The sequence below is a fragment of the Mauremys reevesii genome, linkage group 2 (genome assembly GCF_016161935.1).
Source record: "Mauremys reevesii isolate NIE-2019 linkage group 2, ASM1616193v1, whole genome shotgun sequence".
NCBI lineage: Eukaryota > Metazoa > Chordata > Testudines > Geoemydidae > Mauremys > Mauremys reevesii.
Window position 1 is genome coordinate 236,152,298 of NC_052624.1, and position 72,089 is coordinate 236,224,386.

The 72,089-nt window shown below is 41.7% G+C and overlaps 1 long non-coding RNA gene across 3 annotated transcripts; it reads right to left on the reverse strand.

The window, feature by feature from the left end:
* Positions 1 to 9,130: 9,130 nt before the first annotated feature.
* On the reverse strand, positions 9,131 to 50,646 carry LOC120398526. Of its 3 annotated transcripts, none has more exons than XR_005594496.1 (4): positions 50,583 to 50,646; positions 29,586 to 29,730; positions 13,172 to 13,243; positions 9,131 to 12,321 (listed from the first exon to the last, which is right to left on the reverse strand). It is a non-coding gene; the product is annotated as an uncharacterized LOC120398526 (long non-coding RNA). The 3 variants fall into 3 exon arrangements; XR_005594498.1 differs by having other exon boundaries at positions 13,172 to 13,286; XR_005594497.1 differs by lacking the exons at positions 9,131 to 12,321; positions 13,172 to 13,243; positions 29,586 to 29,730 and adding exons at positions 49,466 to 49,575; positions 50,257 to 50,479 and having other exon boundaries at positions 50,583 to 50,607.
* Positions 50,647 to 72,089: the final 21,443 nt, after the last annotated feature.

Below are 72,089 nucleotides of genomic sequence, written 5' to 3' on the forward strand. Positions count from 1 at the left end.
CAATTAGCCTTAGGTGGTTTTTTTTTAAATTTAGGACTCGAAATCAAATAATTATAATCAAATAAACTATAGATATGGTCCTAAATGGTTCAATCTAGGTATCACTGAATGTGGAATAGATAGATGCACCAAGCAATCTGGATCACTTTTCAAAACTAAAGATTTGCAGAATAATTTCTGTTTGCAGGGACTACTTTTTTCTACTGACAAATGAACTATACTTTGTAGTCGCTGGGCAGTTATTCAAAAGCATATTTATCAGCTAGAACCACAAGCAGATGGGTGTTTCCATCCTAGTCCATCTTCAGTAGATTAAAGTTTTTATATCATACCTATTATGAATCTCAGTGACTGGTCATAGGTCATCAGTTTTCTTGCTGTGACTAGCCATTACAAAAAAAACCTTTAATTCTCTTAGCCATGGAGTTCTGCTGTACTGTCTGGAGCCGCTGTTTCATATCCATAGAAAGGCATTATCCTAGCTCCATTGCCTTGTCAGGAGTTGATATCTGTCTGCCTCAGTAGATGGATTCTCTGATAGATCAAAGCAATTAGTTTAGCAGTTCTCCACATTTCTATCCACCACATTATACTTATTCTATGCTACCCAGTTCCACTGGGGTTGTTGTTGTCATATGTACTGCACTGTGATGAGACTTGATTGATAACATTTAGATTTTGAGCCCTCTCAGAGTGAATCTGTGAAGTTATCTGACTGTTCAGCTTATCAAGTATGACGTGCTAGATGGCGTGCAGCTGTTTGAAACTGCACGTTAATAAGATGAGGTCATTTCATCTGGTTTCCAGGATCAGTGCAGTCGTAGTCATTACATTTGACAACTTGTAGCCTTCACCTCATCCCTGTGGTTTTAGAAGCCTCCATTTATTTCTTGTCAGCGAGTTGAGCTGTAATGACTGTGCTCAGTTAGTTTATTTGTAGGGAGATTCTGTCTGGCTTGCTTTTCATGCTAATAGCTAAGTTCTTCCACCTGCATTTAGAATGAGCTGACAGAGGCATTACCGTACTTCATGCCTTTGGTGTCGCTTGGCTGGGTTACTATAATGGTCAGTTCCTTTCATTCAAAATATTGTACAGTACCTCACATAGATGGCAAATACACAAACTTGGACATTCATTAAATCACAAGTCAGCTTTACTCCCATTTTGCTGTCTTGAAGAAACCATTCATTTTGAATTTTCTCAATTTCAAATGGTAACAGTGTCATGAAAACAATTTTATGTTCATGATTTGTCCACCCTGATGGTGCTGCAGATTTCTCATTAGTTATTTTGAGTTGCTCACAAGCTACGTACCCTCTATTCTCAAGGCTTCTCAGAGAGTGATTCAATATTTGACTGACACAAGCGTAGTGGTTAAATTATTCTGTCATTCCTCCCATGACTGCCTGAGTGCATTTGGTGGCCTGACAGCAGGGCCGGCTCCAGACCCCAGCGCACCAAGCGCGTGCTTGGGGCAGCGTGCCGAGGGAGGGCGGCAGGCGGCTCCGGTGGACCTCCCGCAGGCGTGCCTGCGGAGGGTCCGCTGGTCCCGCGGCTTCGGTGGAGCATCCGCAGGCGTGCCTGCGGGAGGTCCACCGGAGCCGCGGAACCAACGGACCCTCCGCAGGCACATCTGCAGGAGGTCCACCGGAGCCGCAGGACCGGCGACCGCCAGAGTGCCCCCCGCGGCGTGCCACCCTGCTTGGGGCGGCGCAATTACTAGAGTCGCCCTTGCCTGACAGAATTGGAATATTGGAGAAATGAGGAGCAAAAGAACGTTGTGTGTCTACATTCAAGTCACCATTAAAGGTTTTTCAAACCACACAAGAGCCAACTGGACAATAATTTGATCACCCGGACAAACTGGAAGAATGGCATACAATTAAATAATGACCAAACAAACAAAAATCAATTGACATACAAAGGCCAAAGTAATGTGAAAAGGTATGCGTGTCTGTGTGCGTGAGAGAGAGAGATGTGGGGAGACCTTAAAGATTTAAAAAAGAAATGAGGTGAGCTATCCCTGAAATTAACTTTAGAAGAGCATTCATGGCAATAGTGGATGATGTTAACATGAAATCCAATTTTCCTAATATAGAGTACATTACTAGGCAACATTTCAACTAAATCACTATCTTGTTAATGCTCACTTAATACTGAATAATTCCTGTGGCAGTACCTCTGACATGCCTATGAATACTGAACAAATGTATTGTATCTTATATTATTGCAATGAATCCCCAAGGAATTCATAAAGTCTAGACATTTAAAATAAAATGTGAACATTTTGCACATTAAAATAGACTTCTAGGTACTACTTGTAGGAGCCCAACTGAACATTGATATGATTTCAGAAATCTGGCTAAACTTTTCAGGGGAGAATATTCATAGCAAGACCTGGAGGTGGGGGGTGGAGGAGTTCAGTCCTGGTGTAAGCAGGTACTTAACTCGTGTGCTGAATCACGCCTAGACTTCCAACAGGGCTGAATCTGAACCAACGTCTTTACCAGTCAGTATGATGTGCCCACTTTGGTTAGAGAGGAAAGCTGGGGGAGAATTCTAGCCATGTGACAATACTGCCACTTTGGCAGATATTCTTATGGGGAGTAGACTTTGTTGACAAAAACAAACAAACCCCAATTTAGCATTTTTAAATCATTCCAAATTTGCTAAAGAAGAAGTGAATAAAATAAAAAAATCTGATGTTTTAAACACCAGGGAACAAAAATCAAATAGCTCAAAAGGGTATGTTTCTGGATGAAAACAAAAATGTATAGTACCTGAGTACTGACAAAATTATTTAAATACATTGCCTTAGAGAGACAGGAATATCATATAAAAATGTATCAATGAAGACTGATTCTACCTTTATGACTATGGTGCGTGTACTGCTATAAAAGGATGAAAAAAATTAAATAGATAAAAATGTGTGTCTCACATTGCTGGAAAAAATGTTCCAATTTTTTTTTATCTGAGAAATAGTGTGATCTTGCTATTAAAGTCTATATAATAATCTACACGGAGAGCAGGGCAGAGTTAAGGTGACATATGCATCTGTGACATTTCCTGACTTCAACAGTTAGCTAACTGTGCGGTGTTAATATTCTCTCAATGTAATGTTTGTATGGAACTTCGTTCATTAGCGATAATGTTGTAACAACAAATGTCAAAGTCATAGCCAATAGCTGATACGTTGCTCCTACTGACAGATATACATTATGACATAGCTTGGCTACATCTACAGAGGACTCACCCTGGGCCACTTAAAATCCTAGTCAGAGTGAATGGTGACATACAGTAGATAGAGCCCAAAACTTGATTCAAAATGGTGATTTCTATGCTACTTTGAAATATGTGTTATGCAACCTAACAAATTATCTGATGTTTTAAAAAGCCATTTCATATTAAAATCCCCTGTCGATGCTACACTGAATTTCTTCTGAAAACTAATGGCCAGATGCATTATAAAGGCACAGCTCATGTTGAGGATTGAGCAATCATAATACCTTCCAGAGCTCCCCAGTGCACACTCAACAAGTTCCAGGAACAGGACCACAGAGCACCAACAGTGCTTCACTGAGAGAAGGCAAGTCATATGGTGCTGGCTTCTCCTCTTTATTTTCAGCTGCTTCAGGGACCAGACTATTGGGTTGGATGTCCACAACAACAGGGAAGATGTCAACCAGACACCTGGTGAATGTGTGCATGGAGAAGGGAACCAGGCAACTGTACAGTTCAGTTGAGAAGGATACTCGGGGTGAAATCCCATCTCTACTAAAGTCAAAGAGAGTTTGCCACTGACTTCAGTGAAGGCAGGATTTCATCTTAAGTGCCTGGGTAGCACCTGCAGGGGAGAGGAGGATCTGATGGTAGAGTAGCACATGTAGAGAACAAGGAGGAAGGGGACAAAGAGACAGAAAAAGTAGATATTGGAGATGCTGGGGATGGAGAGGAAGAGTAGCATGTATAATAGGAGAGTGGCAAAGAAGGGAACCAGCAGGGAACACACACAGGGAAATAGGGGGAAGGAGGAACAGAATATATAGGAGGGAAAGATGAACTGAAGAATGAAAGGAGAACGTGGTACATTTTTTCCTCAAAGGACAAAACACTTGTCACAGTAAACACACTTAAACTACATCAATATTTTCTGTTACTTTCCCCTATGAGTAATTGCTGTAGTTCCCACAGGGCTATTACATGATACTGAATTCAGATAGCAACTGGGGAATTTGGAGAGGCTGGAGTTCAAGACAATCTCTGTTAAAGTGTGGTCTATAACATGAAAAGTTTGAAACTCCCTGTATGAGATCACTGAACTCTTGCCATGAACATTGATTCATGGCTTTATTTAGAGAAGACTTAGATTTTAGCTCAACCTAGATTTGTTAACTCAAAGGTTGTGGCAGACTCATAAACCTCTATGTGGTCCAGCCACTAAAGAGGGATAGAGAGCCACACCATGTAGTGTAGCTTACACATGATATACACCTGTACATTAAGATGTGTACAAATACATAGTACCATATATGTGGGCAAATCCTGCTCATTTGACTCATGCAAATCATCTACTTGTGATCCACTTGTGTGGAGAAGCAGTAGCTTCTACTCTAGCCTATAACATGAAAAAGCAGCCATGGAGACTGCAACGCCTCTGGTCTGCCTGTGGTTAAATGGGGGAGGTGAATCCAGTGTTCTCCATCCCGCAGAGATCTCAGCTCAAAATCCAGTTATTCAGTAGGGTGGCAGGAGGGTGGATAAGTTAACCTGACAGGAATAATACATGTTGAAAGGTTAATTATCAGCCTGTCCATGCTCAGTGCTGTAGATATAGAGCTTGAATGGGCAGATCAATTTTCATCTGAAGAAAAAGTCTAAAAATTGTGGCATAAAGAAACACTCTCAAGCCTCCTTGATGCACAGATGTCCTTTGCTCTTTGTTTATCATACGACCCCGCAGCTTTCCATGACCAATGCAGATGAGAGAGGTTCTTGGCTCATGAATAATTGAGGAGCGTTCAGAGTCATAAAAAGAAACACTTCTTAATGCAAGAGTAAAAAGCTTTGAGCTTGCAATGTGAAGGCATCTGAATGTCACATGTAAAGAGGATAGAAAATTGTGCAATCAAGCAATTTCAGTAGATGCCTAGCTAATGAAAACCAGAATAAGTCATTTAACAAATGATACAAACATTTCCTGGGGGACATGACATCATGAAGTTTTATGGTTCAGCTGATAAGACAGAAAGCACTTATTGTAAGGATCACTTATCATTGTTTTTGTATCACACCAGCAGGATGGTAGTTAGAATGAGATGGCCTTTCCTTTTTTCTTAAGTCTTCCATTGACTTATAATTTTGCCCAGGAATGCTCCTTTTGATATGAATTACCAATACCATTAACATGCCACACTCAGATCCACATAATAAATCCCTCTGCAACAGACATCACATCGCTATGAACAAGTGTGAGGCCTGAGAGCACCCAAATTCCCATAAATCTCTCATTACATTTTATAATAAACTCACAAATGCTGTATGCCGTGCAGTACTAGCTTTTATAAAACAGTTCTGCTATCAGTGCACACCAATTCCCCCCACTTCAAAGTTGAATTCTGAAATAGGCCATGCACAGAAGATAGATACAAATACTGCCAACCTCCTGAGGGCATGGGACAAAACTCCCCTCAAATGCATAGGGGCTGGAACAAGGGGTGCTGGGAGTTCTGCAGCGCCCTCTGGCTTGAAGTGATTTCCATTATATACAGGATTTACAGTTTGTTCAATGGCTCTCAGGCCCCCCGCTCCTCCCCAGGTGACCAGATGTCCCATTTTTAAAGAGATAGTCCCATATTTAAGTTTTCCTGCAGGTGTACTCCATTGGCACTGCGAGTCCTGCTGCTGGCCGGACCCCTGCTTGCCAGTTGCCATCCCACCAGTTGTGAGTGGGTGGACGCAGTGGCCGACAATGGGGGTGGGTGTGCAAGGCTGGTGGCGGAGTGAAGCTGCAACTTGTGGGGCTGGGCAACCCTCTCCCCCCCCGCAGGTCTGTCAGTGCAGCCCCCACTGTGTGCTGGCTCTTGGCCCCATCCCTGTCCCATTTCCAGCTGGCACTAGCTGCATGCTGCGAGCTGCAGCAGCTAGTGAGTGCGGACAAGTGCCCCCTTCAGCCCTGCTGCTCCTCCATATACCCACTCCCAGCGCTGTGAGAACCAACCCCTGGTCAGAGCGCTCAGCTCACCAGCAGCCTGGCCGGCAGGCTCCTTCCTTCCCCCACTGCCTCTGGCTGGGCTGGTGCCCCAGGAAAGCCCAAGACCCTCCAGCCTAGGGTGCTGGCCAGGAGGAGCCCAGCCTTGCATGTGCCAAAGCCTCTCTGCCCCTCAGCTAAGCTCTGGAGTGGTGCAGGGGGTTGGGGGAAAAACGATTTCCAGCCTGTTCACATCCTGAACCTGCAGACTCCACAGCAGTCTCCCAGGCAAGGCTTAGCACCCTCTTTGCCCACCCTCCCCCACACCATTCTGGGTCCTGCCCTCAGGGAGAAAGGGACTGCTCTGTTCCCTAGGCAACCCGCTCTGCTCAGGTTCACTGAAGCCCCTGCAGTCAGGTTCCCTGGGCCCTGGTGCACAATGCATCCTTAGGGCTTAACCACTTCCTGCCTACGCTGTAGCTGGGGGACAGGAGGCAGCTGGGTTATGTTGGTGACCAGCAGCAGCCTGCAGGTGTTAGCTGCCTTTCGACACTGTGCAGGCAGGAAGGGACAAGCAGCTTCCAGCCATGGGGTGGGAGGAGGAGAAGAGATGAGCTCTGCAAAGACATGGGCCAGGTCATCCCTTCCTCCTCTCCTCCTCCCCTGTGGCTGGAAGCAGCTCCTGGCACTTCCCTCCCACACAGTTCTGAAAGGCTGCTGCTAGCCATGTTGTTGTGATAAACCCTGGCAGAAATCTGGGGGGCATGGGGGATGTGACCCCGAATGCCCCCCCACACTTTGCCTCGGGAAGACGCATAACCAGGTACCACGAGAAGCAGGTCCGTCCCGGGGGCCCAGCCAGGCATGGAGGGTGGAGAGCAGGGAGGATTGGTCAGTTGGTCACCCTTCCTGTGTGAGAGAAGAGTATGTGTGTGTGTGTGTGTCACCTCTCCCTGTGTGTGGGGGGGGGGGTAGGGGTGTGTGACCCTTAAAGATAAGAAGGTAAATAAAAAGAATCCAACTGTGCAGTATTTCTTTTTAACGGGGGCTCAGTCAATTTGACTTTCATTTGAATGTTTGTACTGCATAGTTCTGATCAATTGCTGTTGAACTCGCCTGAATACGAGTAATTTTACCAGGTGTCTCGTATGCAGCACAGAGAAATATGGTCATCCTTTCCCCCCAGCCCTACTACAAAAATTGTTCCAGGTCCCCTGCTCATATCCCCTTAAGTTAGAGGGGGACCCAAACCAAAATCTCAGAATCTAAAACATTCAGACTTTGGGAAACTTTGGATCTGAACCTGGATCTAGTTCCAAATTTTGTAGCACAGCTCCCATCTATTTAATGTAATCTCCTGGTCAGGATTGCTAATAGGCAACAGAAGTTCTAACAATGATTTGCTACAAAATTGTTTTCCAGAAGCTATCAGGGCTGGTTGTTGCCTTTATTCATCAACTGTCCCTCTGTTCTGTATTCCAACAGCATATAAAGTACACCAGACCCTCGCTAGAACGTGGGATTTGGGATCCATGAGTGGTACCACATTAATGCGGGGACTGCGTTAAAATGAATTGCAATTAAAGTAATTAAATTTGGGATCCATGGCCGTGATCGCGTTATATCCGTTTCCGCGCTATATAGACGCACGTTCTAGCGAGGATCTGGTGTACCACTAGGGTTGCCAATTTTGGTTGGATGTATTCCTGGAGGTTTCATCACATGGCATAATCTTTAAAGATTTATTTTTAATTCCTGGAGATTCCAGAACAACCCTGGAGGGTTGGTAACCCTAGAGTACCACAATACCTATGTGACAACCTAGCAGTCTATCTCAGAAACTGCATCAAAAGCTTTGTGGAAATCAAACTGTTCCTTCTGAAATTTTCCAGAAATTCTGGAGGATCTCAAAAAACAACCAAAAGGGTCACAAACCCACAGCAGAAAACCACAAAAGACCTGACAACAAGATCCTGGATGGACTCTCTAATAAGAAACTGATTCAGGATTACTTTACCCCTAGTTGAAAGGAAAGAAAAACGGATGTTATTTTGGGAACTGAGCTGGCTCTGCTGCAACTGTAAAGAAAGTGAAAGTTTGAGCAGAGTTCATTTTCCTCAGAGGGTAACTTACCATAGAATTGCTATTCAAGTACAGCATATGATAAAAGAACATACTAACTTGTACTTCTAAGAACTTCTCTTGTGATGTTTAGTATCAAACTACAGAAAGAATCACTTGTTCAAAGCATGGAGCACCAATGACGTGGGTTGCCGGGTCCAGATACAGCTAACTGTGAATTCTGAGTAGCCTACCTCTGCTTGCCCCTTCATGACCTTTCACACCCACTTATGCAGAGATGGTGCAGGGACCCGCTCTGTAGCACATTGAAAATATGCAGCCTCCCTTTGCATTCTCTCTGCACAGACACTATACTAGATACATGTGTTACAGAGAGTTTTACACAGGCCCTCAGTTCCACCACAGGTGATGACCTTACTGGAGAGAAATCTTCAAGTTAGTCAGTTCAGTATATAACCAACCAATGGCAGCCTTTAAGAAGCAAACAAAAAGACCACCTGACAGATAAGACCAGGTATTTGGAAAGATGCTGTATTTTTTTAAAAAAAGACAAAAAGAAGAATTTCAGAAGTTCTGGAGATGACATTGCTAAGAGAGGGTGATGAAGCTTAAACCATGGAAATACATTCTCATCTGATCATGTATTATATTGTATTCTAGGCTGCATTACTTGATTTTTCTCTACCAACCGAGACAGTCAGGTACCATTTACTTGTTCAGTTATTTAAGGAACTGCTGTTTATTATTAATTATTATTATTATTATTATTATTATTATTATTAACAATTGTGTATTTTGAGCCATATCATGCTATTGATTTTTCAAGCAAATCTCCCCTACTGAAGTTGCGTGGATGGGTTTGGGAAATACCACCACTTTCACCTACCACACAAGTCCAAAAGGAACCAAGCCCAAGTCAAGAAGCAGCCACATCTGAGGAGCCCATAGATGTGAGATGATTTGTTGGAGAAAAGAAATAACAAGCATTAAAATATCTGTTAAGTAATATTATTGTAAACCTGACAGCTTTCTATTTCAGTTTTAAATAATAAAACATGTTCAGAGATATAACATCCAATACAGAATATACGTCATTCCTTAAAATACAAAATTGGAGGACATATCTAAAAATACAATTTAATTAAAATTCCAGACTTGAATGGACTGGGTGGGCCTTTAACAGCACATGGTGGGGCAGAAGTAAGGTGGAACTGGTTTTATTTTCCTGAAGTTGGTCTCAGTTTTCAGAAGTTTGAGAAACCCTGTTTTAGGATGATGGACAAAATGACTTCTTAAGGAAGAGGAGGCAAGCAGCAGTGATCCCCAAAAGAAAAGCATCCTTTATGAATGTGAGCCACAGTAATAAGGAGAAAGATGAACTGGGCATCCCTTGATCTTATTTATCACACAGTCAGGAGTAGCAAAACAGGGGGGAAAATGCCTAACTCTCCCTCCTGGGAAATGAGTCAGAGGCCTGTGTGAGCCCCAATAATTTTAAAAGCATATAAAACAAAAATGAAAAAGCCACCCACATGTATCATAAACCCAGACCAAATAACAAATCGGCTCTGATCTGAGCGCTTAAAACTCACTTTTTGACATTTTCGAGTTAATGTAACTAAACAATGTGTCAGAAAGCCAATTATTCCATAAAATGCAGCTAACAAAAACATGTATTTGTTCATTTGGTCAATATGGACCAGTATAAATGAATTAAGATGGATTTTATCTCCCTCCTGCTCTTGCGGTAAAGCACTCTGCCTGATTTGTTTTATTTCTCCCACCTGATTTTTAGTCTTCCACAAGCTGTAGCACTGTAGTTTATTGTGCGCAATCAGCCATAGAGACTCTCAGCTCTCCCATTGTTTGACCAGGATCCTTTTCACAATTTGTTCTGGGTTCTCTTCTCCATGATCTCAGCAAGCATTAGTGTCAAACACCCTACCAATAAGCTCAGAACAGGTGATCTAAATGAGATTTAGTTTAAATTAGCTGATAGCCATATAATTCCCCAGTCAAAGAAGCTATACTACTTTTGCTTGCTGACCTCCATTTTTCTTTGAGCCTAGAGCATTCTACATGATGTAGTGAAGCACACTCTAACTTCAATGTTCATGTATTAGTTTATCTTCTCAGGGGTTGTATATTTTAAAAAACGGTGTGTCCATGAAGTATGCACCATACTTTATAAGGTTCTGAATATAGGCACCACTTCTATTGCAGGATCTTGATTCCGTCTTAGCCAAAAAACATGCCCCCTAAAAAAATTATGTAAATTTGGGAGTGGTATCTTGTCAGTCATCTTTGCATTACCAACTTTGATGTTTATCTAAAACAATTTATCCAATTAATTTCTATATCCTCCATTCTAGTGGGGTACATGAGGTGCCACAGTGCAGAATCTGCATGCATATATTTATCAAGAATGTAACTCTTCTGCGAGATGCCAATGGCGGCAACAATGGCCAGGTTCAATCTGTCTAGAGGTCTTTTTTCTAAAATAAATAAATTGATGGCTCAAGCCCCCATCCAGAGCAGTACTCCTATTTCTGGCTTTGAGAAATTAAAATACAATTTCCCCAGGCTTCTAAGTGGCTCACCCTTACTCACAAGTCCTTGGGGATATGGAACCACAAATACTGTGAGGAAAAGGGAATAATCAACGAAAGCAATATGCTAACTATATTTACATACAATAAAACAAACAAAACCCATTCTGTATATCAGGAGTATGGCCAGCCCAGAGATCCAATGTATTAATTGTATGGCTTGTTAAGATCCAGAACTTAGTCATCATAATAATCAATCACCATTTATACAGTGAGAACATAGGCAACTTCAATTACAGCAACAAAACACAGTATGCAGAACTATGGTTAAGCAACATTATAATTCATATGAAGATCGCCAGGGCTGGCTTTTATCTTTTCCCCTATAGACAGAGCAGAGAGTTCCATCCTTCTAGCTCTGAAGTTTACACGCTGCCCTCAGCCAGAAATCCACAGTCCCAGTAAATGTCGGAACTAAACGTGTGCAAGTAAATTCCCCACTTTTCCATTTGGTCTAAGCATGCCCAACAGTGCTGCCACAGAGCTGTGGACTAACTGGATTGGTATCTCACTCACAACCCCTGCTGACTCATCAGTTAAATGTCTCACTGGCCTCATAACTCTGTCACACCAATTAACAATGAAACACATTATGGGTGCAGGTTCAGCTACCTTTTGGATTAGTGCAGGTGAAGGCTTCACTGGGGGCCCTACAGACACTGATCTTGGTTCCCTGAGAGTTGTTCTGAAGAAAAGGGTGCTTTTAGATAGAGCCTCTCATGGCTCTACACCACCACCCCACCTGCTATAGCAATTCCAGGGGGACCCTGAGAAGCAGGAGCAGCAGCATAGGACTCTTTCACCACAGGAATGGCTAGCAGCACACCCTTCCTTCCACTCCCCTTAAGAGCAGCAGAGGTGCCTTTCCCTTGCCAAAGTAGAGGTGGCAGCAGGGAGGTTACCAGTACTTACACCTGCAGCTGGGATTTATTTGTCTGGGTGGGTCAGCAGAGCCTGGCACACTCTTCTTGATCTGTGACATATGGAGTGCTCCTGCTGGGTGGTGTCGCCATGTTCCTCCAGAGAAGTGGGTCTTGGCGTTAACACCCCATTGAGATGCTGGAACTGGTCACCTCTGTCAAAACTATTATTTCAGTCTTTGCAGACTCAGGCAGGTAATACTCCATCAGTTATGCTTGATTCACATTTTCAAACATTTCTTTGCCACAATGGGGGCTGGAGATTTAGACCCAGACTGAAATCAATGGAAGTTAGGAGCCTAAATATCTTTGAGGCTCTGAGCTTTCTTTTTAATGAAAGCTAAGATTTTGCTGCAAATACATGACTCCAAGATCTGGTGCCTTCATCATGGGTCTATAGTGCCTATGCCTTAATCTGGCCCTGCCCCAGATTCATCAAAGATGTGGTCCCATGTAAAGCACATAGCAATAATCCAATCTTCAGGTTAAAAAAGGCAGAGATGACAGTAGCAAGGTCCATATCTGAAAGAAATGAATGCAACTTCCTGATCATATGTAAATGAAAATAGCCATCCTGGCTGTTACCATCTAACTGTGACTGAGGCATTTTTGAATATTATCCCCTCAGCCTATTAACTCTCATCCATGCCTTGAGCCCACCCAAATAGTAGGTAAGTGGAGTGAGGCAGGTAGAGTGAGATGGAGCTATAGAGTTGTGTGTCAGCAGCAGACAGAAGACACCCAAAGCCATGTCTCTTCACTAATCCTTTGGCCCATATACATATTAAATAAGAATGGTGACAAGATGGAATCCCCATTGAGTGGTGGCTGGGTGAATGTGGGTAAGTGACAGCTGTCTGATAGGTGTCATCTGCCACTGAAAACATCATCAGCTCAGTCCAGGTCTCCAAGTCCAGAGTCCTGTTCAGGTGCCATTGTGCTACTCCTATCTACATCTTCTCCAAAAACAGCCTCTGAAATCCCCGCCCAATGTGTTCTGGCAGCAGCTTGTGCAGAGCCACAAAAAACAAACACTGTCATCATAAAAAGCAGCAGCTGTCAGTCGTGTAATTAGGGCGAGAAGGATCCATACATTTGGAACATAACAGCCAGTAAACAAATTTGGCAGGCCTAGGCCATTTCCTCCCACAAGCCCAAGAGTGAACAGAAAAGTTGCCCCACAAACCCCCACAAACGTGAATGTAGAGCAAGACAGAGAGTTGGGACATAAGCCCAGACACATGCTTGCTTGTCACAGCCACTTGCAGTGCTATGCAGACACGGGGTGTAACAACAGTATGCTAACATTGACAATGTGGGCATGCAGTAGTGGAGTAGGCTACCACGTATTGACAAGCATGCAGCTACTTACCCTATAGTTAGCGTGCACTAAAGACAAGGCTCTAGAGGCTCAGCCAAGATTGGAGCTCCACTGTTGGAGGTCCTGTGCAAACACAGAGTAAGAAACAGTCTCTCAGGGAACAAGTCTAAATAAACAAAACAAATGGTGGGAGAAAGTAAATAAAATTATTAATAGCCCCATTTTATAAGAGGGAAATAGATGCACTGAAAGATTACATGACCAAGGTCACACAGGAAGTCTGTGGCAGAGCCCAGAAGTTGAATGGATCAAGAGAAGGGATTGCACAGGTTGATATTCATGGTTAGAATGGGCTAACAAATATTTGTCTGGGCTGTTGAGTTTTCTTGGCTATTTTAAAAGGCTGATTTAATAAGACAGTTGAAAACACCTCTATACCACATTGCACCATCATGAACCTTCCCCTGTCTTGTCCCCACACTCCCACCACACTTTCTCTCTGTATACATACACAGCAATGTATATAGGAAGATGCTTAAATCATTACAATTATGTTTATTTCTGTCAACTAAATGAGCTGCTGCTTTGTATAAATCTGTTCTTTTTTCTGAGCCTTCCCCCCATATCCCCTCAAGCCTTAGCTCCAATTGTTATTTTGGAAATAAATCTCTAAATCTATCCTACAGGTTCCTTATGAGCACAGTATAATTTTATGAATAGTTGAGCTGCTCTATCCTTTTGAGAGAGCTGCATTTCTGTGAACAGTTTATCCAGGATGCCTTTGGTGGGGGGGTTCCACACAGCATATGATTTACCAGGTGTTTTATTGGGATGGCGATCATGCCAATCAAAACAAATTGCCTCATGACTGAACCTTTGGTTGGCTGCTTTAGATTTCATTTTAACCTTGAGATGGATAGATTCAGTTGCCCTCCACTACAGTGTATCTGCATTTGTTTTTCAGTGTCATTGATGTAATGCGCTATGCAAGAACCCCCTTCACTTGTCAGGAGCAGTAAATGTTTTAGAGTGTGCCATTGACAGACCCCAACACACGCATTCAATCTCCTTCTCTACGGAGATGGAAATGCATCACTCTTGCAACAGTTTGCTAAGGCACTCCCATTAGTCTCAGCCCATGTTAATTAGAGCTCTAATGAAGTTTTCATCCCTGGGGTGAACTGTAGCAAACAACCCTCATAAAACCTGCAGAGTTATAACTATTTGCCCAGCACATTCACTCTTCATTGAAAACTTGACTGAAGCCTTAAGCTTGTATAGAAACAAAGTCAAAATGTACAGTGGAACTATAACATAATGCCAGTCAAAACTAGAGAATTGTGCCAGGATCTTTCTCAGTGAGGTGATTTTTGGACATTGTGTGGTGAACTTAACAGAGAATGATTGTACTGAAAACTGGAAAAGGAATTAAAGAGGGAGGAGGAGTTCAGTGTGGGACAGATGAACCAATTCATTCAAAGAATGGCCCCAAAGGTTTGATCATTTCAAGACCAAAACTCAACCTTACTTTTTTATTTAGAGATTCTAAAATATTTGCTTAATTGTTTTTTACTTTGATTGTCCAGTAGGACACTGTCCCTCTGCTGAAAAAAGTAGACACTTTTTAGTCTGCATACTCTTAAACTTTCTTTCCACAAGCATTTGTCTCAACAAAATGAAGCACCTGAACATCCATAGAAACTGATCAAAGAAGGGATATGAACAGGTTTACAACAGATGCAACTCATTGAGGTTTCCAATGAAAACTCACTGAAAGAACTGCCAGGTCTATAATTTGGTGACTGTGTTCATGTCAAATTGGATGGAGAAAAAAGATGGACATAAAGAAAAATAATTCAGGGCCCAGATCATATGTGATCGAGATCAGCAATGGAGAGTTCAGCAGAAACAGTTGACATCTACAGTGTGTTCCTCAGAAAGAACCATCAACAGAGCAAACTCTACAGATGGCAGATGCCAAACAAGAAGAGAACTCGGGGATTACAAATGGACCCCAGCCAGTTGTTACAACTAATGTCATGCATTCATGTCATATAATTAGAAAACCAGAATGATTCAGAGACATTTAACAGACTGATACATACTGAACTTCAAAGACAGTGTGATAGTGTAAATATTCTAAGGGTACGTCCAGACTACCCGCCGGATCGGTGGGTAGTGATCACTCTATCGGGGATCGATATCGATCCGACGAAGTGGGTATTAACCCACGAAAGCTCATGCTCCAATATGTCTGTTAGTCTATAAGGTGCCACAGGACTCTTTGCTCCTTTTAAGAAATATAAGACATTTGCTGTGAAGATGCAGACCAAAACCTAACATCAGATCTTTCCACCTGTTACCATTCATCGCTTCTTACACAAACATTTAGGGCTAGATTCTACCTGGCCCTTTTGTGGGTGCACAGTGTAGCAGGAAGGAATAAGATGCCTTCACTCCACACGGATTGCACAAGCAGAGGGCAGGACTGCAGTCAGGGCAGTGCATGGAATGCTCCCTAAGTATGTCCTGTAGGGTGCTCTGCATTACAAAGGAAAAGGGGCAGAGAGTATGTGAGGTCATGACATCCTCCTTCGCACCAGCTGCATGGGGGAGTATGCTGCACCCCTCAAAGTAGTACAGCATTTTTGTACTCTATGAAATAGAATGTGCTTCCCCTGGACATGTGCAACCGGATACCCCACCCAACCAAGCACTGTGTCAAAATGGCATTGTCTAGACCTTACTCAGCTTTTATTCCCCCAAACAGATGTTGTTGCTTGAAATCAGCTATGTCCTCACTGTTGGTTTTGAATAGCCCAGGGGATTTGATGGTATTTTATCGGTTAACTTTGTGCACTATATTGAAGCAGCAGCAGCAGCAATGGTCTTGCAGTTACAAACCTACAATGTGCTCGTGTTCCAGGGAGAACCAAAGACAAGACTGGCCTGAGTAAACTGTGGGTTTGGATTCAGAACAGAGATACTCCTCTTCTCCCCTCCTACCTTAATTAAAGCTGATTCTGTGCCATTGGATCTTATTAATGTAAATTTCCATCATGCAGTTTTGATGGTGTTTTTTTCCCCAGGAGAAATAAAAGCAAGTTAAACATTCTTATTTCATTACTTTAGAAATACATTTTAAGCACAGCAAAAACAATTCCTTCAAAGTACATTTTCTTCAAAATCAATAATAGTTCTTAATGGCTCAGAAAAAATATCATAATATACCACTATCAAAGCTAATCTACCATAAGGAGAACAGTAACATCAAATGGCTTCTTCTATAGCAACAAATTGTAATTAATTACCTAATTTGTTGGAGCATTTGTAATATATATTTCATAGCGCCACTGCTTGGTATAACCTTCCAGACAGCTTTCTGAAGAAATATGATCTAAGCATCGTCTCAAGCTGATATTGTCAAATAACTCACCATTCTGTGCAAAAGAGCAAAACAAAACAAGAGTATAGTGTTTCAGCTTCTAACGCCTCAGGAAACTCTATTCCTTACCAACATTTCACTCCAACAGTCTCCAGCCTTTTGCCTTTATATCTGGAATATGCAACAGATCCTTTAACTATTTGGCTTTCACTTCCTAATGCTTTCCTTGGTATCAGTTTGCTCATTACTGCTAACCCAAACCAAATGATTCCCATTACTTTACATCATACTCCAATCACAAAAGTCTCTGCCATGTGTCTAGAGTGTGATATATCCAATCTGTTACGCTTGATGAGAGTGATGTTAAATAAAGGCTGAATGGATAGTAATTGAACAGTGAGAAGCCCTTGGGCAGCTTTGCATTGTTTCACACTGCTCATATTAATGAGGTTATATCACTGTTTATGTCAATGGAGCCGTTTGTGTAAAGTCTCCCAGTTCATAGGCCTTTTGTGCAGATGAAGAGGTTACTTACTGTAACTAGGTTATTTGAGATGTGATGCAGACATTTATTCTAAGTAAGCGTGTGCACACCCCGTGTGCCAAAGCAGGACGTTTGCCTAGCAGTACCCGTAAAGGGAAAGTGCTCACATCTTGTTCCTATAGCATTTCCCATGGTTCCTTTGCACCAGGGGAAGACTCCAGTGCAGAGGGAACAGTGGGTGGGTTGTGCAATACACATCTGCATTATATCTTGAAGAACCACAGTTACAGTAAGCAGACATTTCTTCTTCGAGTAGATACAGATGTATATTTGACGTAGATGGCTAGCAAGCAGTATCCTCAACTGAAGGCAGGGCTCGGAGGCTATCTGAGTGAGGATTGCAGGCCCACTCTTCTGACATTAGCATCCGCTCTGGAAGAAGCAATGATCGTTTGATGGTCTGTAAATGTATGTATAAACGACTATATGGACAAACAGCAAATGTCCACCATGGAAATGGCATTGAGAAACACTACCAATGTTGCCTGTGCTCTTGTCAAATGAGCCTGTATCAGCAGAGGCGGCATAACCAACGCTATTTTATATGTGGTTTTGAAATATTACCCATCTAGAGATGGTCTGCTTAGAGACTGATTGTCCCTTCATGTGGTTCACATGTGATATGAACAAGTGAGGTGAAGCACAAAACTGTTCAGTACCTGATCAGATAAAAGGCTAGGCAGCATCTCACATCTAACATATGGAGGCATTTCTTCTGGCGGGGGGGGGGGGGGAAATATGACTTGGGGAAAAATACAGGCAAATACACTTCCTGGTTCAAATGAAACTAAGAGACTACCTTGGATATGAACTTCAGGTGTGGCTGGAACATTACGTTGTCCCTGGAGAACTGAATATAAGGAGCCCAGCCATCATCCACCCTCCTGGCAGAGGAGAGTGTCAAGAATGCAGTTTTCGGAGACAGGAGGGGCAGCAGACAGGAAGCAAGGGGCTTGAATGGAGGCCCCCTGAGGGCTGCTAAAATCGTGTTCAGGTCCCACAAAGAGACCAGCTTTGGGACCATAGAATGCAGGCGGAGTAGTCCTTTCAGAAATATTGTCACCATGGCATTTGAAAAAAATTATTTCCTTTTGATAGGGGGATGAAATGCCAATATTACTGCCAACTGTACTTTCAACAAATGGAGTGCTAAACCCAATTTCTGAAGGTGTAGAAGGTATTCCAGGCTGTCCTGGATGGAAGTACCAACTGGATGGGCCCTGCAGGCCAAAGGCTACCCCGAAAACCTCTTCCACTTGGCCAAGTAGGCCATCCTATTGAAAGGTTTCCTGCTGTTGAGTAGGACCTGTTGAACAGCCTCCGACCAATGTTCTTCCTCCTCAGCCATGCAGCAGTGTGCAGGGAGCTGATCTCCTGGTCCCAATATAGGCACTGCACCCTCAATGAGTTCAGATGTGCCCTGCAACCCAGAAGGGATGTGTTGGTAAACACTGATTTGGTTGGTGAGGGCCAAGTGAAGGGGACTCTTTGGCACACATTGAGCGGGGATTCCCACCAGTGCAATGACCCCAAGGCTGGTGGAGGAAGGTGAACCAACCTGTCCAGAGAATGCAGGGCAGGGTGGTAAACCAGCCTGAGGCACATCTGAAGAGGGCAAAGACACAACATGGCAAATGGGACCACCAGGGTACAAACGGACATGTGTCCCAACAAGTTTAGACACATGCAGACTGTCATGAATGCTTGCGATTGCAGACTGAGAGTTGTAGAATCGCTTGGAAGTTGTTGGTGGTCAGGAATGCCCTTGACTTTATGGAATCTAACAGGGCCCCAATGAACTCTATTTGTTGAGTGGGAGCCAATGTTGACTTTACAGTGTTTAGAATAAGTTGTAAAAGGTTGAGTAAACATAGCAAGGTGTTGATGTGGGTGAGAAACTTCTCTCTGGAGCAGCCCTTCAGCAACCAGTCATTGAGGCAGGGGAAGATGTGGATTCCCTTCCTCCTGAGGTAAGCCAGGACCACTGCTATGCTTTTGGTGAAAAACCGCGGGGTGGCAGGCAGAAGAGAACCGTGTACTGAAAGTGTTGTTCTCCTACTATGAAGCTAAGAAACTTCTTGTGACTTGGAAAAATGGCCACATGAAAATAATCATCCTGAAGGTGCAGAGCAGAGAATCAGTCATTCTGAGACAAAGCAGAGAGGATAGGTGAGAAAGTGGCTATGTAGAATCTCATGTATTTGATTAATTTGTTGAGTCCACAGAGGTCGAGGATGGGCCTCATCCCACGCTTGGATTTTGATATCACGAACTACCAGGAGTAGAACCCATGACTCTGGTGTTTTTATGGAAATTCCTCTACCACTACCAAAGTAAGCAGAAAGCTGACCTTCTTGAAGAGCAGTGTCTCATTAGAGGGATCCCTGAAAAGGGATGGGGAGAAGTGGGAGGAGAGCACATGGAGACAAACTGGATGGTGCAGCCCAATCTGACAGTGTCAGAGGTAATCGAGACCTAGGCATTGTAAAAATGGGCCTGTCCCCAAAGGAATCGGGGGACAATGATGGTGGAAGAAAACAATGGGAACAGTTCTCTGGACCCACGAGTGAAAATGGGCACTTAGCAGGTCCTGAAGGAGGGAAAACTGACTGGCCGGGCCCTGACCTCAAGTGTTTCCTCTTGTGAGACCTGTCCCTCTTCCTGGGGTAGTCTCACTGTCATGGGAGGAAGGGCTGCATGCAAGGATGCTGCGGCCTGTATGGCAGTTGTTGCTGCATCTATGCATGGGTGGCATGTACATTTCCACAGACCTGAAGGTAGACCTTGAATCCTTAAAGGAATGCAGGGTTTCATCAATCTTGTACAAAAACAAGATTCGGTCATCGAAAGGCAAGTCCTCAATCGCTTGATGGACATCGAGCATGATACTCAAGTTTTGGAGCCAGGAAGCCCTCCTCATAGTAATTGCTGAGGCCATCACCCTGGCCAAGGTGTCCACAACATCAAGGGTGGATTTCAGAGATGTCTTGGCCACCAAGCAGTCCTTGGCAATAAGTGCCCAAAACTCATCATGAGAGACCTTGAGCAACTGCTCAAATTTGGCCCTAGCTAACCAGTTGAGAAAGTCATATTTGGACAGCAAAGCTTGATGGTTTGTGATCCTCATCTGTAATGATGATGAGGTGTTTATTTTTCTGCCCAAAAGGTCCAAAATCATAGAGTCTCTGTCCTTGGGCCTGGATTTCAACCTCTCATATTGGGCTCTGTCATTCATCGCCATGGTCACCAGGATGTTCAGGGCCAGATGGGAATAGAATCACTTGTACAGGCACAAATTAGTGCTTCTCCAAGTACTTTGCCACCGGTAGTAGTCAGGCCAGTATACCCCAAAGGCTTTCACAAGTTCAAGGAGCATCTCATTAATTGAGAGGGCCACTCTCCCTGAGACAGAGGGCTGGAGAATGTCCATGAGTTTATTGGTATTCTCACGGAGAAACTCCGCTTGAATACTGAGGGTTGCGGCCACCTAACTTAAGAGGTCCTTGTCCAACTTGAAGTCCTCTGGGATGGAGGGGGAGGATGAACCAGGAAGCACCCCATCATCCAGAGATGAGGACAAGGCTGTTGGCTGAGCAATAGATGGGTCCTGCTCCTGAGGTAGCATCTCCAGATGGGGAAACACCAGTGGTTCCACAGGAAGGGGAAGTGTGGGCACTTGGGCTTGTGGTTAACTTGCAGCTGCCAGTGCCACACAAGCAGGCAATCTCACCTTCGACTTGGGCAATAAGCAAGACCTCTGGGAGCAACAAGCTTCCCACTGAGTCCAAGGGGGCCACTGGTATAGGTAAGGCATTTGTGGCCAGTAGGTGCTGGGCCAGCGTCCTCTGTCCCAGACTCAAGGCATATGCCAACCCTGGTAGCAATAACAGTCTACTGGTGGCCTTCAGACCTCCTCCAGTGATGCAGGAGGATGAGGATCTCAGTTCTGAAATGGAGGAGTCCTGGGACCTCAGAGACTTGGAGGGGGCAACCCCAAAGGGGGCCAACAGGTGATCTGATTTATCAGTGGCCCAGAATGAGATTGGAATTGGCATTCCTGAGGTAGTCATCACCTCCGGTGCAGAACATGTTAGTGCCACAGGCAAGGTTGGTTCTGGTGCAAAAGGCAGTACCAGAACTCCTGAGTCCTCAACATCGAGGGTGGTGGCAACTGCCATGGAACCATCTGCAGCATTGTGTCAGTGCCAAGAAAGGTTCCACTACCAAAGAGCCCCATACCAATTCCAGTGCCATTTCCATGCCAATCACTAGGAGGGGCGCTTTCTGGCATAGTGCCAAAGGGCCTTAACGTTCTGTTACATGATCCACCTGGGGGCTCATCATCATCTTCAGCCTTGCAAAATCTTGGACTAGCAGAGAAGATGGGACTGAAAGGTAGAATAGGTCTAATGCAGCTTGGTATGCTAATGTCACACCTTCAGTATTGGCATCGCCTCAGTCATTACTGGACTCAAAGGACACCTGGAGGCCAGAACCAGAGTCAGTGGTGTGGTATATCTGCCTTCCCTACCCTGTACTGAGGGAGGGTAAGAGGTACTTATGCCATCCCACATGCTGGAACTGGTCCTGTGGCACTCTTCTCTCTTCTTGGGGGAGGCAGAAGAGTCGCCCTGAGACCTAGAGTATTCACGATTGGTCTTATGAGATCTCTTCTTTGGCGCCGATGACAGAAAATGTCTCCTACACCTCTTCATAGAGGCCTCTGCCCCAGATCAAGAGGCAACAGCACCTTCTGAGACCCAGGGCAATCTGCAGCCTGATGAAAGCCTCAGTACCAGGTCAGGCTGCATGGCCTGCTCAAGCAGGTGCTGCTTGAGGCAAAGGTACTGCGCCACCTGAGTCCTCTTTTCGAACGATCTGCAGATCAAACAGCTTGCCTTAAGGTGGGCTTTGCTAAAGCAGAACAAGCACCGTGTGTGTGTGTGGGGGGGCGTCACTGTTGGGAATTGCCACTCAACATGAAGGGCAATACTTGAACCCGGTTGAGGACACTACTAACACTATACAACTTTTTTTTAAACTAACTATTAACTCTATACAATGAGCTAGGCTAAGAGGATGAATGCGAGGTTGTGAAACAACAATTACACAGAGCTCCAACTCCAGCTGATGGATGGCGAGAAGGGACTGATGGGGGTTGGGGCAACACTGCCTCATATAGCGAGAAGGGGCAGTAGGCACAAGGTGTGAGTGCCACTGCTCTATGGGTACTGTTAGGCAAAAGTCTCCAGCTTCAACACTGTCCCATATCTATACTGTTGTCTCTTTCAGCCTGAGGTCAGGATGAACTCAACCTGATTGTGCAAAGGAACTATGTTGATGGCCCATCCATGAGGTTAATGGAGCCAATGAACTTCCAGGCAGCTTTGAGGGAAAATGTTGTTCATCTGGCTGACCACTCAGTGGTTTAGCAGGAATTTATATCAGAGGGGTAGCCGTGTTAGTCTGGATCTGTAAAAGCAGCAGAGAGTCTTGTGGCACCTTATAGACTAACAGACGTTTTGGAGCATGAGCTTTCGTGGGTGAATACCCACTTCGTCGGATGCATGTGTATGTGGTGACATGCATCTGTCGAAGAAAAACTCAGTTCTTACTTTGAGTTTTTCTTCAACACATCCGACGAAGTGGGTATTCACCCACAAAAGCTCATGCTCCAAAATGTCTGTTAGTCTATAAGGTGCCACAAGACTCTTTGCTGCATTTACAGGAATTTATAATACATTACAGCTGGTAAAAAAAAAAGGCACAATATTTTTAATGGGGAACGTTTATAGTATTTTGCCTTTCTTGTACTCAAAACCAGCTGAACTATTTTAACTCAAATTTTACTGGGAAATTTGAGCTCAAAGGGTGAAAATTTCAGAAAGTGATAAGTTTATAGAACTATAAACTAAATTGCTTTTACACCTTATATATGTAATATAGTAATAGCAATGAAGCACAAGAGAATAACCCTGAGTAACGTTCTGTGCAATAGAATTAGACTTGGTAGAATATTTTGCTATGGTATAGGTATATAAATGTAAATTTGCTCTAAGTAGTCATGCAGTGTGGTCTGATGAGTTGATACAAAAGAGAATGACAAAGATGGTTTTGAACTTTCAAATGTCAGTTGTTTAGGCTATAATGAACTGTAGACATTTGATGACTGCTGCTACAGATACCAGTAGGCTGGGTGGTAAATGGCATTAGGTTGCCATTCTAGCTTTTATCCCTGTAACATGATATTTAAGAGAACCGTTAAAATTACTGTACATTTTTAATGTTGACATCATCTAACAACAAATTCTAAAATAGCTTTGCAAGTATCTTATATGCAAAATACATGAATACGTTAGACAGTAAGAAACCCGACCTGTAGAGCCTTGTCTTGTCACTTGTTTCTACAGCATGCTTCCTTCTTTATTAAATTCAGTGGCCATATAGATTTCCAAGGTGACAACTCTGATGTCTGAAATCCTCTCAGTATTCAGCAGAGACACTGAAAACTTCTCCACATTGCTCCACTGTCAAAGAGCAGCCCTGACTGAAGCACCATCTTGCGGCAGGCCACGACATGACAGAACAAGACAAATACACTTGCCTCAGTTTTCCCTCTCAGGTAACCCAAGAACTCCACTTCAGGCTCTCTTTCTTCAATAATACCGTGTTTTGGGGTTTTTTACAACCTTTCCAAACCAGTGTTGGTGCACAGGGTAGAAACCATTCCGCTCTGTCATCTGCTGCTTCCATTTGCTCTATAGGGAGTTGAGATTAACTAGTCTTCCCTGCCTGCTAAGAGTTCTTAAGGTTTCTCTTGTGCGCCCTCATTTCTTCACGCCAGTTGCTTTCTACTTGATAACTTCATGTGGGCATCTGTGTTAGCAACCAGAGTGCATTCTCCCAATATATGCAGTACTTCCTTCTGATTCTGGTGGAAACAAGCTGCAGCTTGGTGATTTCTTGGATCTATTCTTTGGTGATGAAGTCTTTCTAACTAATACCCAGAATCTCTCAGAGGCTCTTATTTTCAAAGATGTCTAATTTTCTGTCTGATGTTTTAAGAGCTTTCCAGTTCTCACACCCATATGTTACACCAAGATTACATTTGAATTGAAAACTCTCAGTTTTGTTCTGGTGCTGTATAGCTTTGGTTTCTGTATGGTTGTTGAGTTTAGTAGATGCCTGTCCTAACCTTGATGTCACTTCTTTCTCGAGGTCTCCATTGCCTAATATGGTGCTATCCAGGTAGCTGAACTATTCAACTTTCTTGATTTTTGCCTTCTAATGTGGTGTTACTGCTTGACATCTACCACTTGGCCTGCTATATTTGCCAAGTTGTCTGTCTTTATTTGTAATGTTTCAGGACTGTCACTCAGTAGCACAATATTGTCAGCAAAGTCTGTGTCTTCTAGGCATTATCCATCTACCCATGCTATACTGGTGTTTATGTTGCTAATACACTTCTTAATTATCCAGTCTGTGGCAATACCAAACAATAGTGGAGACAAAATGCAGCCCTGTTTCATACCAATGACCACACTGAACCACTCTGTTGTCTGGTTATTCAAGCACTTCACATCCATGTTGATGATCTGATCCTGACCATTGCAATCATTACTGTTCTTATGGCGTTTTTGCAACAGCACATGTTTTTAACCTCAGTGCCCTGGTCAAATTTCTACCTAGGGAAAGTATGAGAAACATCTGAACTCTGAAGCATTTTTTCAATTAATCTTCAGGAATGAGGGTCACCTACAATCTAGGGCTTAAGTGGGCCTTGTGCTGATTCTCTGCATGAACCAAATCCATTCACAAATAACAGGGCACAAATCTGATTGAATAAGAACATAAGAAAGGCCGTACCGGGTCAGACCAAAGGTCCATCTAGCCCAGTATCTGTCTACCGACAGTGGCCAATGCCAGGTGCCCCTGAGGGAGTGAACCTAACAGGCAATGATCAAGTGATCTCTCTCCTGCCATCCATCTCCATCCTCTGACGAACAGAGGCTAGGGACACCATTCTTACCCATCCTGGCTAATAGCCATTTATGGACTTAGCCACCATGAATTTATCCAGTCCCCTTTTAAACATTGTTATAGTCCTAGCCTTCACAACCTCCTCAGGTAAGGAGTTCCACAAGTTGACTGTGCGCTGCGTGAAGAAGAACTTCCTTTTATTTGTTTTAAACCTGCTGCCTATTAATTTCATTTGGTGACCCCTAGTTCTTGTATTATGGGAATAAGTAAATAACTTTTCCTTATCCACTTTCTCAACATCACTCATGATTTTATATACCTCTATCATGTCCCCCCTTAGTCTTCTCTTTTCCAAACTGAAGAGTCCTAGCCTCTTTAATCTTTCCTCATATGGGACCCTCTCTAAACCCCTAATCATTTTAGTTGCTCTTTTCTGAACCTTTTCTAGTGCTAGAATATCTTTTTTGAGGTGAGGAGACCACATCTGTACACAGTATTCGAGATGTGGGCATACCATGGATTTAAATAAGGGCAATAATATATTCTCAGTCTTATTCTCTATCCCCTTTTTAATGATTCCTATCATCCTGTTTGCTTTTTTGACCGCCTCGGCACACTGCGTGGACATCTTCAGAGAACTATCCACGATAACTCCAAGATCTTTTTCCTGACTCGTTGTAGCTAAATTAGCCCCCATCATGTTGTATGTATAGTTGGGGTTATTTTTTCCAATGTGCATTACTTTACATTTATCCACATTAAATTTCATTTGCCATTTTGTTGCCCAATCACTTAGTTTTGTGAGATCTTTTTGAAGTTCTTCACAATCTGCTTTGGTCTTAACTATCTTGAGTAGTTTAGTATCATCTGCAAACTTTGCCACCTCACTGTTTACCCCTTTCTCCAGATCATTTATGAATAGGACAGTCATTCAGAATTTGGACAAGTGTTCGAGATCACAACCATTGTTTTGGGGTATCCAACCAGCTTTAGTCAGGACCTGGGTTTAACTCCTAGTCTGAAAGATGGTACCTTTAGCAATGCCCCATAGGCCTACACTGGAGTTTCTGCTCAGTACTTATTCAGAGGGAAGAGTGTTCCTGTTGAACCAGCAGCATAATTTACTGCTGTGTTCTTCGGACGAAAATAAATGCATCTGGAAGATCTTCTCATGCTACCAATATTGGGCATTCTGTGCAAATGGATATATTTACTTTGTCGATTATCTTCTTTTTTCCTGTTACAGGGTGTCTTATAACAGAAACAATAAATAGGCGGCTATCCTGCCCACAGAGTAAAAGTCTAACAATGTCTGACCATGTATAGAAAAACATGAAGGAGGCATGTAGGAGAAAAATCTACTGGAGCAATTATTTTAGGAAAGGCACAAGCTCATTCTGAGGGCTAAATTTACTTATTACCTTTCATCGTGTAAATAATTCAGCAAACCTATTTCATGTCAGAGATTTCATTAAAAAGATGAAATTATTTCACAAAACACCTTCCTTTCAGATCTGACATAGGTTCATCTCCTCAGAGAGTCTCTTCAATTCTTAAAAGCAATGCTACTGCTAATAACATAAACCCTCCAGCTTTTCTGCTTACATTTCCCCCAGCACAGCAAGAAATGTAGGTCTTTCTTTTCAAGTTTATTGCTTTTCTTTAGGTAGAGCAAAAAGAGAGCTACAGAATAACTAAATGGACATAATTAGCTTTCACGGGGATGTAGAAACTGTTAATCAAAACCTTTTCTCACTGCATAGAAAAAAAATATGGAAACAAAGACCTTTCTCTCTTTCTGGCTCTGTCTTTCTTGTTCATATTTTGTGGCTGCTGCTGTTGTCTCCATTATGTTAGAATTTAAGATTTCCCAAATGGAAGATGTATTGGTGAGAAATACTTATGCACTGCACAGTGGAGATAAATACCATCCTTTAATAAACACAGGGAGGCAAGAGCTTTGACTGAATGTTTTAATCTTTGCACGAAATATTAAAAACAATCTCGCTGAAGCTACGAGGAAATATTAAACCAGCAGGACAGTTAACGTTCTTCCTGGGACTAATATAAAAACAATGAGAAAACAGATAAATGATATTGGAGGTAGAATATGAAAATTCAAACAGGAGAACATCTGCAATATGTAACTTCAGGCCAATAAAAATTGATGCTGGCCTGTAGCACAGCGCATTGGTATTGTTATGCAGACAATCTTCCCTTGCCCTGGGTGATCCTTTTATAACTAACCTTTTAAAATATAAATTACTCCCCAGGAATTGCTGTTTCTAGATTCAAATGCAGTCATTTTTTCCTCCAGGTGTTGTGGAGGTTTCAGGAATTGTCTTATTTTTCCTCTTTCTGTTTCCTCTCTTTTGCCTAAAGCAGCAGCATGGTGTTCTATGCCACCCTCCCCTCACAACCAGTCAACATGCAGGAAGATGTTACATGCATCAGAAACATGAGGGATCACTGGGAATGGGAGGTGGGATACAACGAGATATCCGACAAACCAATGACTTGCAGTTCTTTTCTCTGTCGCCATGTGTAGGCAGAGTTTTGGGTTTGGAATGGGGCAGGCTGGAGGAAGGGGGAAGTGGCTCGGGAGTCAATGACTACTTAGCCATGGTATAGGTATAAGGCTGTTTTACACGTACCCCAAAACACCCCCCTACAGCCCCATCAGGCCCCTTTTCACATTGCATTGTTCTCCCTTGCATGTTCTCGGCAGCTACACAGTTCCTACAGCTTTTACACAAGAACAGAGTCACCAGTGGGGAGATAATTGTATGAAAGGCATTTATGCTTTACTTTACTTTTCTTTACTTTACTTTACTGTGGGGTGGGAGGGTCCTAGAGCTTGGGCTCCAGCCCGAGCCTGGAAGTCTACACAGCAATGAAACAGCCCTGCAGCCCCGAGAGCCCAAGTCCATTGGCATGGGCCAGCCATGGGTGCCTAGTTGTTGTGTAGACAACTTGAACCCTTCAAATCTCCTATAAAACACAGTGGGCCAGACTGTGTCAGACTGTATGCAGGTGTGAAAAGGGGTGAGGTGAGAGGGTACAAAGAGCTATGCCCCCTATTCCAACCCCACGCACAGGCTGGCCACATATCTGTCCTTCCACTTGGGAACACCAAGGACTGTCGCAGATGTCTATACAGCCCATGGCAGTGAGTCTCCAAGGCTAGATCAACAGACTTGGGCTTGTGGGGCCCATGCTACCATGCTAAAAATAGTTACCTAGTCATTGCAGCTCGACCTGGAGCTTGGGCTCTGAAGTCCACCTCCTCAGTGCCCCTGGTGGTACTAGTCTCTATAAAATCAGCAGGAAGGGGTCAGGCCAATGGCCTGTTCCCATCCCACCTCCATCATGGCCAGCAGAACTGGTCCCTTGCAGATGCTGCCCCATTTCAAAGGATGTCAAAGTGGCAGTGCTCCCACTGCTTTATAGTAGCATTGTGCCTGCCTGAGAAGCAATGGCACTGGGAGCCCTAAGAAGAGATTCCTTCTTATAACTCTTCTCTGAGGGTTGTTCTTTAAAGCCATAGCTCAGTGTTTGGTGGAGACAGGTGTTTGAAGGAGTTTGAATGTCTCCTCAATCTTTCCTTGGAAATTATTAGTCTGGTCTGGTAGGAGAAGTTCTATTGTTTGTAGAGAAAACATGGCACATTTTTTTTTTAAATTTTCTTCAGTTTACATTTCAGTTTAAGAGAGGCCAGGAATGCACCTGTCTACTGTGGAAGCTCATAATGAAACATCTTGAGTGTATAGAAGGAAAGCAATATACTGCTATGGCATCTGCAATCATAACTTTAAAAATCTATCTTTTGTAAATAATGCAACTCTCTCTAGACAGCTTGGAAATTCAATATTTTCCTGAACCAGTGACCTGCCAATGTTAATGATTCCTGACTCAGTGCTTTAATCAGGTTCAATGGTTATTCTCTTCTTAATGCTCTTCGTCCCTTTCTCCCACTTGTAACTCAGTGCATTTTTTTCATGCCTCCCGGTTAGTTCAGAATAATCTCCCTCTACTTAAGTACTATTCCCGTTTGTTTTCTCCTTTCATATCCTTCCTCAATACTCACTACTTCTGACTGGCTTTCCACCAGTCTCTGACCATAATTCATGCATCTCATCAACTAGACACACATACAATATAACATACATTTTTTTCCAGAGAGTAACAAATGAGAAACATAGGAATGGGACAAACAAACAAACAAATAAACAAAAATCCCCAAAAAGTCAATCTTGAAAAACAACACTCTTCCAACAGTTGTTGGCATTTGTAACATCACTGGGAGTTACCAGCTATTGCTATAGGAGATAGTTTTAAAACTGACTCTATATGCAGTTACATTTTGGAGAATTCTTGTTGTTAGCTGTGGTACAATTCTTTTATAAGATTGAGCATATCACCAGTAGAACCTGTTAACTTCTTAGTTCTCCTGTACCTGAATAATTTCTTACAGTAGTTGCATAACTTCTGCTTATATTTATACTTATACTTAAACATTACATGTCAGAATGCCTGTAAGTGCAGAAGTAGCCTACCTCAACAACTGATGGAGTTTGCGTCCAATGGTTCAAAATGAAATGGGAAAGGATGAACCTTCATATGAAGTGGAAGACATTCAAAGATCATGCAGAGTTCATGGGTCTCTTGAACTCCAAAGATGTTTCTTGCTTTGTTGTTTTCCTAATTTAAAATAAAAGTCACTCAGACTGAAATTACATGGTCACTCTTGGGTGGATGAAAAACACACCTTTAATACCTCTTAGCAATCTCTGCAACTGCTAGAATCCCTGTGGTATCAGACCAAGTTAGATGGCTTGTTTCAGGAAAAGTAAAACCAAGTTCTAAGAACTAAACTTACTTATTAGCTTTTCAATAAATAATTTAGCAAGCCTATTTCAGACAAGAGGTTTCATTAAATACCTGAAATTATTTAACAAATCCTCTTCCTTTCATATCTGACACAGGTTCATTTCCTTAGAAACATCCTTTGAGTTCTTAAATACAATAGCACTCCTATTGTGATAAACCCTCACTAGGTTTCCTGCATACATTTGCTTTGACATATTGATTAATGTAATTCTCTCTTTTACGGTAATGGTTAGTAATCTTTTTCTCAGCTAGAAAAACCTAACCTGAAACTAATACAAGTCTTGTTCCTCTTAGCTTTTATGCTGTTGGCTTAGTGGAAATTATATGAAACAATAATTCAGGTAAATGGAGAAAACATTCTTAACATGCAGTCCTGTCTCAGAAATTGGATTGACCCTCTGAATTTGAAATCACTTTTGCTTCAGAATTAAGTGGCTGCTGTGTTGGATGTTGTGTCTTTCATTATTATCACAAACAATCTGCAGCTGGGATCCTATTTTCTCTCTATTAGATCTGCATGGGAACTTAATGTTCAAGAATCTTGATTTGTTGGTGGTTTTCACATCATTTTAGATTCTTATTAATGGCTCAGTTGTAGTTATCTGAATATTTTTTTAAATAACTGTCCTGCTAATGACTGCAGTATTTGCATGAGCTACATTATTGTATATTATTATTACTGTCCACATGGGATACGAGAATGTCAGCTACTGAAATACAGCTTTTGTGGAACCTGAGAATATTTTTAGCATACATCAGTGCAATCAAAATGAACTGGAAAATAATGCAAAGAGGGTTTTTTTTGGAAGACTTTCAAAATGCTATCGATATAAGCAGTGCCATGATTAATTGCTTTTTTCCCCAACATGCATTCAAATATAGATGACCTTTGATTCCTTTTAAAAGTTAATGCTGGAAAGATTTCAAGTAATAATGGCAAAGAGCTGCAGATGTAATAATAACAATAGAGAAAGAGAACTGAGAAGGCATTTGGAATAAGAGGCCCACAGCAAAAACACACAGAGAACCTAGTCCACCTTTTTCACTACCCCAGAATGTATATGTCAAGTATTTGGTATCCAAAGCTATCTACAAGATAGATAGATAGATAGATAGATAGATAGATAGATAGATAGATACAAAATTCAGGTAATTCAAAAGTTTAGCATCTCATAAACATATGAGTTTGGTAATTGATATTTGGTTTTTAGATGATTATTTATACTCTTTTAATATATATTTTAGATCAAATCATCCCTTTAAAGCTACAGCTTGCATTAGGGTCATTCAGAGCAGCATTACCCCAGAGGCAACTCAGGGACGGATTGTGCTACAGTCAGCATGCGACTGTACAAGTTCTGTCCCCACTGCACTAGCCCACTCCATAGGCCAATTAAGAGGTGGGGCAAAAGACTAGCCTGCAAGTGTTACTGGCCTTTTTGTGGGCCATACAAAATGGGGGAATTTCTTGTTCCCTTCTCCTGAGCACCTACACAAGGCCACTGCAGGTCTGGCCAGGCAACTGTAACATGGCAGGGAGGATTTAGCAGCTGAAAGCTATTTAGCAGCTGTTGTTTTGAAGGGGTGACTTCTAGGGATGAGAGGACTGTCGGTTTTCATGCTCATTCAGGCCTTGGGTCCTCCATGGATATGCCGACATAGATTCCCAATTGTTGCCATTTGTGATGGTGACTTTTGTGTTGTGGACGCATCAGTTAGGGAGTTAAATCAGAGCATCCTTTGTTTCTCAAAGGGCTGTGGAGACATCTGATGAACTGGAAGACATTTTCTTTTTGCTGATCTCGCATCAAAAGACCACTTCACGCAAAAAATGGCTGTGGGTTGCTGGTTAAGTTCCAAAACGACTAGTCTGGATGGGTAGTGCAAATGATCTAAACTTCCAGTGGTGGCTAAGAGGTGCACTGGTATTGAGATATCTGCCTTATTCTAGCTATGTACTTACTTGCCCACTTATATGTTTCCTATCTGTCTATCACTATAGTATCCAAGTGGAGTGGGTAGATGGGTAGCCCCATGCCCAGCAATACCTAGAGCTAAAATAATCTTTCATATACATGATGCAGTTAAAATTGCTCATGTAATTGACAGCAGAATGTAGCCCCTTATCTCTTTACCCAAGTGGATCATGAGCTCTATTAAAAGGAATAATATAAGCTTTAATGTTCCTGCAGTTTCAGAAATAGGTGTTGAGGTTTTAAAAACAGCCTTGTCTACTGTGCATAATGCTTTTTTTGGCAAGAAAGGGAACAGACAGCACTGTGCAATATAGCAAAAAGGAAGGAAAATGCTAGCACTTTGTTTTGTGACAAATGTAATTGCATTTTATATTCTCACAAAATCTCATTTTTTCCAAAGGTGATGTGGCTTAAAATGGCAGAAGTGCAATTTGTCTCAAACTATAGCATTAAACCAAGAGTTATGACAAGATCTGAATTCACCTTGCATATTAAAAAATGGCACCGGACTAAATGCCATGGGCCTTATTCTCCTCTTTCACTAGCTTACACTAGATTAATGCTATTGATTTCAATGGAGTTAGGCCCCAGGTCTGACTTAGGCTGCTTTGTATGAAAGACTCTCGACCATGCCCAACATAGGGCCAAATTCTCTGTTGGTGTAAAATGGCATATCTCCATTTACTTCAATGGAGTTGTGCTAGTTTACCCCAGAACAGAGCTTGGCACCTTAATTACAAAATAAATCTAAACTGACACAGTATCAATGAAAACAGTCCCCCTCAAAAAAATTTAGCCCTTCCCATCTCAATTCATCTCCTTCAGAATGGCTTTAGTAAACAAGAAGAACAGGGGTACTTGTGGCACCTTAGAGACTAACAAATTTATTTGAGCATAAGCTTTCGTGGGCTACAGCCCACTTCATTGGATGCATAAAATGGAACATATAGTGAGGAGATATATATACATACAGAGAACATGAAAAGGTGGGAGTTGCCCAACCAACTCTAAGAGGCTAATTAATTAAGATTAACTGTTGTCAGCTGGAGAAAAAACACTTTTGTAGTGATAATCAAGATAGCCCATTTAAGACAGTTTGACAAGAAGCTGTGAGGATACTTAACATGGGGGAAATAGATTCAATGTGTGTAATGGCTCAGCCATTCTCAGTCTCTATTTATACCCAAGTTGATAGTATCTAGTTTGCATATCAATTCAAGTTCAGCAGTTTCTTGTTGGAGTCTGTTTTTGAAGCTTTTCTGTTGCAAAATTGCCATCTTTAAATCTGTTACTGAATGGCCAGAGAGGTTGAAGTGTTCTCCTACTGGTTTTTGAATGTTATGATTCCTGATGTCAGATTTGTGTCCATTTATTCTTTTGCGTAGAGACTGTCCGGTTTGGCCAATGTACATGGCAGAGGGGCATTGCTGGCACATGATATCATATATCACATTGGTAGATGTGCAGGTGAATGAGCCCCTGATGGTGTGACTGATGTGATTAGGTCCTATGATGGTGTCACTTGAATGGATATGTGGACAGAGTTGGCATCGGGCTTTGTTGCAAGGATAGGTTCCTGGATTAGTGTTTTTGTTCTGTGGTGTGTGGTTACTGGTGAGTATTTGCTTCAGGTTGGGGGGCTGTCTGTCTCCTAAGATCTGTGAGAGTGAGGGATCATCTTTCAGGATAGGTTGTAGATCCTTGATGATGCGCTGGAGAGGTTTTAGTTGGGGGCTGAATTTATCAGCATTGCATTTCGTGTGACATTTTGTTGCTCAGCCAACCAGTTTTGTGAGATCCCTTTGTAACTCAAGTAGCATCAGCTGCTTCATGTGCTTTCTTTCCGCCATCCTGGGAGGGAGTAGGGCAGAGGCAAAAAGAGGGGAAGGGCCAATGCACCAGTGCTGATGAAGCCTCATTGCCAGCAAGAAGGGGAAGTTGTGGAGCCACAATAGTGCCATGAGCCTGATATGATAATGCTTGACTTCTTCACAGAGTTGTCCTAGCTTCTGCAAGGGATCCAGAATCCAACTCCTCCATACAGAGCATTCCCAGAAACCTCTCTTTGGCAGTGGAGGAGGGGACTGACAGGGGAACTCTGAAAGATGAATAACATGACATTTCAAGTGAGCTTCTTCCACTCCCGTATGTTTTTCCTCCAGATGTGCAGTCAGACACACAGTATGCAAACATTTTCAGACAGAGATGCCTAAAACTGAGCAGCCACATCCCTATGTAGCACCTAGAGTAAAAGTGTCCAAGCACCTGTGACTCCTGCTGAAGTGTTAAACACTGTCTTGCAATTAAGGTTAAGTAAACTTGCCAATGATTTGCTAGCATGTGTATGTGAAATTTCATACATAATGCCATTGTGCTAATCACCTTGAAGTCTCCAAGAATCCTTCCTGAACTAAGTGAGCTGCTGCATACATTTCTGTAATGTCTGTCTCTGCTTGGATTTATGTTGTCTGATCAACGTCCTTCATTAAATGTTTCCACTGACTTTTCTTGGTACATTTTTTTCAACTTGACGTTTAATAATTCTAAGTCACTAACTATGCAAAGCCACATCATTTGTATTTGCAAAGCTACTGATTCAAATAACCATTTCTCTACTACTTTTGTTGCTTTCAGATTCAAATTCTGAATTATCTTCCTTAAGAAGGACCTTCTTTTCCTTTGAATATTTACCAAGAACTTACTTAGAAAGACATTGTAGCTTTACAGTATGGTCTAGTGGGAAGGGCACAGGACTGGTGAGCTAGGTTCTATTCCCACCCATGACAATGACTCACTCTATTACCCTGATCAAGCCACTGAACCAATTGCACCATCTATAAAATTGAGCTAATAGTAAGCTACCCTTTTAAATTGCTCTGAGTTTTATCTAAGTAAGCAGTTCAGGACTGGACCCAGTATATGTATTTCCAATTCTTCTAGCTCTTTGTGGAATTATAGGTGACAAGCATTAGCAATGATCCTCGAGGGCATCTCATCTGTCCCCCTGCACTGGAATGGAATGGAATGGAGTGCAGGAATATCATTAGTACTGGTTTTTCTAGTGTTTTACCCAGCCTTCAGAAGAACAATTATAGCAAAGCTGCCCCAACAATGTTAAAATTAATTATGCAATGGATAACATTACAGACAAGGGAAATATTTTAAATTTAAATTTCCACTTGCTAGTTATAAGCCTTTACTGTTGGTTATATCACCCTTGTCGAAGAAAAACTCAGTTCTCACTTTTTGTTTGGATGCAGCAAAATCAAATACTTTATTATTTCTCCAGTAATTACCATGGAGGGAGAGAGTGCCATAGGACACAGGGTCCTGGACAGGTCTCTCAACTGGTAAACAATTACAGCAAGCCTTTATACCTTTTACAGACAATTTCTAGCAATAATACAGACAGTAAAAAACAACAAATACATTTTGTTTATACATAAGCTTTCTGCTATCTCACTAGAAAAACAAGACTGCAAGACTGCACATTGCAAGGTCGTAATAACTTTCACACAATTCACTCTGTCTTACATTATCTTGCTTCCTCACGTCACCAGGGTCACAGTTAACCTAACTCATGCTAACTAACATTCATTAAGATCTCTTCAAAACCTTGTTAATTATTTACTGGCTTCCACACTCCCCCCTTTTGTACTTCTAGTACAACAAACATTTCAAATCCCAATTTGCATCAAACCATGGATATCAGATTCTACAGCAAATATGTCAATCTTAGGGTTTTCATGGGATGTAATGACAATGCATGATCAGCACGAACATGAAAGGTATTGCTATTCTTATGTTATTTACAACAACAACAACAACAATATAATCCTAAATTAACTAACAACACTACAAATAATAACAATCCTATAGGAATAATATAATGGGGCTGTTGTACAATCGTGAACACAAAGCACAAAACATCATACCTAGTACATAAAGTAAACACTCTATAAGCTGTATGAAAGGCATTCCTTCCAGCTTGATATACATTCTAAAACATGGGAATTTGCCCTTGCAATTCAGAGATTCTTTGAACCTTTGGTAACAATGAAAGCAAATTTTGAAACCAATCAGGTACTATTCTAGTCCAATTAAAATATACCTGAAATCTAAGAGCTACATGTAACATTCTATCTGCAGGCCAGGAAATGATAGGATTGCCTGCAGCAGTGGTAAGATCAATATGTATATCTTGTAAAGTGGTGTCATTAACGCAGACACAGCTATCATTAGCTTGAAAAAAGTGGGTGTCCCGTCAGGGTAGTTCCTTGACCTCCACCCTCGCAACAAATATTGTCATAAACAGTGACAACTTCCCCTAGCTTCAGTTTATAGATACACTGAGCTGTGGTGGTTCTAACGGCCAAAATGTCCATTGACTCTCTATTCTTATCCAAAATGTCAGGTGTCATTCCAGGGGTACTGTCTAGAAATCAGTTGGAGATACCAGGTGGTCTAATTTCCCCAGATGTCTTGGTAAACAATTACAGTCCCACAGGCATCCTCCCCATGGACCCAGCAGGATTCAGTATGTGGGAGCCCACACCCACCCTAACCGGTCCATATGCTTGGAAGGAGCACTGTGAATGTCCACACTTCCATCCAGAAAGTGTCCAAGTATGTCTTCATGACCACAGATCAGATGGTACTCCTGACGTCTGTAAGGGCAGTGGGCCAAGTCTAGTCCAGATCCCACTGCAATGCCTTCCCAGCCTCAGTGATATTCAATACCAGCTCTGTCAATAACTTCTGGGTCATAGAACTAAGGGTGGAAATTACATGTAACTCAGCAACTCCAGCCTGTACTGAAGATAGCTGAGCTTCAAAAATAAGACTAGTGGCCTTTTCTAGTTGCCCCAATTTCTTATCATGTTCTTGGCCTGGAAGAATAGTCCAAATGGCTACTACACTATTGGCCAGATGAAATAACCCAGCCCACAGGGATCTGGTCAATTCCCTTGTTGTCCAGAGGAAATAACCCAGGCCTTTTTGTTGTGCTAATCTAATGGTAGCCCCTTGTGAGCAATCTGGGTATGTAGAAAACTGGATAAGGGCAATGTCAGGTAAAATCCAATTAGGGAGGGCAATACATACTGAAGGATTTATCCAGAACACAGGGTGCAGCCTGTAGAATAAACCCCAAAATCCAATTAATACCACAGTCCCAAGCATGGGTCCCACAAAGTTCTTCCTGCCAGTATGTAATTCTTTGTTTCTTCACCAGGGTCAGTTCTCAGTGTCCTTTTCAGTCAGGAATTCCTGGACTTTGGCAATGTCAGTGGAGTGAGTGTGTCTTCTTCTTTCCCAAAACAATCGAGGTTTAGCATCCTACAGGAGAGGTTTCCAGCACATATCACCCTGTAATAGCTGTGCTTTTTCTAGAAAAGTCTAAAGGCACAGTTGGTCTGTCAGTGGTCAAGGGAGCTTTTTCCCTGCTGTCCAGAAGTACAGTAGAACTAGAAGAAAGAATAGGCTAATCATCAATAGGAAAATTCTTCTGATGTGGAGGGGTCTTTCTTGCAGTGAGAATCCTGGGTCCAAGCAGTCAGTTTGTGGCACTTCACAGCGGTGTCGGTAGTCAGCAGGACTGGGAAAGGGCCTTTCCAGCATGGAGCCAAGGCAGTCTTTCGCTGATGGATCTTTATGTAGACCCAGGCTCCTGGTTCCAACGAGTGGCAAGGTTGCACAGGATCCTTTGGTAGTGCTTCCATCACCTGTGTATAAAAGACTTAACACATTTCATTAGTGCCTGACAATATTTAAGCATTATGTTATCCAGCAAATGAATGTCCATCTGAGCTGGGGTTAGTGGGGGTGCAGTTGGTAGTCAGCATTGGGTGTCCTGTCAAATTTCATGAGGGCTGAGTCCAGTCGTTCGATTGGGAATGGTTCTCATACACCTCAGTGCCAAAAGAAGGGCATCCGGCCACCTTAAGTTCGTTTCAGCACAAATCTGGGCCAGTTTATTCTTTAAAATCCCGGTCTGGCGTTCCACTGTCCCAGCAGATTCTGGGTGGTGAGGGCAGTGAGTTGCACATAACTCCTGTACAATCTGTCCAGTAAAATGAATTCCACGATCACTGTTGATAGTCACAGGGATGCCAAAACGTGGCACAAAATCTTTAAGCAAAATGTCACAACAGTCCTGACACCTGCTTTCCTGCAGGGAAAAGCTTTAACCCAATTGGTAAATACATCAACTAAAACAAATACATATCCAGAACCACAACATGTAGACATCGAAATAAAATCAATCTGAATATTCACAAAAATTCCCCAAGGAGGAGAGTGGGCTGGCCGCTGCACACCAATCTCGTGTAACTGCAACAACCAGTTTCCCCCCCCCCCTTCCCTTGGTAGGCAGCCAAGCGGTGTCCTTGACTGGGGCCAGCGCATGTTAGCCATTCTCTACTTGGCTTTTTTTTTTTTTTCTTCATTTAACCTACAAAGGAAACTTTTACTCTTCAATTATACACCTTTTTCATACCATGAACACATAAACAGTACTGTTATACAGTACAGAAGTATTATCATTCAATGTATGCCACATATACCCTTTCACTAAAATAACCTTATTACAGAACTTTGGAAGAACAAGCCAGGACAAGCACACCCACTTTGAGAAGTTCACTTAATATAACTTCTAGTCCAATAGCTATCCACCATCCCCAGCCCTCTGGCTAAAGTCTGAGGTAGCCAGAAGGATCCCTCGTACAATATGGGGAGTGGGTTAACTTTTCATGTCCTCGCTTCCAAAGACTGTCAGTATGCAAATTGTAACAACAATTCTCAATTAAAAGATTTGGCCAATATAGTTTCTTTCCCTTACTTAAGAAAATGTATTAGACCTTAGTATATCACATTTTTCTGATATAACTAAACACTTTGTACTCTAAGTTGAACAAAACAAGTATCTGCATTGCAATGCAACATTTTCGCTTGATGTCAAATCAGACCATCTCATGAAAATATTAAACACAACAATTTTTTTGGCAAAACACCACAAAACAGAACACAGAACACAGAACATAATTGTGACTGCCAGTAAATCATAGTATGTTGAATGCTGTGTAGCTGGCATTAATGTTCTTTGATTATCTGAAAGACAAAAACAGAGGTCCACCCCTTCGGGGCAGTTAAATACTTAAAATATACAAATACTCTTGTTGATTCTAGGCAAAACAGAGGAATTACCCCATATTTTCTCGTATGTGCTTCTTAGACAGCCCTGGTTCAGCGGCCTCTACCTTATCAGTTAGTTAATTTGCATTAACACAGATGCTCTCCGGCTTGCTTTTTATTTCTTTTAACTCCTGCTTTTAAACACTGAAAGAAAACATCACCACTTATAGTGCCTGTAGGGCCTAATACAATGTCATTACATAGCACTGTATACATTCTTCAACTGATTTAACAAAATTGTTCATAGCCAAATGAGTGCAATCTAATAATTTCTTTGCCTGAATTCATTCACAAACATGTCAAAGACACCAAAAAACTGTTCTCTTCAGCTTTTTCACAAAGTTCAAGTGCTGTTCCCCCCAGCAAACACAGAGTCAATTTTTCATTTTCCCTTAAAAATCAATTGCTTTCTCCTTCCAACAGCCACTTTACCAATGCAAATCACCATTCCAAATATCCTTCTGAGTATTTGAAATCCTCATGCTTATATTCACTTACTCCTTCTTTCCACTACACCCTCAAAAGTTTCCAAATCTCTCTGTCTGTTGCCCGCCTGCCTGGGCCCGATCCTTTTTTTTCTCACTGAATCGTCCCATCCATGGACACTAGCTTGTTCCACAACCAGTTCGTAGCTAGGAGGGTGGGCTACGCAACTAGCCCCCACCCTTCTGGTCTTGTCCCCAAAACATTTCTACTCACAAGACTACCTGAGTCCTTCCTAGTAAGGCTTGCCACCTGGGCAAAAATACATGGCCATTCACTTAACACATAATCCAAACCCCTTTGGGGGCATACCCAGAGACCCACCCATTTGTGTGCTGACACTTAAACAGAAAAGAAAATTACACAAAAAACAAAGAAAATTACAGTCTAAGCCAAATTTTTCTACTTCTATTATATTGTCCGCTATGGGGGGGCGGGACTGTAAAATTTCAGGACAACCTCAGAGCTTCATCGCACACATGGCTTCCACCCTGAGGAATTATGAACGAGAAGTTCAGTTCCACTCACACACCTAACGCCCAAATGAACAGAGCAGAAAAACATCAGTAACCGGTTAAACAAAACAGAGCCAAAGCTAAATAGTGCACCAAAACCAAATAGTGTTTCCTTATTCTATTAGAGCTCACCTATAATCATGCTATTCTTAACACAAAACACCAACAGTACCAAACAAAGCAAACATAAACTAACAAGGGTAAAACAGATAGATGGTGTAAATTCTGCAATTGCTCACCAAACTGTGACAAATTCCTATTACTAATTTATCCCTCATGTCAGGTGATCAAACTGACAGAGCATATAATCAAATTTTAAAGCTTCATTAAAATAATAAAACAACAATGGAGAGCGTTGGGAATGCTCCCACATCACTCGGGAAAAATATGAATGCCCCAAGCCTTAAGCCACTTTAATACTTACACATATCCAGACTGGCATGTCTGTGTATAATGTTCAGAGAAGGGAAATAGGTGGACGGGAGATTATCCTGTATACAGCTTGTCCAGCATTTCCAACATGCTGCCACTCTTGGGATGGCTGTTCTTTTACACCCTGGAATCTCCTGCGGCGTCTCTTTCAGTTCAGGTCAGCTGCCTGTCCGGCTTCAGGGTTGCAAACACTGTTGGATCTCACTGAACCGTTAAGCTTTGCAAATGCAATCTCAGTTTTGTAACTTATACTGCTTTTTTTGGTTTGCCTTTTTTTTTTATTTTCCTCAACCAGTTGGAGCTGAAGCATTTTTACTTAGCACTTAGCATAGTCCACACTAATTCATGACCTTGAAGACAAAACAACTTCTCCCTTATCTCAGGGCTAAGCCGAATTTCAAATTAACCCGTTCCTAGACAAATTGCTCACACTGTAACAGAGGTTTTTCTTTGTGAATAAAGCTCCACTGAGATATATGATCTTATCTAGATTGAAGGTACCTTCTAATGGGCATTGTTTAAATGAATTTTCACGCGTATACAGATTCCAATCATTTAAATACCTGCAGGTTTTAGGACCATAATGTACGTACATGTAATATGCTGGGGTACCCTTAGGGGGTAAGGTGGAATATTTAGACAGTCCCTTACCCATTTTCCACTCACACAGGAGAGACTCACAAGGAAAGGGGAGGGAAGATGGGTTCACACACTCCTAGAGCCAGGCAGCTTCCTCGCCGGACTATGCCAGGCTGAGTCAGCCCACCGTGGGTCGGATCTCCGAAAGATCCAGTAGTTACTGGGCTAGCCCGGTAACAGCCACTCACACTGGTGTACACACACACACACCAAGGCCTCTTTTTCTTCCTTTTTCTTTTTCTGTCTTTTTTTTTAACCCTTTTTCAACCTTTTTTATCTTTTTTTTTTTTTTTTTAAACCATGATGCATCTTTACCTGGTCCGGACCAATACCATGAGGCGGTATGACAACCCCTCTTGAGGCGGTAAAAACCCCTCAGCACCGGTGCATTCTAATGCATTTACCTATGCATTACCTTATGCATTACCTTATGCATTTCCTTGGCCAACTCAGCAGTTCCCAGTACTGCAATAAACTAACCTTATTGGGGCCTCTCCCCAATACCACTTTGCATCTGATCCTGCTGCACAGTCAATAAGTTCAGATGGCGTGAGCCCAACAGAGAGACAGACGTCCTCAGGGAAAATCCTCCTCCGATACCCCAATAGAGATTTCAAAGGTCTCATACCTCTCATGTGGCGCCATGGGGTTGAAGGGAATGATCCGTAGTAGTTGTCTGTGGGTCCGTGGGCGTTGCCATCCCGGACGAGCCCCCAAATTGTCGAAGAAAAACTCAGTTCTCACTTTTTGTTTGGATGCAGCAAAATCAAATACTTTATTATTTCTCCAGTAATTACCATGGAGGGAGAGAGTGCCATAGGACACAGGGTCCTGGACAGGTCTCTCAACTGGTAAACAATTACAGCAAGCCTTTATACCTTTTACAGACAATTTCTAGCAATAATACAGACAGTAAAAAACAACAAATACATTTTGTTTATACATAAGCTTTCTGCTATCTCACTAGAAAAACAAGACTGCAAGACTGCACATTGCAAGGTCGTAATAACTTTCACACAATTCACTCTGTCTTACATTATCTTGCTTCCTCACGTCACCAGGGTCACAGTTAACCTAACTCATGCTAACTAACATTCATTAAGATCTCTTCAAAACCTTGTTAATTATTTACTGGCTTCCACACCCTTAACCAGCTTAAATAATTTCTCTTCTCTTTTGAGGTTACTTCCACTCAAATATTTATGGTTCGCTACCATAACGCTATCTTTATAATCTGTGTTACAAAATACCTTTGTCGTGTCTTCTCTAGACTATATATTAAGTTCTTTTAATCTCTTTGTATAGCTCATACCCTTGAATCCCTTTATCGTCTTTGTGCCACTTGTGTTCCTAACACTACACATCCTCATGGCCAGATAAAATCTCTATAGCTTAATGGTTAGGGCACTCACCTGGGATGTAGGAGACCCAAGTTTAAGTCCTTGTGCCAGTGACTAGGCCAATAGGGCTAATGTGAGACTTGGATGTATACACAGAGGTATATCGAGTAGGATTAGAGAGATTGTATTGCCTCTGTACTTGGCATTGGTGTGACTGCTGCTGGTATACTGTGTCTGGTGTCTACAATTCAAGAAAGAGGCTGAAAAATTTGAGAGGGTTCAGAAAAGAGCCACAAGAATGACTAAAGAACTGGAAAACCTGCCTTATAGCAAAGGCTCAAGGAGCTCAGTCTATGTAACTTAACAAAGAGAAGATTAAGGGATGACTTGATCACAGGTTATAAGAACCTACATGGGAACAAAATATTGATAATGGAGAGCTCTTCAATCTGGCAAAGTGATAACAAGATACAACAGCTGGAACCTGAATGTGACAAATTCAGACTGAAAATAAGATGCATATTTGTAGCAGTGAGGGGGATTAACCGGTGGAACAAATTACTAAGCGTTGTGGTGGATTCTCCATCACTGGCAATTTTTAAACCAAGATTGGATATTTTTTCTAAAAGATCTGCTCTAGTTTGAACAGGAATTACTTCGGGGAAATCCAATGGCCTGTATTAAGCAAAAGGTCAAACTAGATAATCATAGTGGTCACTTTTGGCCTTATATTCTCTGAATCTATGAAAATCCTGACACTCTTCCAAGCTTCTTGATGATTTTTACCTTCTCAGTGCTTTCTGTTTCATCTTATCTCTATCTTACTTGCTAAAGCACATCGATGTGCATTATTATTAGGTCAAAATGAAATGCCTAGTTCTTGTCAATAAGTCCCAAATATCCAGTCTACATGCATACTGCTTACAGAAAATACTTTGTCGAGTAGACATTACAGTATTTTTAGCAATGGTGTTACCATATCCCTTATTATTCTACTACAGTATGTTATTCCTAGAAAGAATGCTTCTGAACTGGGGCATTTTCACCTCTTATAATGTCCATCAAAGATAGTCATAGCCACATGGTTAAATAATAAATAGTAAATAATATTTAGCATTGCTAGAGTAGTGCTTTAAAATAATATTTTCAAAGCACTGAGCAAATTGCCCTGTGCGATACATTAGGTATGATTACTTGTATTACAGATGGGGAATATGAGTTGCCCAAACGCACCCAGAAAATTAGTGTCAGAGACAGGATTACCCTTATTAAAAAAAATCCTACTACACTATTCCACAATAATGATCCAAATGACTGTGGTTGTGGTACCGTACTATTCTGAGTTATTATTGTAGACTATTATACCAGAGCAATGGAGCCCTGGCATCCAAGTGCTATTGTAATGCAAATAAAATAAAAATTCCTGGATCCTCAATCCATTAGTCCAGGGATTTGTAATCTGGAAGATTAAGACCCTAACCTCTCTGCCTCCCATCTGTAAAATGGAAATAATGATAGATGCCTACCTTTGTAAAGTATCAGAGGGGTAGCCATGTTAGTCTGGATCTGTAAAAAATGACAAAGAGTCCTGTGGCACCTTATAGACTAACAGAAGTATTGGAGCATAAGCTTTCATGGGTGAATGAATACCCACATCGTCAGACGTCCCATGCTTCTGATGAATGGGTATTCACCGACAAAAGCTTATGCTCCAATACTTCTGTTAGTCTATAAGGTGCAACAGGACTCTTTGTTGCTTTTTACCTTTGTAAAGTTTCTGAGATCCTCAGATGACAAATGCAATAAATACAAAAATACCACTGTTACTGGTAACACTGTAATATGTTAGGTAACCTTTCTTATTTGCCTGCCTTTACAAATCTTTGTATTTTTTAAAATGTAGGAAAAAGCTTTTGAGCGAACGAGAAAGGGTGTGCCTTGGCCTGACTAGGATGTTATTACAATGTCATTGGATATTTTAGGCTACAACTTTCTTGCAAAATTGGGTAGATGAAATAAAAACAAATGCAGTCAACATTCTGTGGGCCAGTCTTGCTCCTGTTGAAATCACTGACAAAACTCCCATTGATTTTAATGGTGCAGGATCTTGTCCTATATTTGCAGTTTATGGAGGGAAGATATAGAAAGGATCGGTGTAGGTAGGATGGGGTTTTATTTGTGAAATGGCTCATGTACATATTGGGATTTCAACATTTAATTCCCTTTATGTGAAATTTGCTATTTGTCAGAAATAAAATACTTCAGGCTCCCAGGGCTTGATGAGTATTAATGTTTCAGAAGCTTTGAGATTGATTCTGCCCTTTCAAGTCTGCTTTGCTTAGCAGGAGGCCTGTTGTGTTGAGGTGGGATCCTGGTCTGAAGGGGTTTTTTTATTCTTTCAAGCACTTTATCTGTGGAGATTGTGAATCATGAACCTGTTCTTTCTACTCTGTTTGTTTGGTTTGGGGGGGGGCGGGATGTTAATGAATAGAAAGCTAAAGCTACAGGCACCAAGAAAATCTCTGAGTTCAGCGCCCAGCACTGTGCAATGTACAATTCATGGGGAGAGATAGACACCCAAAAATGGAATTCACAAAAGCCAGCATGCTAGGTGGCTCCTCGTCTAAACTAGCCCGTGGGTACTGCCAGGGGCGGCTCTACCTTTTTGGCCGCCCCAAGCAGTCATGCGCGGGAGGCGCCCCGGAGCCGCGGGAGCAGCGGATCTCCCGCGGGCATGACTGCGGAGGGTCCGCTGGTCGCTCGACTTGGCTGGACCTCCCGCAGCTGCGGACGGTTCACAGGTCCGGCAGCTCCGCTTCAGCTGCCACAGTCATGCCTGCGGGAGGTCCACTGGAGCCGCGGGACGAGCGCCCCCTCCGCAGTCATGCCTGCGGCAGGTCCGGTCGTCCCGGGGCTCCGGTGGACCTCCCGCAGGCATGATTGCGGCAGGTCCGCCGGCCCAGCCTGCCGCCCCCCCCCCCCCGGGAAAGGGCCGCCCCACGCGCGTGCTTGCCGAGCTGGGGTCTGGAGCCGGCCCAGGGTACTGCCAAGGGGAGGGGTGTATGCTAAGCCCTGCTCTTCTCTTGGAGATAGACGCCTAAGTCTGGGCTGCCTCCCTCGCACTTGGGATTCACAGCTGCAAACTCTCTTGGCTTTAGGAACCCACTATGATTTTACAAGCCCAGAGGGAGGGGAAGAATTGGCAGACCTCCCTCATAACTTTTAGGTTAATGGGCAAGGTACTCAATGGGATGTGGGAGACACACACACCCGCAGTTCTAGTCCCCCTCTGCCTGAGGGGGAGAGGGGATTTGAACTGCAATCTGTCACCTCTCAAGTGATTGCTCTAGCCCCTGGGCTGTAGAATATTCTAATATGGGGGCTTCCTCAGTCTCTCTTGCTGAAGCTGTTCAACTGCAGAGGTACCCAGTAGGCAGAATGTGGCCCCTGCTACATTTTTTGGTGACAGGAAAATGGATCTCTCAGTGGAGCATGCCCTCGAGGTAAACAGCTTAACATGGTCAGAATCTCATCTCTCAAAATGGACTCCTTTTAGTCAGGCCCTCACTCACCACCCAGAGTAAAATGCAGCAAAGGTCTCTTCTCTAGGCAAATGAAACACAAAATAAAAAACTAGCTTCTGGACCATCCCCCAAAACATATCAAACCTAAGAAGAAAGCAAAAAACATACAGTGGTTGTATGAATGCAACACAGACCCCTAAACCCTTATGTGCTTTGACTGTGAACCTGTTAATTACCACTTATCAGTGGCAAATTTCCAAGATAATAGTAGATGTTAGACATTTTACTTGGACTCATTTCTTATTCCCTTAAAGTGTACTGGATAAAATATTTTTGTGCTATTCCCTATTGAACAAATCCTCAGTAACATCTGGTGTCCAACTTGAATTCTTAAGCATTCGCTCACTACAGAAGTTTCTCATTTTCCAGATTTGCTTCAGACCCTATGATCCAGTTCAATTCTTCCAGAAATCTGAATGAAATGTAAAAGTAATTGAAATTCCCCTTGATCAATGTGTTCTAATCTTTTTACAGGCCTCTTAGCTGCACAAATATTTCCTGGCCTCCCCCAGGTGGCCAGGAACAGGTCCCCAATAATTAAGTATTTGTGTCTTTTACTTTAAATACCCTGCTCTTATAGACATAATAGGCTATGCTTTTAGATGACCCCAAGTCAAATCACTTCATTGTCATTATAGGCCAGTCCTAAGGATTAGTGAGCTGGTTTGGATAAAATATGGCTGCCATTCTGCCCTTGCCTGAAGGTTCACCTATTTTAGAATCCTTTCCATCACACCAATTTAAGAGATTATATAATACTCATACAAGGATTTTGCTACTTCTCTTTTCTAGACAACATATAAATATGAGATAAGTGACCCAACCAAGATCTGGGGCAATCATTTTTGTCTGAGAACAAGAGATTTAGTCTAGTGTATTATGGGATGCCTCAGCCCAGAGTGCAAGAAGGGTAGAATAAGAGAAAGTAATAAACAGCACAACAGATCAGACGCTCTGCAGCAGCAACAGACGCTGGGGTGAATACCCCACTTCTTCTAAGTGCAAGGGTATTTCACCCACGAAAGCTCATGCTGCAGAACGCCTGTTACGTCATAAGGTGCCACAGAATAAGAGTTGGGATCATTTAGAGGAATGGTGGCAGAGACATGGGGAGAGAAGGGTAGTAGAGCCAATGGGGCTTTCAAAAAACCTCTGGCTGTATAGTTGGATCAGCTCTGAATATTCATCTGAGCAAAACACAAATTCTGAACCACTCAGGATTTGTTCATTACTCATTTACACTGGATCTGTAAAAGAACCTTTGGGAAGAATGTAGCAATATATTAGTAGGCATAAAACAAGGTGGGTTCTCTAGTTTTTATTGTTATTTCTATAACACATGACCACTAGAGTATATTTCCCTACTTCCTTTTAAAGCTTATCAAAGAATTTCAATGCTAACCAATTAAATAAGAAAAATGGCATACAGTATAACAGATGCAGTTCCAGGCTACCCTGCTAATCTTTGTCACATTTTGCTTGCAATGTCAAATTTTACTTCATACAGACCTAAATTAAAATGAAACGCATTAGAAATCAAAGCCTGAATATCTTTAGTGTTCCCCAGCTGTTATGTATACACATTTAAAAATCCTTTTGTGTTAATATCCCAGATACCACAATATAATCACTCTGTTTTCTAATAGCCTCTGTTTATTTTATTGTAAAAAGCAGTTGTTAAATAGGAACATTTTATAATGTTATATGTTGGCTATGACATGAAAAGAGACCTCCCACTATTTTGTTTGGAACATAATGGTCCTTAAGAAAGCCATGCAGACAAAGACTTCCCAAAGGTACAAAAGTACAGTAGTACATAATTCAGAGATGGTTCACTTTTGTGTATCTTTATTATTTTAATTAGCTACTGTCATTCTCCTTCAACAAGCAATTTCATATCATAAAAAGGTGTTATGTGGTACTCTGTGGACCCATATTATTCTTTTTCTGTGGAATATCAAAAACATCCAGCCATTTCATAGAGCCATAGAAGTTGGGGCTTGTCTACATGGCAAGTTACTGAGCACCAATCCAGGGTTAGAATCTGCAGTGCACCAGTTAGCTGCATGGTAAAGTCCTGTGTGGACACTGCTATGGTGCAGTTTTCTACAAAATTTATCCTGAGGCCACATTATTGGTTTCTTCTCCACCAGCAAGGTGACAAAATCTGCTACACACATACATATTTATAAAATGTCCCCCACTGAAGACAAGGGAAGTGTTCATTGGATGTTTCACTGCATGGGAAAATCTCTCTTAAAAAATAATTTGCCTGGCTGAACAGTTCAAGGTGATTTATCATTTCTACTGAAAATAATTCAATTTCCAAAGAACAATATTCCAAAACCCAAAACAAATCATTATCCTTTATACAGGTACAGAAAACACAATCGCTTGGTTCCTGCATGAAGGAAATGAGGACTATAACCTTAATTACACCTGGGCTGATAATTATGTTGCTCATTTTATTCCTTCTTTTTTCTGAGCATTTCTTTCTATCCTATGGAGACCAGTTGCCTTTTTTCCGATCAAACTCATGTTAGCATATGTATTCAGAAATGTACACAGGGATTATTTGCCAAAATCCCATTATATGTTTAGTAGAGCTTGTCCAGGGAACACTCAGGCACTAGCCTGAAACTTATCTCACAAAAGTTGAAACAATGGCACTGATTCTGGACTGTGCTTCTGCAGTGTAAAGGGGACAGAAAGCAACTGGATCTCCCCGGAGGATTCCTCCAGGGCAGAGCCTTCTCAGATAGCATAGAGATGGTGTAACAGTTCTAAGCTGCGCACCTGCTTATAACTCCAGAATATATGTGTGTATATATGTATTATAACAGAGTGCCCAATCGATGCCCTGGACAAAATTTTAAAAATATACTAAATAAACAGACCTGTCAAAAACACCTGCCATACGGGACTGCCAGAGTGAGCATGGATGTGTTGGGGTAGGGAAAGACTTTGACCGGAGTGCACTGAACTCTCGCTGAGTTGGGCTGTGGAATTGTACCCCAGGGACTGTTGTGGGTGAGGAGTGAGTTTCAGGAGCCCCAGTTGTTGTTTTTATCTTATACACTTGAACCCCAGAGCTGTGAAGGTAAGATAAAGCAACTTTTGCCTTAGGCCAACTCCAGGGGAGCGCTGCCTCTTCAGAGGTTTCAGCTGGGACCTGGGGAAGGACTAACTAAACAAACCCTTGAAAATGTGTAGTGTAGCCTTGCACTACTGTTGCAGTCTTTGTAATTCTCCTATAGTCCCATGAACATAATGACACCCCCTTTTTATTCAGAATATAAAAAGGTCTGATTATAATTGAAGCCACATCAATAAACTATTATTTTATTGATCTGCAGAAGACACAAAAAGAAAGCAAGAATTCATCCACTTAGACCATGCTGCACATCATACATTCTGTCATCCTTGTCAGATGTCTATCTTGACTGCATGTTGTACTGGAGGGGATTCTATTATCCAGCTTTGCCCTGCAATTAACCTAACAAAATTGCACAATGAGTGTTAATCTCATTTTTCTCTATTCTTACTACTACATTAGCTAACCCTAAAGGTATTTCATGTTTGCTAAACCAGCTCTTGTAATATCCAAAACGTAAAGTAAATCTTGAATCAATAGCTGCAGTTATAAAATCTAGCAGTGCTAAACGTATTGGAATTGGTCCAACGCATTTTAACCATGTACAAATGAGCTAATTTTAAACATATAAAGGCTATCATCTTGGTTGGTTACACTTATAAACAAAAACACAACCTTTCTGTCTGCTGAGTGTTAATGTGGATCATTTACTGTTGAAATAGCTGCAAGTGAGGTCCATTGAGCAGGCTACTGAAGATTGGCTTTATTTAGGAATTAACATGCCTTGTGAGTTGCAAGATAATTCAGACATTGACATCTACTTTTTAAGGCCCATATTGATCCTTCCTGCAGATTCAATTTCTACAGCAGCAGCAGTGAACACAAGCTAATGTAAATCATGATAATCTGTAACAGCAATTTTTAAAGCACAAATACCAAGATAGTTTGTTTATTAAAAGATACCAGCTCAACAACACATTATGGAAGATAATGAGGCTGTGACAGATCTCTGAACCTGCACTGCTGTGCAATAATCTGGGTTTGTTTGTATGCCAATCTAGTCAACAAAGAAATAACAGATACCTTAAAATGGCTATTGACATGTGGCAGAAGTCATTGTAAGAAGCAGCCAACTCCCACCTCCTGCCCTCCTTGATTCCTTCTGATCCTTGCTTCTTCATGCCTTCTGTGTCCCCAAAGAAACTTTCACATGCATACAAAACAGAACTTTTTTTAAAAAGACAGAAAAAAGAGATTTAAAGAGAGAATACTAGAGTTACCTAAAACAAAAGGGAAACCTTCAGTCCTACAGAGAAAATAAAGACAGAGAAAACAAGGTTAATTCTGTATGGATTATTACAGCACTTCCATGCAGTTATAACCTTCTAATAAAATATTAAAAATCAAACCTTCTACATCTTCTCCATGTTCTGGTTTGCTCTCACTAATATATTTCATCTGTCCTAATAGGATTATAAAATGAGGAGATGTTGGGTACTTTGTTCATGGACATCTTTATTACCGCCCTGTGATGGGGTATGTACTCCACATAGGCCCCAGGAGCCAATTAACATACCTGGAAACACTTGTGTGAGAGAGAGAACACCAGTCCTAATTGTTAATGAAGCCCAGCTGGGGAGGGGCTCGTGGTGGTTATAAAGACAGGAGGTTTATAGCAGAAAGGGGCTTGCTGGCTGACCTAATGTTGGCACTAACCTGGATAAGAGACATGCGACCAGCTGCAGCTATAATTTTATTTGACTCCTTGTCAGACATAATGACAATCAGAACAGGGAATTTGGACAGCAGAAATGACATAGAAAGTGAAATAACCTTCCTAACTATGGAAATAATGCAAGCAAGTATCTGTGCAACAATAGCATGGATTCTGGCACTGATCTAAATTCCTGGAAATGAGATGACTGACAAAGCAGAAAATCATGCTCTTAAAAAAAAAAAAAGATGGATATTAAGATAACCTTAAGTAGACAAGAATTTAAAAGTGCAGTCATGAACGGGCTAGAACTATGGACTAAGGAAACAAAATGATGAAGGTTCTATGATGTAGACCATGTCTCCACTACCACTTATGTCACTCAGGGATGTAAAACAAACAAATGTCTCTGAGCAATGTAAGTTTTGCTGACATAAGTGGTAGTGTGCACAGCACTATGTTAGTGGGAGAGCTTCTCCTGCCAACATAGCTTCTGCTGCTTATTGAGGTGATTTTACTATGTTAATGGGAGAGCTCAAAAATCAGAGATAATACTATACTCCAGAGTCATGATAGAAAAAGTTCAGTAGTCATTTTTAGAGTGTTAGCAGATCATTGTGCCTTAAATGATAAATTAAACTTGTTTAAAAGACATAAAGACAGGCTGTGTAATGTGTGCAAAATCAAATAAACCTGTTAATCATGTTCTGTCATTGTGGGCAATGTTCTATAGAAAGGAAGGTTTTTTTATGAAAAATTGAGTGAGCTTGGAATCAAAGATTTTTTCCTAAAGGGACTAGTGAGAATGTCAGGGAAATTGAATAGTGCAAATAAATAAATAAACCCTTGCTATGTTTCCTTAAGGATACAAGGCAGAGTGACAGGATATATATATAGAGAAAGAAAGAGAGGGGGATATATTAAAAATATTCACACAACTTGGCTAAAAATGAATTGTGACAAGGCACCTCCTTTACCTTACTGGGCTGAGTGTTTCCCTCACGGGGAGTGGGCAGAGCTGGAGTAAATCAGTTCCACTCCAGAGAGTTTTTATTCCTCAATCAGGTTTTATTTTTCAATATCTTACAAGGTGGGCCTCAGGATAGACCCAAACGGTACTCATCAGCCAAACCAAAGAAACAAATTCATAACAATAGGGAATATCTTTCTCTGCCTCCTCTCTAGGGAGTTGTCTTGTTATGCTGGTTCCAGGGTGCCAGTCCTTCCTAAAACGGGAAGTTAACTTGGTTGCTTCCTCTATAGCAGTGTTTCCCAAACTTGGGATGCTGCTTGTGTAGGGAAAGCCCCTGGTGGGCCAGGCCAGTTTGTTTACCTGCCGCGTCCACAGGTCCAGCGGATCGCGGCTCCCACTGGCTGTGGTTCGCCGCTCCAGACCAATGGGAGCTGCTGGAAGCGGAGGCCAGCACATCCCTCAGCCTGCGCCACTTCCAGCAGCTCCCATTGGCCTGGAGCAGGTAACCGCGACCAGTGGGAGCCATGATCGGCCAGACCTGTGGATGCAGCAGGTAAACAAACCGGACCGGACCGCCAGGGGCTTTCCCTACACAAGCAGCATCCCAAGTTTGGGAAACACTGCTCTCTAGGGAGCCTTCCACCCAGGAGAAGCCTTTTGTCCCTGCTGCAGCTTGTCTCTTCTCTCTCCTCCTTCTCTCTCACCAGAAGAGGTGTTTTTAAAGGCCACAGGCAGCCCTTAACTGGACTCAGGTGTCCCTAGTTGACCTGAGGTAACCTCTTTTCAGCTCATGGGAAAAAGGGCCTTTATAATTCTGCCTTCCACCGCTCTCTGACAGCTGTCTGGTCTGACTTGGTCATGAATGAAGAAAGTGGTGGTCATAACCTCATATGATGAGGCTGCTGCTGCAGCAAAACCAAAGAGACTGCTGACATCTGCAGTCTTTCTCTGGGGGATAGAACAGGAAGCAAGCAGTCAGAGAGACGGCAAGAAGTCCGAGGGAGTAGACCTTGGCTGCCAGCTACAGGGTCCCTGGGCTGGAACCCAGGGTAGAGGGAGGGCCTGAGTTCTCCTAAGAGCTACCAAGGGAGTTGAAGGTGAAACCCTCTGAGGTGAGGGATATAAGGATCATGGAGCCCAGAGACAGACAGAAGACCTGCTGAAAGGTCACTGGATTATAGCTTTGTTGGACTTTCAGTTGTCCTGGAAGGGTTCGACTAAAGTGTGACCTGGCCAGAAGGCCATGTTGTTGGAAGAGAGATCACTGCAGTGATGGAGCGACCGTTGCCGGGGATGCCATATGGGAAGACAGCTGCTACTCCACACCAGGTGTTCCTGTGGTGAGCGAACCCCTCTACACTCCCCCTCAGGAGAGAAGGACGCCATAGTCTCTCAATGGATTTTCCTCAGAAATCACTAGGTACTTGTCGTTGCTTATTTCTTTAATTATCACCTTGCCTTTAACCTGTTCTTCTTGGGTGAAGTTACTAAGAAGTTGATGGTAAATCAAGCCTGGTGGTTCTCTGGAGTGCTCAAACCCTCTGGATTCTTCTCCACCAGAATTTGGGCCTGGGTTTGGTACAAACACTTAACCGGTGCCCTTCACAGATGATCTTCTCCTTGAGACAACAAAGTCAGATCTCATGGCAATTCTATCAGCTGCCTTTGATAGTGTTGATCATGAGGCACTGTTAATTTCATGGCAGACTTTCTGTGATGAGATATTGCAGTATGAAACACTCCCAAGTTTACCAGTTCTGCCCTTTAATGCCTTCTACTTTATGCAGTCTTAAATGAATAATCCTTCTCCCAATTACCTCTCAAACAGAGCCCTTACCATTTCTTGTAGTTGCTGTACCTCGAAGTCCAGACTGTAAGATTTGATCCATGTACTCACCAAGCCAAGGGTTTATTTTCATACTTTGTTCCAAAAGGGCATTTCCCTTGCTAGTATTCACAATCATTGAGGCAATTTCAGGCTTCCCCTCACAAAGGAATTCTGGAACTTGCCAGAATACATTAGATCTGGTCAAAAAAATTTACCAAAAAATTTTCTGTCAAAAAATGTGGGGTTTTCACCCACTTTTGCACATTTTCTTATAATTTTACCACTTTCCAATGGGAAAAAAGTGGGAAGAAAGTATAAATGATAGAAAATGGGGAAAACCTCTTTGTTTTTTATCTTTCCCCCTACTTTTTCCATTGTGAAAGAATGAGGGGAGAGAGAAAGTGTGTGTGTGGGGTGGGGGGGGACTGAAAATCCAAAAACTGAAAATGGAAAATTAAAGATTTTAGTTTCTATAAAACAGAATGACATTTAAGTTAAAAAAACTTAAGAAAAATTCATTTCATTTTGAAATTTTGCAACAAAACCAAATGTTAAAAGTAAGCTTATGTAGAAATAAAAATTCCTGTAGCACACTCAAAAATTCTTTCAAAAACATTTCTAAAAGTGATTTTTCCACACAAAAATTCTATCAGAAAAATGTGGATTTTCCAATCAGTGCTACTCTGGATCCACTTTTCTTTTCCTAACATTTCATTGGTTCCAGCAACCATAAGCTTCTAAAGGATCTATTTATATGTCACATCAAGCATTTTTAAATAGGATTGTTTTTAATGATAAATTATGTTCTTTACCTGCAGTTTTCAAAGAATAAGGACCCGTATCTGATTCACCAACATTGAAGAGCTTACATAAACAGCAGATACTTTTGTGATTTATTTGTTATTCAAAAAAAACAATCAGTACAATGAACAATGATTTATTTTTGAAACAGTTGCAAGAGGGAAGCCATAACTAGGTCTTGAACCTATGGAGTAGGTTAAATAATACATTGTAGTATATGTATCAAGTAATAATGTAAACCACTGAAAAATAAATAAATATAAAATTATTCATTCAGGCTTTAGAGCCAGGGAAATTGTTGAGAGATGTAAAGTAGGAAGTATTCTTGGTTTCAACCACCAAATACCTTACAAACAATTCTCAGTTACTAAAGCTTGGGGGAAAGCAACAAGGAGTCCTTGTGGCACCTTAGAGACTAACCAATTTATTTGGGCATAAGCTTTCATGGACTAAAACCCACTTCATCAGATGTACGTAGTGAAAAATACAGTAAGCAGTATAAATATTACAGTGCATGAAAAGATGGGAGTTGCCTTACCAAGTGAGGGGGGGGGGTCAGTGCTAACAAGGCCAATTCAATTAAGGTGGAAGTGGCCTAATCTCAGAAGCTGATAATAAGAGGTGAATATCAAGAGAGAGAAAATTACTTTTGTAGTGACCCATCCACTCCCAGTCTTTATTCAGGCCTGATTTGATGGTGTCCAGTTTGATGGTGTCTAGGGGTGTGTCTGTGTAGATGTGTTCCTGCTTCAGGGAGTTTCTTGAGCAGATTTTGGTAACCCTCAATGAGATTAGAGAGTAATGGCCTGTAGAATGTGGTGTCAGAGAGTTGCCCTGAGCCCCAACCCGGGGTATTCTATCTGCTACCCAAGATCCATAAACCTGGGAATCCCTATCATCTCAGGCATTGGCACCCTGACAGAAGGATTGTCCGGCTATGTGAACTTTCTCCTCAGGCCCCATGCTACCAGCACTCCCAGCTATCTTCTAGACACCACTGACTTCCTGAGGAAACTACAATCCATTGGTGATCTTCCAGAAAACACCATCCTAGCCACTATGGATGTAGAAGCTCTTTACATCAACATTCCACACAAAGATGTTCCTACAAGTCATCAGAAACAGTATCCCCAATAATGTCACGGCAAACCTGGTGACTGAACTTTGACTTTGTCCTCACCCCCAACTATTTCAGATTTGTGGACAATTTATACCTTCAAGTCAGTGGCACTCCTATGGGTACCCGTATGGCCCCACAGTATGCCAACATTTTTATGGCTGATTTAGAACAACGCTTCCTCAGCTCTTGTCCCCTAGCGCCTCTACTCTACTTGTACTTCATTGATGACATCATCATCATCTGGACCCATGGGAAGGAGGCCCTAGAGGAATTCCACCAGGATTTCAATAATTTCCACCCCACCATCAACCTCAGCCTGGACCAGTCCACACAAGAGATCCACTTCCTGGACACTGCTGTGCAAATAAGCAACAGTCACATAAACACCACCCTATACCGGAAACCTACTGACCATTATACTTACCTCCATGCCTCCAGCTTTCTTCCATACCACATCACACAATCCATTGTCTACAGCCAAGCTCTAAGATGCAACCGCATTTGCTCCAATCCCTCAGACAGAGACAAACACCTACAGGATCTCTATCAAGTGTTCTTAAAACTGCAATACCCACCTGGTGAAGTGAAGAAACAGATTGACAGAGCCAAAAGGGTACGCAGAAGTCACCTATTACAGGACAGGCTCAACAAAGAAAGTAACAAAACACCACTAGCTGTCACCTAGAGCCCCCAACTAAAACCTCTGCAGCGCATCATCAAGGATCTACAACCTATCCTGAAGGACGACCCCTCACTCTCACAGACCTTGGGAGACAGGCCAGTCCTTGCTTACAGACAGCCCCCCAAACTTGAAGCAAATACTCACCAGCAACAACACACCACACAACAAAAACACTGACCCAGGAACCAACCCCTGCAACAAATCCCTTTGCCAACTCTGTCCGCATATCTATTCAAGGGACACCATCATAGGACCTAACCACATCAGCCACACCATCAGGGGCTCATTCACCTGCACATCTACCAATGTGATATATGCCATCATGTGCCAGCAATGCCCTTCTGCCATGTACATTGGCAAAACCGGACAGTCACTGTGCAAAAGAATAAATGGACACAAATCAGACATCAAGAATTGTAACATTCAAAAACAGTATGAGAGCACTTCAGTCTCCCTGGACACTCAATAACAGACTTAATGTGGCCATTCTTCAACAAAAAAAACCTTCAAAAACAGACTTCAAAGAGAAACTGCAGAACTGGAATTAATTTGCAAACTGGACACCATCAAATTAGGCCTGAATAAAGACTGGGAGTGGATGAGTTACTAGAAAAAGTAATTTTTCCTCTCTTGATATTCACCCCTTTTTGTCAACTGTTGAGAAGAGGCCACTTCCACCTTAATTAAATTGGCCTGGTTAGCATTGACCCTACACACACACTTGGTAAGGCAACTCCCATCTTTTATGTGCTGTAATATTTATACTACTTACTGTATTTTTCATCCATGCATCTGATGAAGTGGGTTTTAACCCATGAAAGCTTATGGCCATATACATTTGTTAGTCTCTAAGGTGCCACAAGGACTCCTCATTGTTTTTGCTGATACAGATTAACACGGGTACCACTCCTAAACCTTGGTTTTTTTTATGATACACAAGAGAAAAGAATGAAAACAGTAAAAATATAAGAAAATAAAATAGATGATGTAAAAGCAATTGAGTATCCATACTTAGACAAGAAAGCCTGCTCACAGTCCGTTATATTAATTTTACAAATAAAAAGTCAAGAGTAAATGATTTGAGGAGCAAATGTCATGGTTCACGGAGCAGTAAAAGACTGACTTCCTGACCTTTTGTCTTGTGTAATCACTAGTGGGTAGCCTAGAAATACCAATGTTCTGGTCTATTGGCATTTCTGTGTTTGTGGCAATCAAGAAGAATGAGCAATCACAGCCATGTATTAGTACCATGCTTCAGACTATGATGTTTTTAAAGATTCCCACTGATCATCTGCATGACATCGTGCTGACCATGACTAAAACAAAATGTGAAGAGACAAACTTCTCTAGAGGTCAATAAGCACCTTTCAAAGGACAAAAACCGAAACACACAAAAAACAAAACACTTGCCAGTAAATAGAGTTGTACTGGATTTGTAACCGTTTGGAAAAAGCATGACCTGCAACTAACATGACTTTGAGAGAGTGCAAAAGTGTTCTGGGTCAGTCAAACTGGATCCAGAATGACCTGACTGGGGCTGTAGCAAATTGAATGCTGAAGGATATAGAAGAGAAAACTGCCAGAACTAAATTTGTCAAAATATTACTTGATGGGAATTTTTGATATTGGTTATTATAGTTGTACTCTCTTGCAGGATGTCAAACAAGACAAACAGCATCTGATTCTAGATGGTCTAGATAATAGTTAGTCCTGCCATGAGTGCAGAGGACTGGACTAGATGACCTACTGAGGTCCCTTCCAGTTCTATGATTCAAGGATGTATCTGCTGACAGAACTGCATCAATGTTAAGCGAATATATAGTGAGTTGTACTCAAGAGTCTGATCTAAAAAAATGTAATTGCACAATCTTGCGATCGTGATTCACCTATGGCTGGAGATGGATTAATGGTTTGAGAAAAGAAATGAATGGGTGGAAGCCTAAAATCCATTTTTTGCACTGCTGTGCTAGTATTCTAAATGTCATATTCTCTCAGTCGGCTGTCTCAGTGAGAGACAGTTGGATTTTTCTATAAATTCTCCACACATTTTCAGCTTTGAAGATCAGTAAAGCAATCTCATGGCCCTCACAGAAGGAAACTTGTCATAAGTTGTAACAATGTCCTAGTTTTTTTTCCATCAGAAGAGTTTAATACCATTTGAGAATACAGATTTGTATCAGATGACTTGTTTGAAATTATAATCTCCAGTCCACAGTCATAGGATTCTGAAGACCAAATATCAAGAAAATTGATTCTTGGGGTCCATTCTTGAAAATTTTCAGAGCACAATTTTTATTATAATTATTATTAGGATTAAAATGGTACTGAGAGGCCTCAATAGATATTGGGGCCCTATTGTGCTAGGCACTGTACATATACATAATTAGAGACAGTTCCTGTCCTGAAGATCTTACAAACTAAGACAAGACAGACTAAGTAGCATCATCATCACCATTTTACAGACCGGAAACCAAGGCACACAGAGGTTAAGTGATGGTGCCTAAGGTCCCAAAGGAAGTCTGTGGCAGAAGCTGGGACTCAGTCACCTGAGTCCCAGTCCAGTATTATAACGACAAGACTCTCCTTCTTCATTGCTAATCTTCAGCAAGATATTTGCATTCACAGTTGATTCTACAGAGCCCTGGAAAGATCCCAGTTTGACAAAAAATTGCAGTAGGAAAATTAAAAATACTCTGGACAAAGTCAGCCAGACAGGAGATAACACTGAGTAATTTTAGAGGACAACTTATGTGATTACAAAAAGTGGAAAAGAAGCATGATGAAACACTTAAAAAAAACACAGATGTGAATAGAAATCTCCACCATAAAGAATCTTCAGACATAATTTTTAAAGATAATTGATGTTATTTGCATTCAGCTAGAGTAGCAATCCTGCATTAACAAGTTCAGACTTGGGAAACTGAGCCTGATTCTAGTGCCTGTAGAAGTCAATGGAAAGACTCAGGCCCTGTGTCTGAACTCAATAAGGGACAGATTTTGTATGTGTTTCTGAACATTGTATAGTTCAATGTAATGCTAACGTTTGCTGGCATGAAAGAAAATGTGCATGCTTGTTTGGAGGGTGCCAGCAAAAAAGGAGAACAGCGGCATGAGGAGGAGAATGGAGAAGGGTTTGAATGGTGAACATATGTATTCACATCAGACAAAAAAAATGTATTCCTGATATCAGAATGGAGATTGGCTACCAGACATCCCCACCTTCAGCATTTTAGATAAATATTGAAAACTCAATTTACATGATATAAAGATGAAGATTTATATATATATTTTTAAATCTGAGAGTTATAAGACTATGAAAAACTGCCTAATAGAGCAGACTGAATAATTCACACTGAACAATTTATCTGGGAAATGTATCCTCTTTTATAGTTCATGGAATAGCCACAAGCAGATCGTTATTTTCCCCACCCTAGATCTAGATTGTGCCTTTAGGGCCCAATCAAAGGCCCCTTGAAGTCAATGGGAGAATTTCAATTGTCTTTGGATCAGGCCCATAATACCCAGTCCATAATACAGGGCAGTACATGCCACCCCAAAGAGAGAAATGGGGCAACATTCTGCCTTAGTCAGGCAGAATGTCTCCCAGAGCTCCCCAACTGCATGGGGGAGCACAATTAGTGGCACTCCTTTAAGAGGTGTAACATGCTCTTCCAGGGGAAGCAACTCAGTAGCAGCCCTGAGCTCTGAGTGCAAGGGCTACAAATTCTTGCTAGCCCTTATGTAGATAGCGAAGGGAGGAATGGAGATTCCTCACTCCTTCCCCACTCCCGACCCCTCACAAGGATAGGTAAGAGATTGTCACTATCTTCTTCTTATTCATTTTTCAAAATCTTGTCTGAATTGTTTTGTTATGTCTGAGGTGTGTTATTTAATTGTGATAGGTCACATAAGTCACATGGTATTGTTTCTGTTCCCTGATTAGCTGAGCCCACAAGCACTTCTTGTACAACTTCTTGCACAAATGAATTTAAATTCATTTCCGTCATGACATTTATCCCAATGAATATTCATGACATTAAACTTCAGTTGTTTGATGATGATAATGGAGAGTAAATACAAAAGGGGCAAGAACATGGATGAAGGACATTCATTCAAAATCTCAAGCAAACATTAGAAAACAGTTTAATTCACCCAGCTTCACTGGCTAAAATCTTTTTTCTATTTTGCTTCCCCTGCACCTTCAAAATTGAAACAAGTGACCCTCAGATACAGGTTAAAAAGTTGAATGCAAATCATTCAAGCTAGCTCAGTGGCACATGCATGAGTCTGAGTTTCTGCTAAACCTTATGCACTGCTTCCCATACACCAATGAACTGGGCAGCATCTAAATCTGTGGTTCCTAGGTGTATTAGAGTTACCTTCCCCAAGCTGGTTTCCCTCAGTTGGTTGCAACTGAGGATTGAGCCCAACATGTCTATCTATAGAAGCTGGTTACAGATACTTGAAAGAGCCACTTACTGAGCCAGCCATAAATACGAGATACCAGAACTGCTAACTGCCCAGGAGTTCCATTTGTTAAGAAATGCAAACCAACAACAACTTAGACTAGTTTTTCTGTAAAGTCCCAAAGTTCCTAAGCCCAACAGACCTGGGCTCATATACATTTTGAAAGGAGAGAAATGAGGGGAGAAGAAATGCAAACTGCTGAACCCCAAATTAAAGTGGAGGTAGGTAAAATATGACATCATCCAATTTAACCTGCAGAAGGAAATGTTTGCTTTTAACTCTACGAGCCAAAGCCACAGGTCTTTAGTCAGGGCTTCATGCTCCCCTTCACATCCAGATGTCATGGGGGACCGCACCAGTGGAAGGAGGCGTTCTCCCTCATGATTCCTCACTTAAGCCATGGTAATGTAAGGGGACTTTGGGAGGAGGAAGGGCAGCAGAGCTCCCTGGGCTCTTCCCTCCCACGATCCCTGGTAGGGGACGCAGTACAAATTAATATAGTATCAGGCTCTATCATCTTGCTCGGCTTCTCCTTCACTGTGTCCTCTCCCCATTGGAAGGGATTCCAGAGGGAGTGCTAATAGGATGGGGCCATGGAATCAAGACTCCTGCATGTGGTAGCTCCAGCTTGGTTCTTGCAGATTGTGGTAACTAAGGCCCCAAAGTTATGAGTTATTCCTATTTAAGAATTACCCAGCCATCAAGGCCTTTTAAAAAATAAACAGAGGGCTAAGAGGTCAAGCTCTAAAAATCTAGATATTTCTGAGGAAACTCAGATTTGCTGCAGCCGTTAGCAAGAGTGTACTGCTGGTGCAGCTAAAGAGACTTCCCCTTTTTCACTTACTGTAAATGAGTGAATTAATTTCAAATCAAATTAATATCAAGCATTAAGATATTATATGATGTTCCAGAGATAGCAGTAAAAAGGTAGTAAAAAGTAGTAAAAAAATACTGCCTTTTTCTGGGTCGGGGTGTGGTAAGACTGCAGGGCCCTCCAGAGGGCCTGAAAGGGTCTGGTACACCCTATCACAGCTGGTATTATCTCTATTTTATAGATGTGAAACATTGAGGCACATGGGGTAGAATCCAAAAAGGACTTAGATGCCTAACCCCCCAGACTTAGGTACCTAACTCTCAGGTTTAATCACCTAAGTCTCAGTTTTGGTTCCACAGCAGTCCACACAATTCCCACCAAAACCTGTAGGCACTCAAGTTTTCAGGGTAAAAGTTCCCTAGGTGCCTTTCTCTGTCTCTGGGTATGCACTCCGCTGCCTCCCATTAGGTGTTCAGACACCTTTCTCCTGCCTAAGCCTCAAAGCAATTCATGAACCAGGGAAAGATAGGTGTTCAGCCATCTAAGTCACGTGCAGGGCCCAATCTGGTAGGTATGCTCAGAGGCCACCTACCTGATTGTGTCCCATTCAAAATTTGCTTGGAGGAGGAGGTGCTGCCACCTCTCTCCTTCTTTTATCTCAGTGGGTAGAGCAGTTGCCTGGGATGTAGGAGACCCTTCTTCAAATCCCTTCCGCCATCTGGTGAGGGGGTGAACTGAACCTGGGTCTCCCACACCCCAGAAGATTGCTCTAACCAATGAACTAAAAGTTAGAAGGTGTCTGGTGGTGGCAGCATCTCCTCCTCCAGCTGTTTTGTGTGAAGTGAGGCAGATGCATAACTAATTCACTCAAAAATGGTTACTGTACTGTTCCTTGATTTTCTAGGCACCACGATGCTCTACACTACAAGAATTCAATCTAAGTTAGGTTAACATACAGCCACTATAATAATTACTGTGGTGGTTCATGATCACACTACACCCACTCACCAGGAGCACTTCCACTGATTTAACTGTGTGGGGCACTGTGGGGCACTGACAGATGGAGCATCCCCTCCCTCCCCTCCCCCCCTACCCTGGAGGTGACAGCCAACTGGCAATGTAAGTTATTAAGTAGGTGTAGTGGGCAATTTACATCGCCAGGAGCAATGTTGTAGTGTAAACACTTACAGAATTAGGTCAACATAAGCTGCCTTACATCTATCTAACTCTGTAGTGTAGACCAAGCCTAAGTCCCTTTGTGGATCCCACTCACAGAGATAAAGGTCAAAAGTGTCTAGTAATTTGGGATGCTCAATTTGAGATTCCTCTGCCCTGACTTTTCAGACAACTTAGCAATATATAACACTGTATATGTTCAAAGCACAGCTCCCATTGACTTCAGTTGCAGCTCTGAGTTCCCAGCACTTCTGCAAATCAAACCCTAGGGTCTCAAGTCAGGCATCCAGAAAATGAAGACCACAGAATTAGTGACTACCTGTGAAAAATTCTGTTTAAGTCACTTGCCCAGTATCACATAGGAACACTGTGGCATTCAGTTGTCTTAACATTGAGACCATTCTTTCTTTTCCTGAAATCCCCTTCCTCATTCACTACACACCCTTCAAATCACAGCCTCCTTTTCTATCGAACTCTGTTCTAGTCCCTGAGCACTGTCAATCCAGTGAGGAGTCCTGTTGAAAAAATAGTATGTGATCATGTAACTAAAGACTGCATCCTAAAGCACATGCAGAACGGGGTGAATTAAGGTTGTACTGACAACCTTAATTCTGGCATTTCCAAACTTTTGAGTGCTTGACTTTGCAACCTTAATAATCTTATTTTAACAGAGTTTTTTTGTTTAAATTTCTAGTTTTTTTAAAAAGCAAGATAAAAAAACAAATTCTTTCATGTCATCATATTGACATTCACATGGGTCTTCAGGAGTGTGGGAACCTTTAGCTCAACTACACAGTCCTCTGCCACTTGAGCTAACCAAGTAACTGATAGCAATAGTGTATTCTGTAGTTATCCTTTATGGGGCCTAGAGGGAAATAGACACTTTGCTAGTGAGTTTCACAGCGAGTTGCTGACAGCAGAGGAATTGAAAGACTCGGGAATCTTTGGTTCCATTCCAGGCTCGGGAGCAGTGTGTTCCAGAAGGCACACACTCTTCTTCCTGTTACCCCCCTTAAACCTGACCTCTTCAGCCCCTGTCCTTTCCAACGTGTCCCTGTCCCATCCTGTCTCTTCTCCGCCCCTGGTTTCTTGTCCCAGTACCATGCTCTTGACCTAACAGTCCCAGTCTCCTTGCCCAGCCAGTCCTAGTTTCTGCCACTATTTTTTGACATGGCTAAACAACATATTGTCCCTAGCTTTGTTCTTGGAAATGGCTGAACCAGTTTGGCTGAAATTTTCCAAAAATATCCAGCCTGAGGCAGACACTTTGCATAGAAAATTTCAGTCCTATTGGTTAAAGTTTGGTAAAGTATAAGCAACTGAAAACAGGATTTTGTAATGGGAAATGTCATGCAACATTAATAATAGGTGGTTGTACCAACCCCACCTATAATATGGAATGACTGTGTTGTGGAGCCAACTGAAACTATATTTATTTCTTCTCCCTGAGGCTTTCTAGTTCTATAACTAGAAGAAGCAGCTTGAAAACAAAGGATGCAATTCTAGGAGCTAGTGAACTAGTGTTGCATCCTCAGCTTTGAAAACAGAAATAGAACCAGTATCTCAATCAGTTGATGTCAAATAGCAGGCACTGTGCCTTGGCTTATGATGATATTATGTCCACAGCTGCTATCTGTATAGATTCCTAATGTCAGACCGGCCTTGACTAGATTTGACAATAAATCCTAGTTTTGACAATAAATTGCAAGTACATTAAATAATATTGTTCCCTACTTAGTAACATAGGGCCTGATCCTCCAATCTGTCTCCTCTATCTGTGCTCACATAGATCGTTCTTACTCAGATGAGTAGTTCCCCTGAGGTCAATGGAACTATTTCCAGGTGTAAAGACTACTTTCATGAGTAAGAATTGCATGTTTATGCCCCTGATATGTAACAATAATATGACATTTCTGATTGCTAAGCTTATTATTAATATTTTTTCTTGTTATACTGGCAGCTTCAGCATTTATTCCTTTAAACTCTCTTGCTACTGTAAGTTCTGGTGCTCTCTTGGCAGCCATCTGTCAAACCAACCCTTTATTTGTAAGAATTTTATACTTCTGAACTGATTACCTCACAGCAATAGATCAACTCCTCACTAAAGCAGAAATATAATAGAATCATAGGACTGGAAGGGACCTTGAGAGGTAATCTAGTCCAGTCCCCTGCACTCATGGCAGGACTAAGTATTATCTAGACAATCCCTGACAGGTGTTTGTCTAACCTGCTCTTAAAAATCTCCAATGATGGAGATTCCACAACCTCCCTAGGCAATTTATTACAGTGCTTAACCACCCCGTCAGTTAGGAAGTTTTTCCTAATGTCCAACCTAAACTTCCCTTGCTGCAATTTAAGCCCATTGCTTCTTGTCCTATCCTCAAAGGTTAAGAAGAACAATTCTTCTCCCTCCTCATTGTAACAACCTTTTATGTACTTGAAAACTGTTATCATATCCCCTCTCAGTCTTCTCTTTTCCAGAGTAAACAAACCCTTTTTTTCTTCCAATCTTTCCTCATTCTAGACCTTTAATCATTTTTGTTGCTCTTCTCTGGACTTTCTCCAATTTGTCCACATCTTTCCTGAAATGTGGCACCCAGAACTGGACACAATATTCCAGTTGAGGCCTAATCAGCATGGTGTAGAGCGGAATAATTACTTCTCGTGTCTTGCTTACAAGACTCCTGCTAATACATCCCAGAATGATGTTTGCTTTTTTTGCAACAGTGTTACACTGTTTACTCATATTTAGCTTGTTGTCCGCTATGACCCCCAGATCCCTTTCTGCAGTACTCCTCCCTAGGCAGTCATTTCCCATTTTGAATGTGTGCAACTGATTGTTCCTTCCTAAATGGAATACTTTGCATTTGTTGTTATTGAATTTCATCCTATTTACTTCAGACCATTTCTCCAGTTTGTCCAAATCATTTTGAGTTGTAATCCTATCCTCCAAAGCACTTGCAACCCCTCCCAGCTTGGTATCATCTGTTAACTTTATACATGTACTTTCTATGCCATTATCTAAATCATTGATGAAGATATTGAACAGAACCGGACCAAGAACTGATCCCTGCAGGACCCCACTCATTATGCTCTTTCAGCAAGACTGTGAATCACTGATAAGTACTCTCTGGGAACTGGTTTTCCAATCAGTTTTGCACTCACCTCATAGTAATTCCATGTACATTCCATTTCCCTAGTTTGTTTATGAGATGGTCATGTGAGACAGTATCAAAAGCTTTACTAAAGTCAAGATATACTACATCTATTGCTTCCCCGCTGTCGAACAGGCTTGTGACCCTGTCAAAGAAAGCTATCAGGTTGGTTTGACACAATTTGTTCTTGACAAATCCATGCTGACTGTTACTTATCACCTTATTATCTTCTAGATGTTTGCAAATCGATTGCTTAATTATTTTAATATTTAATATTTTAATATTAATTCCCCATTGTCATTCTTTTCATCTTCCCATACCTGTCCCAAAGACAAAGCCACTTGAAAATGTTTGGAGAACAGAGTCTTTACCATTTATGGTTCTTCAGCTTTCATGTCAGGAGATGTTTATTGAGTTCTCATCAATTGCTTATTCTTATTCTGTTTGATAAAAATGTAGTCATATGATTCCTCTTGAGCCTGTAATCTAGTACTTTAAATCCATTTTTTTGTCAATTAAAATAACACTGGGTTCCTCTTTTTCTACAGATGGGCAGGTGTTATATTTTACTCCCATATATTTAACACAAGAACAAAATTGAAGATGGGGAAAAAATTCTTTTTACTTTCCACATTTCCAAATTCTTTACTAAGCATGTATTACCTGACATTGATTGATCACATAAATTATTCCAAATATGTAATCTCAAAAAAGATAAGCAACATCCTGCCTCCTTGAGTCAGCCTTCATAATTTTATGTAATATCGTACAACTTTCTGTTCTGTCAGCTTTCTGTTCTGCCTCTTTTATTGCTGCTGCAATGATATACACTACTTTATATTATGCCCTCATTTCACCAATCAATGACACTCGGCTTTTTACTCCCAAAAGTTAGGTTTACTATCTAGTAAACTATCTTGCTTTTCCAAGGCCTTCTGTCAATTCCCAGTTCACCTCATTCTTTTACCAAAAGTGTAGCTGTCATTACAACTACAAACCTTTAGAAGCCTTAATGAGGACAGAAGAACCCATCTTCATAAATAAAGACAATTTAACTGGTGTCAGCACCCTTAATAAAAACTCAAAGAAGTTCTCATTCCAGTATAATATCTCCTAGATATTTAACCTGCATTCTCCTTCAGCACAACATACTTGAATTTATCATTACTCTGATAACTGACTGTAGCTCAATTTAATGTCCACAAATTCAGATCATTAGGCTAGATGGCCATTTTTCAACCCCAGTAAGTGAAAGCCAAACTATTTTATGTATTTTGTTCTTCAATAGGAACAGAATCATAACTATTTGTTTAAATCCAATGTAACAAACTTTTCTTACTTTATTTCTGGAATGTGCAAGCCCTTCGCTTAAACTGAATTATTTAGGAAAAACATGCAGAACTAGTTTTAAAAGAATGTAAATATTTAGTGATGTGATTTGTAAACTGGCAGGAATAAATGTTCCGTTTCTGCATGATAAAATGTTGGGGCTGTCTGCTCATTATATTCCACTTTGAGGAGGATTTTTCCTTCTCAGGCAAAAGACTATTGTTATTTGTATAGTGATCTAATAGTAAAAAACAGATAATTTTCAATATTCTGAGATACACCACTTTTATGAGAATTTTTTTATTGTCTGCACAGCTGTCATTTATGCAGGTTAGCCCATTGACTTGCAAAAATCTCAGTTGCAAAATTTTCTTGTCGGCAGTAGATTTGCCACAAGAGGACAAAACTATATAATGAATTATGTGGATGCAACCTGAATAAAATATCTTTAACAGTAGTGGTAAATGTCATGACTTACCGCTACCTTAAAGTGCTTCAAAGTACTCTGCGCATGGAGATCATCAATGCAACACCATGCAGATGAGTATTCTCAATTATCAGGATTACTATTATTTGATACTTCATCAAAAAGGGAACAATTTACATTCAATTAGCAGTGCTGTGCTTCCACTCTTTTAAGAGAGAAAATTATACAGATTTTTTTCCTAGCATGAGAGGCCATGGCAGACGTTAGGTACATGTAGGGTTAACACGTAACACTGAGATATGAGACCATAAGAAATCCCACAACTAGTGATCATAATAGAACAGAGGATATTATTCAGTGCACAACTGAAGACCAATAGGTGTTCTTCTTTATTGTATGGCATCCTTTTGTCATAGGACAATGAAGAGGTAAAATGCTTCCACTTTTAAAAACAAATAGATGTTTCTTATTCTTAGAGGCTTACTTGCAGTAAAGAACCATGTTGCTTAAATCTATCTTTCACTCAGCTTCATGAAGTTTATATCAGATCCTCTAATTTTCATATTCTTTCCAAATATTTTGGAAGTGGGAAAGGTGACTGAAAAATATTCAGTTAGTTCCCCACACATAATGTCTTTTGAAATTAAGAAAATCCTAGTTTTCTTAAACCTTCACTCAAGATCCTGGACTAGATTAATAAAGGAAGTTTTGGTTTATTCCTCCTTATGCTTTGTTGGAATTCCTTGACATTTTGCTATTTGTGTTTTAGTAGCACCAAGAGGCCGTTCATACACATACTAAGACACAGTTCCTGTCCCTAGAGTTTGCCATCTCTGGGTATGTCTACACAATAACTGGACACCTGTAGCTGGTCTGTGCAAGCTGACTCAGGCTCATAGGGCTCGGGCTGTGTAGACTTCAGGGCTCGGGCTGGAGCACAAGCTCTGGGATTCTCCCACTTGGCAGGCTCCAATGTGAGTCCAGACGTCTACACAGCCCCATAGCCCAAGCCCCACATGAGCTAGTCACATGCCGTAGCATGCTTTGATGAGTCATAGGCGCATCCATTACCATATTCTGGCTAAAACATCCATAGGAAGGCCCAACAGGCAGGGACAGGCTTCTTTTATGGTCTATTGTGCAAGCTGAGTGTCCTTTAATGGGCCATCAACTTGAATAGTCCATTCATAATGTGTTGGCCAGAATGGATGAAAATTGCCTTATGGGTGTTTCCCTAGGAGCAAACACATTTGAAACACGGGTACATTGTCAATATTCATAACTTTAAATACAACGATGATAGATGCATACAAACAGGATAATCATATTTTATAGATTGTAACTTTTCCATTGATACCTTACATGACATACTTTGTATAAGATTTGTTGCAGTTATGTAACAGTGGTGGCAACAATGATATGCATGGTCATAATTTAATCACACTTTAAAAATCCAAACTGCCACTACATTATCTTCCTTAAGACTCACCTCTGACATGATGCCTACAAAACCAAGCCTACTAGACATAGGTAAAGAGGTGACCAGCTGAGCCAATTCCTCTTCCTTATTTCCTATTCCCTTCCTCCCTACTTCTAATCTCAATTAAAATGTTTTAAAATCCCTGCAATATAGGTAACTAACAAACCTAAGCCAATTCTTCACCAGACTCATTTGCTTGTATGTTGCATCCATGTCTCCTACCCTTCATCTGCTTGTTTCTTTAAATTATAAGCCCTTCAGGGCAGAGACTGTCTCTTTTCAGTGTTCTATAGCATCCAGCACAATGGGGCCCTAAGCCTTTGGGGGCTACCATAATATGAATATTTACTGCTGATAATAATTGCCATTCTAGCATACCTGTGGAGTTTTGAAAGTTTTACTTTTTTTCATTGACTTGAATGGGAGTAGGCCCATAGTCATGAGAAAATTGCTATTGTTCTTCCAAAATATTCCCTCTTCTACAGAGAATAGTTTGAATTAGGAATAAATGTTGCTTGTAACTGTCAGTTCAGCAACAAAGATAAAATCAAATGCAGCAGCCAAATGTAACTAAGACAATTGGGGCTTGGAACAGAGAATGAAGACAATGGTAATTCAAGAGAAGTCCAACCACATCATGTATCAAAATAGTCTCTTTATTAATTCAGAAATATAAATCAATGTATATCTTATTATCAACCCAAAAAATCTAATTAGTGGCTCTATCCCTACATGTCATCCCTACCAGCTTTTTCTTGAATTATTGTTCACCACTTATTTCTGATGCAAACTAGGGCAATCTGACAATATTACAATGCCCATATCTCTACCAGAATTCTTTATTTCAAAGTTTCTCAAACAGGGGTTGCTGCTTGTGTAGGGAAAGACCCTCGTGGGCCGGGACAGTGTGTTTACCTGCCCCGTCCGCAGGTCCGGCTGATCGTGGCTCCTGCTGGCCACAGATCGCTGCTCTGGGCCAATGGGAGCTGCTGGAAGCAGTGGCCAGTAAGTCCCTCAGCCCACGCCGCTTCCAGCGGCTCCCATTGGCCTGGAGCCGCGATCCGTGGCCAGTGGGAGCCGCAATCGGCTGGACCTGCGGACGGGACAGGTAAACACACCGTCCCAGTCCACCAGGGGCTTTCCTTACACAAGCGGCGACCTCTGTTTGAGAAACCCTGCTTTATTTGCTCATTCCCCACTGACTTGAGAATGTGACATCCTGTTGTATATAATAAAGCATTTGTCTCCATCTCCTGTCCTCAGATGTTCAGTAGTAAAAATGTTATATCTTAAACAGCTGCCACGTTCCACCCCAGAAATGGCTGCTTTCCAGCAATGAGCAATGTGGTCCTTGTGTTCATATGATCCTATTACATTGTTAATAAATTTGTGTGGTGTTTAGGGCCCTTCAGAATTAAAAGTGCAATATAAAATAATGTTATTAAGAATTAAGTCTTACAGCATCTCACAGATTGTATTAGCATTAATTCCTTTCATCCCTAGATCCTAAGGTGACCAAATGGAGTAAAACCACAGAGGAAGTTTAGGCAGTGCAGCAGAGACAATACACACTTCCTTCTTTTTACTTGAAATCAGTCCATTCATCTACCAGTACATTTCAGCATCCTGTTTGGTTTAGTTTGTCTGTAGCTGCACACTGGCAGAAAAGTTTGAGATTCTTTGGTATCTTTCGATGTGGTGCCCTTCTTCCTTTCTTGGCTGGTATTCTGCATTCATCTGCTTGCAGTTTGTCTTTTTTCCATCATGACATTCTACTAGTGTCCATGTCTGTTGCTGCCCTCTGTTTAGCCTCAAACTTTTGAAATGTGAAAATTTGAAATCAAAATGAAACATTTTTCTTTTGTGAAAACAAAACATTGTGATTGACCTCCCCCAAAAGTTTTTTTTCCTGAATTTTCCTTTACAGAGAATTTCAAAATGTTTAGTTTCCATTCCTAGTTCAAATGAAACCAAATTTCAAAATCCTTTGCAAAATGGAACTTGGGTCCTCCTCATGGCTCTAGGAGTAAGTGTTTGCAGGATGGGGCCCTTCAATAACACAAAATCTCAACATGTGCAGGGCCTATTAGCAAAATGGTATGACTCCATTGACTTCATTCATACTGGTGTAATGGGGTGAAGAGTCTGAAGATAAAATATCCCCACCCTGTCTATAGGACATGCTACCTATAGTTGTGTATTTGAAGATGATTGGCTAAGTTGTGACAATGTAAAGCAATTAATTGTGAGTACCTAACCTGTATTGCATCAGTGTTCCAGAATTTTAGTGGTTTATTCATTTTTAAGAATTTTTTTAAAAACAAACAACATTTTAAAAACAGGGAATAAAAGAAATAACTATGGCAAATTGAAATGAACAAATGCATTTATATGAATATACTTGGATTCTATATACTGAACACTGACTATTTTGTTAAAAATCACCAAGAAACTACCATCATTGCTGCAGTTAGTGCTTGTTTCTATACGTGCTTTCTGTGCTGCAAAGCTGGCATCCTGGTGTGATCACCCCCCTTCCCAGCACAGCCAATGTGGCCAGGAACTCCTACTTCTATTCTCAATGGATAGACAAGTGTCTGAGTGAAGCTTGCTAAACTTGTTTTCATTTATAGCTATTGATAATAAAGGATGAAATAGAAAAACTCTGCACAATCAGGAGGCTTCATGCTGAAAAGCTATCTTCAGCTGTTTTGGCTGGGAGCCAGGTTCCAAGCATGTGGTGGCTGCAGTTCCCAGCCCGGCTCTGACTGCAGACAGGTGAGTCTTTTTCCAGGGCAGAGAGAGCCGGGCTGGGGCAAGCAGGGACACAGGAAGTTTCCGGGCTGGCCTCAGAGGGCTGCAGGGAGACAGCCTGGGCAGGCCGGCAGCTTCTTGGCTGGTCGCAGGGGGAAGACAGCCTGGGCAGGCTGGCAGCTTCTCAGCTGGCAAC